The sequence below is a fragment of the Stomoxys calcitrans genome, chromosome 1, assembly GCF_963082655.1.
Source record: "Stomoxys calcitrans chromosome 1, idStoCalc2.1, whole genome shotgun sequence".
Classification (NCBI taxonomy): domain Eukaryota; kingdom Metazoa; phylum Arthropoda; class Insecta; order Diptera; family Muscidae; genus Stomoxys; species Stomoxys calcitrans.
In genome coordinates this window covers 155,908,966-155,981,054 of record NC_081552.1, presented here as the reverse complement: position 1 = coordinate 155,981,054, position 72,089 = coordinate 155,908,966, and the positions used below count along the sequence as shown (strand labels likewise).

General features: G+C 37.5%; 1 protein-coding gene across 1 annotated transcript; it reads left to right on the top strand.

Moving 5' to 3' along the window:
- The first annotated feature begins 12,217 nt into the window (after nucleotides 1-12,217).
- On the top strand, nucleotides 12,218-48,952 carry LOC106093593 (alkaline phosphatase). Its single transcript, XM_059371017.1, has 5 exons — nucleotides 12,218-12,299; nucleotides 25,996-26,255; nucleotides 26,341-27,418; nucleotides 27,673-27,756; nucleotides 48,775-48,952. The coding sequence occupies exons 1-5, from the start codon at nucleotides 12,233-12,235 to the stop codon at nucleotides 48,897-48,899; spliced, it is 1,614 nt and encodes a 537-aa protein (XP_059227000.1). The 5' UTR covers nucleotides 12,218-12,232; the 3' UTR covers nucleotides 48,900-48,952.
- The last annotated feature ends 23,137 nt before the right edge of the window (nucleotides 48,953-72,089 follow it).

Below are 72,089 nucleotides of genomic sequence, written 5' to 3'. Positions count from 1 at the left end.
CAATTCTCGGTTGGCAAGATGGGCTTTGAGACTTCAGGGCTTTAGATTCAATATAGAGCATCGTAAAGGTAGCAGAAATGTAGTTCCAGATGCACTATCCCGTGCCAACACGGAGGATCTGTCCGGAATTGAGACTACGGCTTTAGATGGGTCCGGATTATTTGTCGATCTAGAATCGCCTCACTTCAAGAGCGAACATTACCTCGGGTTGTTGGAAACGGTCAATAAGACGATTGTAAAGACACCGGATCTGAGAGTTATTGACGGTTACCTTTATAGACGCGCGGAGCACTGCACCGGAGAGCAGTTACAGGATAAATTCGCCTGGAAATTATGGATACCCAAGGAAATGGTTAACGACTTGTTAATTAAAGCGCATAACGACCCCATATCGTCTCATTGCGGCATAAACAAAATGTTGGAAAGAATTCGAAGATTTTATTTTTGGCCGAATCTAGTAAATGACGTTCGGAACTTCGTTAATAAGTGTGAAATTTGCAAGGGAACTAAACACCCGAACATCGTTATGCGTCCACCGATGGGAAAGACACCGGAAACGGAAAGATATTTTCAAAAGCTGTTTATAGACTTTTTAGGTCCTTACCCTAGATCGAAGTCTGGAAATGTTGGTATTTTTATTACCGTCGATCATTTGTCCAAATTTTGTTTTTTAGAACCCGTTAAGAAGTTCACCACTGATGTGGTTACCAAGTATCTGGAGCAGAAGATTTTTCATGTATTTGGAACGCCTGAAACAATTGTTTCAGATAATGGGTCCCAATTTAAGTCGAGTAATTTTTCCAAATTTCTTTCAAGTTTCGGAATCCGTCATGTTTTTACGGCTGTTCATTCGCCCCAATCGAATGCCTCTGAGCGGGTCAACCGTTCAGTTCTGTCCGCAATAAGGGCTTACTTGAAACACGATCAAAGTAATTGGGATGAGTACCTCAGCAGCATCGCTTGCTCTTTACGTTCTTCGATACACACTTCGATAGGCACTACACCTTACTTTATGGCTTTCGGTCAACACATGGTAACTCATGGGCGTACCTATTCTTTGCTCAGAAAACTGGAGATGCTAGAAGACAGGGCTATTAAATTTGATCGTGGAGATAACTTCGATATAATCAGAGATAGAGCTTCTAAAAATATGGAGAAACGGCGGCAGCAGAATGAACGTAATTACAATTTGCGATCTAGGCTTGTTAACTTCATTGTAGGTCAAGAGGTCTACAGGAGAAATTTTTCTCAAAGCTGTTTTGAAAAGGGGTATAACTCCAAATTGGCACCACCATTTTTAAAAGCTAGAGTCCGGAAGAAGATAGGAACGTGCTACTACGAAATAGAGGACTTAAGTGGGAAGAAAATTGGTATTTATCATGCAAAGGACCTTCGTATGTAAGAGAAATTTCAATCAGCTCCAGGCATTGTCAGCTTTGTGGTCTTCTATGAAACCCCCAAACCTGATTTTGGTGGGGGGGATTGTAGGGTGACTTGTCGCTGGTTTTCTGCTTTCTGCTTTATATTTTTTTTGCTACAATTTAGCTACAAATTTTGTTCTATTTTTTCTTATTTTCTTATTTTCTATTTTTTTATTTTTTTTTTCACGCGTTTGAATAACATCAGGCTTTAGAACAATAAAATTTATTTCGACCGGTCCGGGATTCGAACCTGGGCTTCCGGATTGCAAGGCGACGTCACTAACCGCTAGGCTATTCCTATAGTGTGGGTGGGTCTGTCGGAGTTGTGGTTTTTGTCCAAGTGCTTGTATAGGACCTCCGTGGGGCTTGATCTGGGCCTTGAGATCCATATTAGCATTGGCTTGATTGTGTTGAGGAAGGTTTTATTTTTGTATTGGTTTTTAGTACGTATACGTATACGCAGTTCCCGCAACAATTTAACGAAAATTAGCTGAATTAGCGCATTATTTCCAAGGCTTTTTATTTTATAAATAGAAGTTAGGCTCAGTGAAATTGTCTATTTCAATAAATTTTCTGGAGCCATTTAAGGGGTGAGACTATTGAATCCCGTCGCTAATGATTTTTTTTAGATTCTATTTTTTTGTTGTTTTCTTTTGCTTTTTTTTCTTTTTGATTTTTTTTTGCTTCAGCAATATATTTTTTTTCTGCTGCACTTATTGGAGCCTTTTACTATTGCATCTTGACTGCTCCTGCTGCAATTTTTTTTGGAACTTTTAACCTTTTTTTTGGTTGATCCCCATTCGCCTGGCTGGACTAGCTTTGTTTGAGATTGATTCTTTTCTTTTTGGGAACGGGAAACCCTCATCGACAAACCCGCATATCCTTTCGATGATGAATTTGGGAGAAATTCGCCGACGGCTTTTGGGCATTTCATCGAGTAATTTGTGAAGATTGTGAAAACTTGGCCCTGCGTCTGGTTACCAGACCAAGAAGTGTTTTAGAAAGTGTAAACTTTTGTTGACTAAGTCTCTCAAACGTCCAGAACTAAAATTTTTAAAGAGAATATATCAAAATTGGTTAAAAACCTGTAAAAAAAAAAAAAAAAATTTTTGTCCATTTTATTGTAACAAAAAAAATTATGTACGTATATACATAAAATAAAACGGTTTCGGGGAGGAAAAAAAAAATACATATTTCGAAAGAAACCCAAAGACCATAAGAAAACAGTAAAAAGGAAAAATTGAATTAATTCGGAAAGTTTTTTGTCTAAAAAAAAAAAACAGAAAAAAAAGTATTATTTAAAGTAAAAATAGCTATAAATATTGATAGAAAAAAATTAGAACTCAAACTTTTGTAAGTGTTGTGCAATTTCAATGGTAAAAAGAAAAAGTCTAGAGACAAATAAAATAAAGAAAATTAGCTAAAACTGTTGTGCTAAAAATTAAAATTTTTTTAAAAAAGAAAGTAAAAGACAGTGGTTAAAAACAAAAAAAAAAAGGAAAAAAAAACATAGACATTGAATGCGTGAGTGTGTAAGTGCTTTGTTGCTGATTTCACCAATTTCCTGTCCATATCCGCTTTTAAATACCTCCTTGGAATCGCTGTGTTGGAAAATATCCCGGAACGGGAACACTTGAAAGATCTTTCAACGGGGGACATTTTTCAAAGTGAGTAATTAAACACCCTTTTTGATTAGATTTTAATACCCACCGAAGATCAACGTGGTATTCACCTTGTTTTTTTGGTGTAACTAAGCAAATATCATTCAAAGTTATCAAATGGCCGCTTAGCCATCATCCCATCAAGTGGTTGGTTGGCTCAGTGGTGGGGGTCGCTGACTCTGAAGTGAGAGGTCGTGGGATCGAGCCCGGGTTCGGTCATTTAATTTTTCTTTTCAAAATTTATTTTTTTTTGTCTAATTAATTAATTAGATCAATAATTTTTGTTTTTTTAAATAATTCCATTTTGGTTTGGATGATATTTGTTTGGTAACTCTCGTGGGTAAGGCAGTATATGGGAGGAAGAGAAAGCACTTGGTGCACTTTAATGTACCATACAGAGAAATAATTCTGATTAAAGCTACATACATACATCCAATGCATTTCGAATGTAATCCACCACGGCACAGTGGGTCGCAGGTTCATATCCCCGAACCAGAATGAAATTTTAAATGGATTTTCATTCTTAATTAAAGTTTTTGCCATTAACTTTTCTTTTACATTTTCTTTTATATTTGAATTTTGCATGCACATTTGATTTAAATTAACCCCATGATATCCGAATGGGATATATTTCTTTCAGCTTTTTCTTTTTCTTTGAAATTGCACATACACCGGTTAGGTTTATTTGTCATTTAGCTAGACTGTTAGCCTTTTAGTTTTGTTTCCTGTTTTTAAAGTAAAGGGATAGTTGTTTTTAGAATCATTGTTGCCTAAATTATTATTGGACTAGTTGCTATCTAAATAATTATTGTTACTTGAATTAGATTTGGTCTAGGCCACAATGAACGTTAATTATCTGGAAAGTGTTTTAATGAATTTATTAATGCTGTTTAGGATTAAGGTTATGTGAAAGTTCAAGTTAGCTTTTTCTAGAATTTTAATGGATTATTTTGGATTTTGTTTAATAAACAACATAATGAATATTAGCTAAATTTCCGTTTTATGATTCCGGGGCTACAAACATTTGAAGGGTAGGTACAGTGGGACCAATGGATAAATATGATATAACTTTGGGTTTTAGTCCTGGTCATGGATGGACGGGCGTATTACGATGTGAACATCTCTGCATCGGTGGTAGACAAAACCCTCTCTTGAAAATTCCCCCTTTTTTTTACTTTCCTCTCTCTATTTCTCTCTCCCTCTCTTCTATCTTTCGCACGCACACTTTTAAAATAATATAGTGTAGACATCCCATAGTTTGAGTTTTCAGCCTTAAAGAACCTCCCCATTGCCGACGAGACAGAAGCCGGAAGCTAGCTGCGTGCTGCTGATTTCAGATCAAACATTTCAGACCATCTTGGGGTTTACTAGACCTAGCGTTGTATGCTACAGTTCAGCCATCTCGTTAAGAGATCTGCGACAGTCGAGTGCGGTTTTTGTGTTTAGAAATACTTCTCCAGGGATTTAATGGCTGCCTGAGAAGATATTTATACCAATCGTCGTAATACCATTATATTTAGCTATTCCACCACCTCCTTAATTGCAAGGATCTCTGCTTGATATACACTGCAGTGGTTAGGTAACCTCTTCGATATGACCAGTTCTAGATTTTTAGAGTACACCCCAAAGCCAACACAGGTGCGTTAAGTTTGGAACCATCCCTATATAAGTGTATGTAACTTCTGTTACCAGGAATATCGTGGTTCCAATCGATTCTATCAGGAATAATTGTACAGTACTTTTTAGCAAAAAGCGGCTCAGGTAGGATGTAATCCACACTGCCTGGAACATCGGATATTGTATCAATGATAACATAGTGTCCGTAGCCGCCACATGACCAATGAGAAAGCTTCCTTAACCTCACGGCAGTGGTCGTTGCAATTTGTCTAGCCACAATGTCAAGAGGCATAAGATGTAGCATTAAATTCAGTGCATCAGATGGTGTCGTCCTCAGTGTGGCTGTGATGCACAAACAAGCTATCCTTTGGATCCGGTTAAGTATTGAGCAGTAGGTGGACTTTTGAAGCGCCGTCCACCAGACCACAACACCATATAGCATAATAGGTGTGACAACTGCAGTATATACCCAATGCATGACACGCCGTCTAAGTCCCCAACTTTTGCCATTGGTCTCTATTGCAGGTGTATAGGGCAAGAGAGACCTTTCTTGTCCTTTCCAAAATGTTGGATTTGAAGTTAAATTTTCTGTCCAGCAAAAAACCCAGGTATTTTGCGCTTTCTGTAAATGGAACATTTTCTCCACCCAAGGAGACAGGTTCCACTGTAGGCAACTTGTATCTCCTACTGAAAAGAACTACTTCTGTCTTGCACAGTTTTATACCCAGACCGCTTTCGGTAGCCCACTTTGCTGTTGCACGTAGAGCTTCCTGAAGTATATATCTTAGAGTAATGGGAAACTCTCCCCAAACCGCAATTGCCACGCCATCAGCATACGCGACCACTTTTACGCCTTTTTCTTCCGGAGACAATAATATATTGTTATTGGCTATATTCCAAAGTAGAGGAGACAGAACACTTCCTTGAGGTGTTCCTCTGCTGACCCATCTTTTTAGATCCACAGATCCTAAGCCTGTCGTAATGCATCTTTTTGTAGATTTGATGCCTAGAAACTCCAACACCTTCATGATTGATGGGAAACTTTCTCCTAACCGCAATTGCCACGACATCAGCATACGCGACCACTTTTATACCGTTTTCTTCCAGGGACAATAATAAATTATTAATGGCTATGTTCCAAAGTACAGGAGACAGAACAACTCCTTGCAGTGTTCCTTTGTTGTCCCTTTTTTTTAGATCCACACATCCCATGCCTACCGTAATGCATCTTTTAGTAAGTAAGTTATTAATAAACTTTCTTACGGTAGAGTTGATGCCTAGAAACTCCAACTCCTTCATGATTGACGTCTGTTTTACATTATTAAAAGCACCTTCAATCTCAAGAAATGCTACCATTGAATATTCCTTGACATCGAGTAAACCCTCTATGTAGCCGACCAGGGATCTTTGCCCTAAGATATGTTTCTATCAACCTTTCAAGAGTCTTTAGCATACAGGATGATAGGCAACAGAACCAATCTGAGCCATTCTCAGCTCACCCTTATCTTTTCTTAGCTCAGCCTTATAAATGTCCCAATCTTGTGGCTTTTGCTATGTTTCTATCAACCTTTCAAGAGTCTTCAGCATACAGGATGATAGGCAACAGAACCAATCTGAGCCATTCTCAGCTCACCCTTATCTTTTCTTAGCTCAGCCTTATAAATGTCCCAATCTTGTGGCTTTTGCTCTGTTAAAGAGTTTTCTGCAGTCCTTCCTTAGACCAACCAGCTCTGGGGTCCACTAGGACATGCTGACGAAGCGAGTCATTCAGGGCCTTCGTGATCCGCTTGACCACTATGTCTATATCCTCCGTAGTTTCCACCTCCTTTTCTGGTCTAGAAGGGATAGATGTGCAAAATTTGTGCCGATATTTATCCCAATCCAACTTTCTTCTGTTTAGCCGAGGGACCATTTCAAAGGATGAAACTAATATAACGATGATCAGTGACTTAAGGTTTGAAGGCGGCATCTCTGAATCGTGTGCCATATATAAGGAAGCCAGCCAGTAATGAGACTTGTTTATTTCAAGGCTGGCTACTACTAAATCTTCAGTGCTTAGCGAAGGCGGCATCTCTGAATCGTGTGGCATATATAGGGAAGCCAGCCAGTAATGAGACTTGTTTATTTCAAGGCTGGCTACTACTAAATCTTCAGTGCTTAGCGACGGAATACCATTCCCCGTAACCTTGAGTAGTTTAAATCCCGTAATTCTTAGTCCACGAACCATTCCTCCACAAACCCATGGTTCCTGGATAAGAACCACGTCAAATCCCCCGAAGCTGCTTTACAATGGTGGAGATTTATCTGTAGAAACCGGACCATAGTCAGGATTCAGAACTTCCACCACTGTTGTGTTAGCCTCGTCTTCTGATTCCACAAGGAGCTCATTCTCACATGACTTTTAACATCGCACCACAAAAAATAGTCTAAAGGCGTTAAATAGCACGATATAGGCGGCCAATGGACCGTCCTTTAATAGCCAGAGCAAGCAGATTAGGTTAGGTTGAAAAAATGGGTACGGATATTAATCCGCCCCATGCCACTATGGACATACACCTTAAACAGTAATCGGCTTGTTGTGCGTCTAAATACTATAAAAGTATCCTCGAAGAAAAAAATCTAAGTTAGGAATTCCGAGCTACTTACAAAATCCTTAATTGTTTTCCATGCCACGCCCCTAATTTGGTTCATGTCTGGTAAGTGCCGGTATCTGTTAGCCGTGAAAGCCGGGCAATGACATAGGAAATGCTTCAACGTCTCATTATCTTCCCCGCATCCCCTACATATGCTATCAGTTGCCGCACCCATTTTGGATAAGTGAGCTCGTAGTCCTATGTGCCCCGTTATGATACCAAAAGCTCTACTGACCTCCTACTTACTTCCTTTTAGTAATAGCCTCGTTCCGTCACGATCCGGACCACCCCATAGAATTTTCGCCGTCCTAACGACTATTTCGCTGTTCCATTGCATTACATGCCTTCGTTGCCCACGCCCTTAACTCGAACTGCATCGACCCTAAAGGCTTCGGGATAACCAAGTTTATTGACGGCAGTCCTCTGGTTAGTGACTACACGGCGACCACAGTTATACTAACAGCCCTATTCTGAAAAACAATTCCCTGGGAGTAGGTATTCCGAATCGAAATAAAAGGGAGAATGAGACGAAACAATTTGGGAAAATTTTTGGCAAACAAATGGAAGGGCGTTAGGATAAGAAATTATGAATTAAATGGTTTTAAATGTTTAGCCAAATAAAACATTTGAAGCAAAACATCTGTTTTTGAGAATTCGAAATTCTCTCTCCCCATTCAATGCGAATAAGAGGATTTTATTGATGGGAGAAATTAATTCCCTGTGAGTTCATTCCCAGGGAGTTTTCAGAATTGGGCTGTAAAAGAATGTAACAAACATGCCAAAGTCAAACTCCAAATTGGAAAACAGACACACACACTCACTGAAAATAATTTGATAATTTCATGATAATTACATGTGAATATGCATCAACTCAAAACCGGTTTATAATGGTGAAGAACAATGAAGGGGTAGCATTTAGTTTTCGGTCTAGAACAAATTAAATTCGTAAATTCCGCTGCCCGAGTAAGCTAATATTTCCTTATTTTGATATATTGCCAAATGAGACCGATGATACTTGAAATAAGTATGCTTAGTGTGGGCGTGTTTGAATCTTCAAGAACGAATTCAAACTTAAAAAAAGAATTTTAAGATTACTTTTAGTACACTCAACCGAATTTGTTTCCAAACAGAAAAAATGTTTGCTTAACAGCAGCTTTTGTCTGCTAAAATGGGAAAGCAGATATTACTGCCGTTTTAGCAAACATAGCGCTGCTTAGCAAACATTTCGGTCAACTAAATCAGCAAATAAAATCAGCTGTTTTAAGTACAAAAATCTGCTGAGAAAATGTTATGCTATTTTTATGTTTGCCTGTTACCAGTTTTGATTACTTTGAGACATTTTGTTGGAAAAGATGATTTTTATAGAGCAACCCTGCAATCAGTGGCAACCAGATGAAGGAGAGGTATCGGGAGAAAAGGAGAGAGGAGAAACGTCTATTCCGCAGAAAGAAAAAGGAAATGGAAAAGCGTGAGTGTGAGCGAATTAAGATGTACAGGAGTCTGAATGAAGTCCGGAAATTTTACCAAAGAATTAAACATCAAACCGATGGCTTTGGTATAGGCACATCCTACTGCAGAGACAAAGAAGGAAATCTGGTAATTTACACAGATAACATGCTGAGGATATGGAAAGAACATTTTACCCAACTGCTAGTATCCGCCGTTGGCGGCGAAGAGGATACTGCAGAACCAATCAAAGATAATGGTATAGAATGTTTATCTCCTAGTCAGAATGAGGTTCAAGTAGCAGTGACCCGACTAAAGAACAACAAGGCAGCAGGAGCCGACGGGTTATCCGCTGAACTATTTAAGACCGGAGACGACACGCAGATAAGGCGTATGCATCAGCTTATCTGCGTAATCTGGCTAGAGGAACGCATACTATGTCCCGTCCACAAGAAAGGAGACAAGACGGAATGTGCCAACTACAGAGGAATAAGTCTTCTCGCCATCGCATACAAGATACTCTCGAGCGAACTGTGTGAAAGATTAAAACCTAAAGTCAATGAGATAATTGGGTCCTATCAAAGCGGCTTTAGACCGGGTAAATTCACCCTGGACCAGATATTCACACTGTGCCAAATCCTGGAAAAGACCCGAGAAGGACAAATCAACACCTACCATCTCTTTGTTGACTACAAAGCCGCTTTCGATACTCCTTTACGTTGAAAGGTATTTCAAGCCATGTCTGAATTTGGTATCCCTGCAAAATTAATAAGACTCTGCAAACGCCTTGTACAACCGAACATATAAAGAAAATTGAGAAAGTTGGGAACCACAACTTTGAGATAGTCAGTAACTTTATCTACCTTTATCGAAAAGAATAACACCAGTTTTGAGATAAAGCGAAAAATAATACTGGCAAACAGATGCTACTTTGGACTAAGTAAGCATTTTAGAAACAAGGCCACCTCTCAACAAACGAAGATTACACTATACAAGACACTGATACCATCCGTGCTGTTATATGGTTCTGAAGCAATGGTACTTGTGAAAGCAGATGAGGCAGTGCTTGGAGTATTTGAGACAAAGATTCATCGTAAAATATATGGACCAGTTTGCGTTAATATTGAATATAGGCGACGTATGAACCACGAGCTGTTTGAGCTGTATGACGACGATAGCATAGTTACACGCCTCAAAATACAACGACTGCGTTGACTAGGTCATGTTGTCAGAATGGATGAAGAAGCTCCAGCAAAAAAAATGTGAAGGCAAACAAGGTGGTACACGCAAACCGGGAAGACCAAAAGCCCGATGGAAAGATCAAGTGCTGGGAGACACCTCCAAACTTGGTGTCAGAGATTTTAGAATGAAAGCATTAGACCGAGACTCTTGGAACGCTATTCTACGTTTGGCTAGTGGATCAAATGTTCTATCATAGCCAATTGAAGTAAAAGTAATTTAAAATCAGCAGACTGTATTTGCTGATATTAGCAAGCTAATTTTTATACCCTCCACCATAGGATGAGGATACACTAATTTCGCCATTCTCTTTGTAACTCCCCGAAATATTCATCTAAGACCCCATAAAGTACAATATATATATTCTTGATCGACATGACATTTTAAGTCGATCTAGCCATGTCCGTCTGTCTGTCGAAAGTACGCTAACTTTCGAAGGAGTAAAGCCAGCCGCTTGAAATTTCGCACAAATACTTTTTATTAGTGAAGGTTGGTTGGGATTGTAAATGGGTCAAATCGGTCCATGTTTTGATATAGCTGCCATATAAACCGATCTTGGATCTTGACTTCTTGAGCCCTTAGAGGACGCAATTCTTTTCCGATTTGGATGAAATTTGGTATGACGTGTTTCGGTATGACTTCCAACAACTGCGCTAAGTATGGTGTAAATCAGTTCATAACCTGATGTAGCTGTCATACAAACCGACCTGGGGTCTTGACTTCTTGAGCCTCTAAATGGCGCAATTACAATCCGATTTGGCTGAAATTTAGCATGACGTGTTTTGTAATGACTTCCAACAGCTTTGGTAAGTACGGTTTAAATCGGTTCATAACCTGATATAGCTGTCATATAAACCGATCTGGGGTCTTGACTTCTTGAGCCTCTACAGGGAGCAATTCATTTCCGATTTGCCTGAAATATTGCATGACTTCCAACAACTGTATTAAGAATGGTTCAAATCGGTCCATAACCTGATATAGCTGCCATATAAACCGATCTTAGGTCTTGACTTCTTGAGCCTCTAGAGGGCGCAATTCTTATCGGATTTGAATGAATTTTGACACGTAGTATTTTGTTATGATACCCAACAACTGTGCCAAGTATGGTTCAAATCGGTTCATAACCTGATATAACTGTCATATAAACATATATGGGGACTTGACTTCTTGAGCCTCTAAAAGGCGTAATTATTATCCAATTTGGTTGAAATTTTGAACAACGGCTTTTCCCATAACCTTTAACATACGTATCAAATATGGTCCGAATCGGTCTATAGCCTCATACAGCTCCCATATAAACCGATCTCCCTACTTAACTTCTTGAGCCTATAGTGGGCGTAATTCCTTTCCGATTTAGCTGAAATGAACTATACTAAGTATGGTTCAAATCGGTCCATAACCTGATATAGCTGTCATAGAAATGGATCTGGGATCTTGACTTCTTGAGCCTCTAGAGGGTGCAGTTATTATCCGATTTGTTTGAAATTTTGTACAACGGTTTCTCTCATGACCTTCAACATGTCAAATATGGTCTGAACCGGTCTGTAGCCTGAAACAGCACAACAGAGATACCGGGAAAAGAACTCGACAAATTTGATCCATGGTGGAGGGTATAAAAGATTCGACCAGGCCGAACTTAGCACGCTTTTACTTGTTCTGGTTGTATTTCTTCTATACTTTTCGAATTGAGTCAGTGCGCATGAACGTGAGTCAACATGAAAATTTCCTGCGTAACGATAACATGGTTATTTCATTAAAATTTACTCATATAAAATAATAATGTCCAAATGAATGAAATCAGCATGCTTGTTTCTGTTTAAACATTTACACCGGTATTATTGTAGATGTTTTATTTGAGAGACATCCTTTACAGTGATTTCCCTAATTGTCAAATAAACCTTTTTTAAGGCTTCATTAAGTTTTGTGATACGATCGTTAAATACTATTGATTTTCACTGTGAAATTCGAACTTAGTACCTGCCTTTAATTATTAAACAGCCCTCCACTTCTTCACCTATTAACAGCCAACATTAGCGCACCTATCTGTATTTCGCATAGTGTAGATGTGCCATACATTGGCATTGATCAAAATTTCAATGTGAACCCATATCTACAAAGATTTGTGTACGAGTATGTGAATATAAAAAGGTATACATTAAAAATATAAGAATGTGTTTTAATCGGTCTAACATCATTTTGTTTTAATCCACTAAAGATGCGTGTTATTCTCATTATATTCTTAGTATCAAAAATATCAGCCGGTTTTCAAATATCTCAAATAGGTGTGTGCATCAATATTTTGATATCAAAACCAGTAAAAATTATCTCCAAAACCAGAAACACAAAAGAAAGTTTAAAAGTGACAAAATATACGCGCATAAACAATTGTACAAATAGTAAATGTTATTAAATTAATACAAAGAGTTGATCGAATTAAGTTTGTGGTGTACTTGAAATGTGGCAGATCCATGCGCGCATGAATGGAATGACGTTAATTTGAACACTCTAAATAATACAATTTCGTTAGCAAACGAATCCCGTATTATTAAACACACACATTAATGAATAGTTAAAAAAAAATAACAATTCACTTGACAAGGTCATTAGTTTCTAATCATATTGTATGCTAACATTTAGTGGTATTTTTGCAGTAAATATTTAGTTTCCATCCCACTTCCACGTATTTTACATGCGAGCGAGGATATATTGTAGCTATTTTGAACTTCCATGAGTTGAAAACTTTTTCGTGTGTATATTTTTGATTTCATATTTTTTAACAGCACGTTGTTTCTCTAAAAATTAGCATAACATCAATGACGACAATCTTGGTTGGAAAAAAATAAAAAAAAAACCTATAAGAGCCATATCGATACAATAGAAATCATAATGAAAATATATTTCATTTGACAGAATTAGGACAGGTGGAGGATATGTAAAAAATTAACACAATTTGAAGAATTAATTTAAGATTGGGACCAAGGCGTATTTAATAAGGTGGCCGCATCAGCACAGCTGATGGAATTTGAAATGCCAAATCATTTTTGAATTCGCTTAAAACGGTCTAAACTTCAAAATTAATATATTATAAATTGATTTTTGAATTTGCTGCTGGTTTGGTTATTAAACTTAAGTTATTTAATGGTACGCGTCTAACAACCTGAATCGCTATCAACTTCACTCAAGGAACTTAGGTTTATAGCGTCGCCCTCGAAATAGATTCAAAAAGCGCTAAAGAACAAAGACTAAATTTGCGGCGGTACAATGCATGACAATAATAAATAAGAGCCAGGCGTGCTGAAGAAGTTCCCTCCAATCTGCCATTTCAAGTCCCTATGGCGCGTTTTCAAAGTTCTGACATTGCAATTGCTAGTTTGAAGCCCTATCAGTAGTGAGAGCTATCGATCCACCCCATCTAGGAGAGGTCCCCTGAACACACCAAATTACTTCATATTGGTGAAAAGCACCAACTTTATCTTTCGGGGGTTTACGTCAAGCCCCTTGGCCAATCTTGGCAGCATACTATATGCTCTCTGGACGGCCGCACAACACGATGAAAACGTCATCCTCGTATCCAACAATCTTAAGATCCCCCCCCTTTCCAAATGATCTAAAAATTCCACAATTTTCCAAGAGACCCAAAAAGGGTTACATAAACCGTCCTTAACTCTAGTCACAATATTCCTAATGGAGCTCTTTGCTGTTGTTGTTGTATGCACATTTTCATGTGGAGGTGACGATCCTCGTCAAGCTTGTTCCGGTCAAAAGGACCGATCGCCGCGGTTATTTAAAGCCGTCAATAACTCGCCTTGTCATATGGAGCGTCTGCGACTGCTGTTGCAGCTACTCCGTATGGAGCATTCCACTATCCGCAAACTGTGGACGCGCCCGCAGCTAAGCTTCTCGTGAGAGTAAAGAACAGCACACAGATCGGACCTCAAAGTTCCAGCTTGTGTGCTGCACACAGCTATGCCGTGCCGGGAACACTTTGCTATCGCTAATTATCCTGCCCATCAACATCGTATGAACTCAATTCAGAAGGAATCCTCATGTACACCAGAGAGTCATGCGTTTGACACATGTGATGCGTGGGCCCTGGTTATAAATAAAAGAGACAAACGTCTATGATGTTAGAATCATTCCCAGCCCCATTGGAATTGAGTTATAACTACCCTGGTCTACCGCTTTACTGCTACAACAACCTAGTGAAAACTATTGGGTTGCCCAAAAAGTAATTGCGGATTTTTCATATAGTCGGCGTTGACAAATGTTTTCACAGCTTGTGACTCTGCAATTGCATTCTTTCTTCTGTCAGTTATCAGCTGTTACTTTTAGCTTGCTTTAGAAAAAAAGTGTAAAAAAAGTATATTTGATTAAAGTTCATTCTAAGTTTTATTAAAAATGCATTTACTTTCTTTGAAAAAATCCGCAATTACTTTTTGGGCAACCTAATATTTAAACCTGCCGCCTAAATGGTTGTGTCTGTAGCCAATTGGAATTTTGAACATTTTTAAATTTGAATTTTTTCTTGCTTGACACTCAAAAATTATAAAAAAAAACTATTTTCTTCTTGCTCTGATTAGTAGAAGCAAATTTTATATGTCACGGCGAATTGAATTTTCTTCGTCCTGTTGTAGCAATTCGCCGATGCGGCCACCTTATAAATACGCCTTGATTGGGATATTACTCTAAACGTTATAGAATGGTTTTCAATTTTGTCAAACTTTATAGTTTGACAAACACTTTTGGGTCGACGCAGTCCGGTCGGTAGGACGAAGAAAATCCCATGGGGGGATCCGGATCGCGAGAAGACGAGGCTATTGCTGAATGGAAGTAAGAAGGAGGTCAGTATAGCTTTCTGTATCATAACGGCACACAAAGCATTACGAACTCACTTATTCAAAATAGGGATTTGTTAGTAGCACAAAATTCCTGACTTATGTATGACTTTTTATTGCGTTTCTACATTTTAAACAGTGTTTATCTTTTCAACAATCGAATCGAAGTAGATATCGGATACATATGTATGCAAATGCACATTTTTTTGAGCATCGAAAACACAGAAATTCATTTCATCGAATGTACGTTAAGTAAATACTAAGCAATTTTTGCATATTTTATGAAAATTGTATAATTTTTATACCCACCACCGACCACCGAAGGATGGGCGTATATTCATTTTGTCATTCCGTTTGCAACTCATCGAAACATCCATTTCCGACCCTATAAAGTATATATGTATATTATTGACCAGCGTAAAAATCTGAGACGATCTAGCCATGTCCGTCCGTCTGTCTGTTGAAATCACGCTACAGTCTTTAAAAATAGAGATATTGAGCTGAAATTTTGCACAGATCCTTTTTTGCCCATTAGCAGATTAAAATCGAAGATGGGCTATATCGGACTATATCTTCATATAGCCCGCATATAGACCGATCCGTCAATTTAGAGTTTTAGGCCCATATGTTAGGCTCTTCGACATCCTTCCTTAATTTGGCCATGATCAGTCCAGATTTGGATATAGCTGCCATATAGAGCGATCCGCCGATTTAGGGTCTTAACAGTGAGTTGTGTTAGGCCACACGACATCCTTCTTTAATTTAATTAAAGGCGCATTTATTGACCGATTTAGCCAAAATTTGGGACAGTGAGTTGTGTTACGTCCATCGACATCCGTCCTCAACCTGGCTCAGATCGGTCCAGATTTGGATATAGCTGTCATATAGACCGATCTCTCGATTTAAGGTTTTGGGCCCATAAAAGGCGCATTTATTGTCCGATGTCGTCGAAATTTGGGACAGTGAGTTAATTTAAGCCCCTCAACATACTTCTGCAATATGGGACAGATCGGTCCAGATTTGGATATAGCTGCCATATAGACCGAACTCTCGATTTAAGGTTTTGGGGCCATAAAAAGCGCATTGACCCATTGACCTATGTTATGCTTTTCGACATCCGTGCCGTGTATGGTTTAGATCAGTTTATTTTTAAATAAAACTACTAAAAAGATCAATATTTTGTTATACACAATTGAACAATGACTTGTACTTATTATTATTTCGTCCAATTCGGAACATATTTCGATATAGCTGCTATGGGGCATAAGGTGTGCATTTTTCACCGTGTTTTGACGAAAGGTGGTTTAGATATATACCCGAGGTGGTGGGTATCTTTTACTTGTTGTATATCTTTGGATATTTTCAATATTTTTTGACATCAAAAACACCAGCTGTCGGAGATGGGTGAACGGATTTAAGCGAATTTTTTTTTGCACCATTAAAGTAACCCAAAAACATTAATCTGTTAAATATTTGTTTGATGATGCTATTGGAGGAACGCCTCATCCTAAATCGATTCAGACAGATCGGATCAATATGTGGTTCAATGGAAGGTATTTGAGAGTTCAATACAAAACTGGCAATCAGTTATTGAACCATTAATACTATACGATCTTCCAATAAAAGGTCTTGGCCTATAAATGGCACATTTATTAATAAATTTCGCTGACATTTTAAACACTGAGTTACATTAGATCCCTCAACACGGGTGTCATTGATACAGACCAGACTGTATTTGGAAGTAGGAAGGAAGGATTCACAAAAGGCGCATTTATTTCGGGATTTTGCTAAAATTTAAAGCAGTGACTTATATTTGATCCCTCGACATTTTTGCCCAATTTTGGTCTAAATCGGATCATGTTTGGATAAAGCTGCTATATAAACCGATCTCCCAGGATTCACTGAATAAGGTTAAGCCAAGCGATCAGCCGATATACTTTTTTTTTAATATTTGGCAGTACTTGGCATTGAGGATGTCAACTTGTTCTCTTTTTACATTCATTCTTTGTTTACGTTTTCTCCTATATGATGACATTTTCAATCGTCAAATTTGACATCCTTAATGATGTTTATGGGGCCTATCCACTTTGTGTTTTGCATGTGACCTAACCTTCTATTAGTGAATCCTGCCGATCTCCCAACTTAAAGTTTTTTTATCCATAAAAGGCTCATTTATTACTCGATTTGTGTGAAATTTAGAACACTGGGTGTCGAGAAGACTAATACCAGTCGCTTTTCCTAACTTCAGCGAAATCGGAAAAATGCACCTTCTAGGGTCTCAAGGTCCTAAAATATATAAATATGGTTCTATATGGATCATATTCGTTTTGACGTCGAGTGAACTAGTAAAACTCTTTCTTTCAAGTTTTAGCGATATCAAGCAATAAAAGCTAATTTTATGGGCTTAAGACCTTAAATCGGAAGATCAGTCTATATGGGAGTTATATTAAGATATCGACCTTATCCAGACCATATTTGCCATGAATGTCAAGGAACTCAATGCGATTCACTGTGCTAGTTTTCAGCGAAATCAAATACTTTATGCGCCCTTTAAAGGTCTAAGAATTTAGATCGGGAGAGAGGTATATATCCAAATATTGTTCGATAAAAACAATACTGTGACCAATTTAAACGAAACCAAGCAAAAATATACGGATTTTTTTTTTTGGTCTTATAACTTAAATCGGGAGATCGATGCAAATTGGGGCTATATTAAGAAATAGACTGATCTCAACCATATTCGCCACAGATATCAAGGAATTTTATATATGGGGGTTGTCCCATATTTCAGCGAAATCGGGTAAAAAATTCAAAGTTCAGAGAAATCGGATAAAAAATGCAGCTTTAATTGGCCTTATGCCTTAAATCGGGAGATCGGTATATATAGGGTCTATATTAAGACAAAGACCGATCTGAATCATATTCGCCACATACATATACCATGGAGCTTCATAGAATGGGTTGTTCCAAATTTCAGCGAAATCAGATAAAAAAATTCAGCTTTTAGTGGCCTTAAACCTTTAATTGGGATATCGGTCTATATGGGGGCTATATTAAGATAAACACTCAGAGAAATTTGTAAGTAAAAACGAGCAAAAATATTTGCTGTAACAGCAGAAAGTCTGCTGAAAATGGGACAGCAGCAATTTGTTACAAAATAGCAAACATTTTCTGCTGTTTTAAAATTTTAAAAGTTAAAAAATATTCCATCATATCTCTCAATTTTACAATTTTTTTTAAATATTATACACAATATAATTGTTGAAATTTTTGATTATAATTTCGTGGATAGTTCGGCTTGAGGTCATGTACAATTATTAAAAATAGATGTCGGTGTTTTTTATTAATTGTTTTATTTTAAATTTTTCCAATATTTCGATTACCGCCGGTAATCTTCATCAGAGAATGGATGACTAAAAAGATTATACTAGCATAAAACAGAATTTAACAAAAGCACAGAAACAAAAATATAAATTTGATTAAAATTTAACGTTTGTAACAGAAATTACATTTTAAAATAAGTGAACTTATTTCTTACACCACACAAGAATGACTGAAGCTTATTGGCTATTGCTTATTTTTGTCTATTGCTTATACTTTTGTATTAAGTTTCTATATATTGGTGCACAGTGGTCTGTATCCGTTTTGTAGTTCATACGTTCGGCAGTTGGGGTGTTAATTATGTGCAGCATTTCTAATGTGTATCTTCTTTTGTAGTTAGGTTCTTGGGCCAATATCTTGACGTCCTTGAAATTTGGTACATGTTCTCGAGTTGCACAGTGGGCTGTGAGTGCAGTCTTCAGTTCTAAAGGCTTATCCTTTGCCTTTTGATCCGATTTATGAGCGGAAACCCTTGTGTTTAGTTTCGTTATTGAAGTGCCAATACATGCCATTGGGCTTATCTTGTATACCACGTTCGGTTTTTCCTCTTTCCTTGTCCTAGTTTTAGTCTTGCTAAATAGACTGTTGACGGTATTGCCGATCTTTAGTGTCAGTTGGTATGAGTCCTTGTTGTAAATGTTGGAGTTACCAAATCTCTTCGAAAAGCCGGAAATATATGTTGTCCTTTTATAAATTCTAGGTGCAACTTCCTTCGTATCCTTGCTGTTTTTGTTCTTAACGTGTTTTATAAGATCCGTTACCGTTTTTCTTGGGAAATCATTTTGCTCTAATATGTTTCGAATTCTCTTCTTATTTTCGATGTGGAAGGATTTGTCGCTTATTTTGAACACCCTATATACGACTAAAAAGAGACCAAACATCAGGAATTCAAATCAAAAACAACAAAATTGTCACACTTTTTAATGAAAACATCATAAACACGACGATAAGAAACGGGTTATTGAGTAAAACTGCTAACGCTCCAAGGATATATGGACTACCAAAAATCTATAAAACAGGTACTACAAGTTTATTTCAAGCATAGTGGGGGAAACTCGAACATTTCTAAAGGAAAATGAGGACATTTTAATACTAAGCGCAGGTCACGGAGGCAAAACTGTGGCGATGAAAAAGTGAGAATATGATGCATCCTAGGGGACATCTGCGCGTATAGAAGACTTAAAAGAGACCTAAAATTAAACACGACGATAAGGAACAGGTTATCGAGTAAAACTCCTAACGCTCCAAGGATATATGGACTACCAAAAATCCATAAAACAGGTCCCCACTTAGGCCGATATGTTCCTCTATAAACTCCCCTACATACGGATTATCCAAATACATCACAGAGATATTAAACAATGTTACGAAGGACCCAATATACAACATAAAGGATGGAATAGAATTCAAAACGAAAAATAACAACCAAGAGATTAAAGACACGGAATTACTTGTCTCGTTCGATGTTGTATCCTTGCTCCCCAGATTGACAGGAATCTGGCAATATCTTATATATAAATATCAATTTGTGTTTGTTTGTAGGTATGTTTGTGTGTTCCTTATAGACTTAGAAACGGCTGAACCGATTTTCTTGAAATTTTCACAGATGGTGCATAATGATCCCGTGGTGAAAATAGGGTACTAATTTTTTTTAAATCCTGACTAATTTTCCCCTTACACTAATTTTCAGAAACACTACACTAATTTCCAGATCTCGGAGATGGGTGGTTCGATTTAAGCGAAATTTTGTGTGCTCTCATATAGCACCCTAAAAATTAAAATTTGGTATCCAAATTTAGGATGGGGTACCTAGGGGGGCTGCCCCACCTTAAAACCTACCAAACATATATTTAGACCAATCACGACAATATGGGACTCAAATGAAAGGTATTTTGGATAAGAAAACGTATCTGATATCCAATTGTCGAACCAAGTGCTAGGGGACCACCCCAACCCCCAAAACATCCCCAAATCGGACATATTTACCGACCATGGCAATATGGGACTCAAATGAAACGTATTTGAGAGTAGAATACTAATCTGATATCCAAATGTGGGACCACGTTTCTGGGGGTCCACCCCTTCCCCAAAACACCCCCCAAACAGTACTTATTTACTGACCATGGGAATATGGGGCTTAAATAAAAGGTATTTTAGTGTAGAATTCGAATCTGATATGCAAATATGGGTCCAAATTTTACGGGGGCCGCCTCTCCCCAAAAAAATCCCCCAAAAGTGGACAAATTTACGACCATAGCAATATGGGGCTCAAATGAGAGGTGTTTGGGAGAAAAGCACGAATCTGATATCAATATTCAAGAAAATTGTCTATGGGGCCACCCCACCCCCACAACACCACCCAAATAGGAAGTATTTGCTGACTATTGCAATATTAGGCTCAAATAAGAGGGTTTTTAGAGTAGAACACGAATCCGATATATATTTTCAAGGCCAACTCACTGAGTGGCCGCCCATCCCCCAAAACACCCCCAAGCCGGTCATGTTTGCCGACTATGGAAATATGGGGCTCAAACTAAAGGTGTTTGGGAGTAGACCACGTATCTGATATCAACATTAGGGACCAATTGTCTGGGGGACGTCCCACCAGCATAACAACCCCCAATAGGACGTATTTGCTCACCAAGACAATTTGGGTCTTAAAGAGAGTGGAACCAAATATTTATAGTTTTTAGGGCCAATACCCCAAACCGAACATATTTGCTGACTTTTGCAATAAGGAGTTTAAATGAGATTAGAAAACTAATTTTATATCCAATTTTGAGGCCAATTGCAATATGGGGTTCAAATAAATGATATATAGATATGTGAGAATAGAGCACGTTGATGATATATTTTCCGGGCTTAGTATTTGGGGGACCACCCCAATCCCTAAAACACCCCTAAATCGGGCATATTTACCGACCATGTCAATGTGGAGATTGAATGAAAGGAATTGGGGGGTAGAGTAAGAATTGATACCCACTTTGGGGACCAAATTTCTGGGGGCCAACCCCTTTCCCAAAATACCCCACAAGCAGCAATTTTTTAGTGACCATCGCAAAATGGGGCTCAAATAAAGGTATTTGGGAGTAGAATACGAATTTGATATCTAAATTTAGGACCATGTATTTAGGTTATCACCCCTTTCCCAAAACACCCCGCAAAGGGTAAACATTTTTCGACCATGCCAATATGTGGTATTTAAGATTCGAAAACGAATTTGATAGCCTATTTTGGGCCATGTGTTTGGGGGACGCCTCATCGTGTAAACTCCCCTAAACCAATGGCAATATGGGGTTTAAATAAATGGTTTTTGAAAGAAGAGCACGATGCACGATGGGGGACCACAAACACCCCTAAATTAGATATCATGAGAGTAGCGGGCTGAAATAAAGTATTTTAAGAATGGAGTACACCTTACATCCAAACTTAAATTCGTAGACCAATAAAGATCATATGGGATTCGGACTTATATTGTTAAACAATTAGTCAAGCGATATATTGTACTATATTCGTAGCATGGTATTTCACTAAAAGCACTTTAATTGTCGAAAATAAATATTCCAAGGAAACTTTTGTTCCATATAAAGCAAAATAAGGCGCAGCGGAGCGGGCCCGGGTCAGCTAGTCGACATGGGGTCTCCATTGTCTCCGATTGTAGCAGGCATAATCACGGAGGAACTATTGCATATGCAAATGCAAATTTTGCCCATGAACATTCCACTAAGGAACAGGGGCAAACTTCTCACATATCAATGAGTGCAGTCCGATTCAAGTTTTGAGCTCAATGATAAGGGGCCTCCTTTTTATAGCCGAATCCGAACGGCGTGCCGCAGTGCGACATCTCTTTGGAGAGAAGTTCTACATGGCATAGTACCTCACAAATGTTGCCAGCATTAGGAGGGGAAAACCACCGCTGAAAATTTTTCTGATGGTCTTGCCAGGATTCGAACCCAGACGTTCAGCGTCATAGGCGGACATGCTAACCTCTGCGCTACGGTGGCCTCCGGAAGAACTATTAGACAATTGTATTGATAAACTGACGAGCAAACCGCGATTTTTTAACAAATATGTAGATGACATATTTTGCATAATCGACAAGAATGAAGTAGAAAACACACTCCGAATATTGAATTCATTCAATAAACAGATTCAGTTTACAATGAAATACGAAACAAATGGCATGTTACCCTAACTTGACACAGTAGTCCATAAGAAAAGCAACAGATTGAAGCTCGATTGGTACCAAAAAGACACAGCATCGGGTAGACTCATCAACTTCTATTCAAAGCATCCAAGGAGGATAAAAATCAAATCGAACGTGGTATATAAGATAAGCTGCGATGGGGACAAGTCCAATTTATGCCCAATGGCATATATAGGCACTACAAAAACGAAACTAAAGACAAGGGTTTCCGCTCATAAATCGGATCAAAAGGCAAAGGATAAGCCTTTAGAACAGAAGACTGCACTCACAGCCCACTGTGCAATTGGAGGATATGTACCAAATTTCAAGGACGTCAAGATATACGCCCAAGAACCTAACTACAAATGAAGATACACATTAGAAATGCTGCCCATAATTAACACCCCAGCTGACGAACGTATGAACTACAAAACGGATACAGACCACTGTGCACCAATATATAGAAACTTAATACAAAAAAAATATGTATAAGCAATAGACAAGAAGCTTCAGTCATTCTTGTGTGGTGTAAGAAATAAGTTCACTTGTTTTAAAATGTAATTTCTGTTTCAAACATTAAATTTTAATCAAATTTATATTTTTGTTTCTGTGTTTTTGCTAAATTCTGTTTTATGTTACTATAATATTTTTAGTTATCCATTCTCTCATGAAGATTATCGGCGGAAATTGAAGTATTGGAAAAATTTAAAATAAAATAACTAATAAAAACACCGATATCTATTTTTAATGATTGTACATGACCTCATGCCGAACTATCCACGAAATAATATTTTTTTTTTTTAATTTACTAAGTAACAGCTCACAAAATAACTACTACTATGTACTTAATCAAAAAAAAGTTGTTAGGAAGTTAAAAAATTTGGAACGGATTTATTTAAAAATTTTAGATTTAATGTCAGCAGACAGCGATTGCTGATATCAGAAGACTAATTTTTCTGGGTGTAGACTGGTCTGAGCTATATTGAAAAACTCCATACAAAGGTTTTGCCAAATTTCAGCGAAATCGGGTAATAAATGCGAATTTTATAGGCCTAAGACCCTATAAAAATATTCACAAAGCCACATAACTGTCACCCGATCAAAACACGATAAACCAAATTGATCACGTTGTGATAGACGGAAGGCATTCAACTAGCGTGTTAGATGTACCATCGATCCGTGGAGCGAACATAGATTCGGATCATTACCTCGTTGCAGTAAAGATTCTCACCCGTTTGAACATGGCGAGGAGAGTACGATCTGACACTGCACGGAAGCTGGACATTGAAAAGCTGCAAACACAACAGATGGCAGTGGCATACTCCACTCGACTGACCCAACTGCTTGATGAAAGCACTCCTTGTTCCGACATCCACGGAAAATGCCGCGAAATCCGTACTTGGGTACCGGAAGCCTCCTCCAAGAAACCCATGGTACGACCAAGAGTGTCGAGATGCTACTGAAGCCAAGAATGCGGCATATAGAGCAACCCTGCAATCAGTAGCAACGCGCCAAATGAAGGAGAGGTATCGGGAGAAAAGGAGAAACGTCTATTCACAGAAAGAAAAAGGAAATGGAAAGACGTGAGTGTGAGCGAATTGAGATGTACAGGTGTCAGAATGAAGTCCGGAAATTCTACCAAAGAATTAAACATCAAACCGATGGCTTTGGTGCAGGCACATCCTCCTGCAGAGACAAAGAAGGAAATCTGGTAACTGACACAGACAACATGCTGAGGATATGGAAAGAACATTTTACCCAACTGCTAGTGTCCGATGTTGGCGGCGAAGAGGATACCGCAGAACCAATCCCAGATGATGGTATAGAATGTTTACCTCCTAGTCAGAATGAGGTCCAAGTAGCAGTGACCCGACTAAAGAGCAACAAGACAGCAGGAGCCGACGGGTTACCCGCTGAACTATTTAAGAACGGAGGCGCTACGCTTATAAGGCGTATGCATCAGCTTATCTGCGCAATCTGGATAGAAGAACGCATACCCGATGATTGGAACCTCAGCATACTATGTCCCGTACACAAGAAAGGAGACAGGATGGAATGTGCCAACTACAGAGGAATAAGTCTCCTCGCCATCGCATACAAGATACTCTCGAGCGTACTGTGTGAAAGATTAAAACCCAAAGTCAATGAGATAATTGGGTCCTATCAATGCGGCTTTAGAACTGGTAAATCCACCCTGGACCAGATATTCACACTGCGCCAAATCCTGGAAAAGACCCGAGCCGCTTTCGATACTCCTTTATGTTCAAAGGTATTTCAAGCCATGTCTGAGTTTGGTATCCCTGCAAAATTAACAAGACTCTGCAGGATGACACTTGCTGATACGCGTTTCTCAGTAAAAATAGGAAAGAATCTCTGCAAACCATTTAATACCAAACGAGGTTTCAGACATGGAGACAGCCTATGGTGTAATCTCTTTAATATCCTGTTGGAGAAGATTATACGAGATGCAGATGTGAATAGATATGGCACACTTATCAAAAGAGAACACATGCTACTCGCCTATGCCGACGACATCGATATCATAGGTCGGTCACCGGAAGTAGTAACTGCAGCCTTTGAAAGACTCGAAATAGAGTCAGTGAAAATGGGTCTGGCAGTAAATGGAGATAAGACGAAGTGGATGGTTTCAACTCCCAAAAAGCCTTGCACAACAGAGCAGATAAAGAAAATGAAGAAGTTGGGAACCACAACTTTGAGATAGTCGGTAACTTTATCTACCTAACCTAACCGTAACCGAAACGAATGACTCCAGTTTTGGGATTAAGCGAAGAATAATACTGGCAAACAGATGCTACTTTGGACTAAGTAAGCAGTTTAGAAACAAGACCACCTCTCGACAGACGAAGATTACACTATACAAGACACTGATACTACCCGTGTGGTTATTTGGTTCTGAGGCATGGGTACTTGTGAAAGCAGATGAGGCAGTGTTTGGAGTATTTGAGACAAAAATTCATCGTAAAATATATGGACCAGTTTGCGTTAATATTGAATATAGGCGACGTATGAACCACGAGCTGTTTGAGCTGTATGACGACGATAGCATAGTTACACGCATCAAAATACAACGGCTGCGTTGGCTAGGTCATGTTGCCGGAATGGATGTGGAAGCTCCAGCAAAGAAGTATTTTGAAGGCAAACACGGTGGTACACGCAAACCGGGAAGACCAAAAGCCCGATGGAAAGGTCAAGTGGTGGGAGACACCTCGAAACTTGGTGTCAGAGATTTTAGAATGAGCGCAGAAGATCGAGGCGCTTGAAACGCTATTCTACGTTCGGCTAGTGGAACAAATATTCTGTCATAGCCAATTAAGTAAGTAAAGTAAAACCCTATGTAGGGAGATCGGTACAAATTTGGACGTTGTAGGGTTTAAAGAGCATATTTATATCCATAAAAGTACTTAAAACCTAACCGTTAACTTATTACAGATTCTAAATATATCTATTTTTGTTTGTAGATTTTACATAAAAAATGCACTAAAAATTCGTTTTCTTACTCCAAATTATGCCTAAATATAGATGATTGCCTATCAAACTTAATTTGTTGTGTTTTAGATGAGTCTTGCCAATTGAATGATGCTGATATATTAAAGAACTCCCACTTTTGGCTCGAGGATGCCCAGCGAACTTTAAAAAATAAACTATTGCTGAAGGAAAATCGAAAAATAGCAAAGAATGTAATATTCTTTATTGGCGATGGCATGTCAGTGCCAACAGTTACGGCCAGTCGCATTTACGATGGACAAGTCAGAGGTATAATAGGCGAACGTAATCTGCTGTTTATGGAAAGGTTTCCATATGTGGGTCTTTCTAAGGTATGCATGGTCTTGCAACCAATTTTTTTTTTATTTTTTATTTTGCAAAAGATGTCAATGACAAACATACATCCGTATTTCCCAGACCTATTGTGCTGATAGACAAGTAGCAGACTCAGCGTGTACTGCGACCGCCTATCACACAGGCATTAAGGCCAACTACGAGACGATTGGAGTGTCACCAAGGGTGAGGAAGGCCGATTGCAACAGTGCAGCACAAAAGCAAAACCAAATCGAGTCTATAGCAGGGAAAGCTCAAGCCGCAGGAAAATCTACAGGAATTGTTACAACCACCCGGGTTACTCATGCCAGTCCAGCAGGTGCTTATGCCCATACCTCTCATCGAGACTATGAAAGTGACAAGGATGTCGTTGAACTGGGCAATGATCCAGCAATCTGTGTCGATATAGGCAGGCAACTGGTGGAAAATTTCGTTTCAAAGAATTTAAACGTTGTTATGGGTGGAGGTGCTTCCAAGCTTTTACCAAAAGGTGCAGACCATAACACAGGATTTGTAGGTCAGCGATTGGATGGTAGAAATCTTATCGACGAGTGGATTAGCTCCAAACAGTCTCCTACCACTTTTGCCTTCTCCCGCCAACATTTAATTGATATTGATACTAATGCAACCGATAATCTTCTTGGTATTTTTGCCAACAGTCATATGAGCTATAACCTAGATAACGACGGCTCCCAACCGTCACTGAAAGAAATGACTGCCACAGCCATAAAAGTTCTGAAAAAGAATTCGAACGGGTTCTTCTTATTCGTTGAAGGTGGGCGTATAGATCATGCTCATCACGAAACAAAGGCCAAGAAGGCTCTAGACGAAACTGTGCAATTCGATGCGGCAATTCAACAGGCATATGAGTTGACCAGTCCAGAGGATACCTTGATTGTCATAAGTGCTGACCATGGACACACCATGACAATCAATGGCTATCCGCTACTAGGCAATAGTATTACCGGTGTTGGCACAGACAACACCGACATCGATCTTTTACCCTACACCACATTGTCGTATGCCAATGGTCCTGCTTTTAATCATTTCTTGTATTCCTCCAAGAGCAAACCAAGTTTGGCCAATTCTTATCACCGGTTTCTATATGGGACGGATACCGATGAAGTCAAGAGATACGATGTAAGGAAAATGGCGAATATTGGTTAGTATCAATTCTATTTTGAGTTTACCTTTATACCATAAAATAAATAAATAAATTTACGAATGCTTTCGAACAATAACGAATACATTCGCAAATATACTTGAAAGCAATCAATTTTTTTGTATTTCAAATGTATAAATTAACTTTTCAATAAGTATTTCTTAAGTTAAAAGTAGTCAGTAATATTACTAATCATTAGTTAATAATATTACCTAGCTATTGAACCCCTAAAACTAATGGAATCAACTTTTCAGGGGATAAGAATTTTCAATACCCAGCAGCGGCACCGATGGCTGACGAAACACATGGTGGTGGAGATGTGGCAGTTTATGCTAGTGGTAAGTGTCAAAAAATTTAGTATTTCCTTTCAAATTGAAAAACTTGGTTTCACCGCATCTCCTTTCATCCGGTTTGCAAGCTTGCGACATTTATGATCTTCTTTCCTTTTTTATATTGCAAAAATCGGAATACCGATGTTTGAATGGGTGACCGGTCACCACGACTATTTTTTTAGCTGTTCAGTATTCAAATAGCATACACTCATCGAAAAGAGGCTGCTGATAATAGCAGACAATGTCTGCTGACTGTTAGTAATTTATTTTGCTGTTATTACAGCAAGAGCAAAATATTTGCAATTTGCTGCATGCTGAAAAGGCTGTTGTTTGCTGAAAATGTCTGCTGCCCAATTTACGAAGAGGTTGTTCGGTGGTGAGTAAATTAGAATGTTTGCTACCATAGCAACAATTTTTTGCCTGTCCAGCAGTAATACGTGTTCAGTGTTTTAGTAGATTTTAGAGTTGAAACCAGGGCAACCAGGGACACGATTCCGAGCACTTAAAAATGCTAAGTTTTTATACACACCCCATAGAATGGGGGTATGAAAAGTTCCCCATTTCGTTTGTAACTCTTCGAAATAAAGGGTGATTTTTTTGAGGTTAGGATTTTCATGCATTAGTATTTGACAGATCACGTGGGATTTCAGACATGGTGTCAAAGAGAAAGATGCTCAGTATGCTTTGACATTTCATCATGAATAGACTTACTAACGAGCAACGCTTGCAAATCATTGAATTTTATTACCAAAATCAGTGTTCGGTTCGAAATGTGTTCATTCACCGTTCAGCGATGAGGCTCATTTCTGGTTGAATGGCTACGTAAATAAGCAAAATTGCCGCATTTGGAGTGAAGAGCAACCAGAAGCCGTTCAAGAACTGCCCATGCATCCCGAAAAATGCACTGTTTGGTGTGGTTTGTACGCTGGTGGAATCATTGGACCGTATTTTTTCAAAGATGCTGTTGGACGCAACGTTACGGTGAATGAACACATTTCGAACCGAACACTGATTTTGGTAATAAAATTCAATGATTTGCAAGCGTTGCTCGTTAGTAAGTCTATTCATGATGAAATGTCAAAGCATACTGAGCATCTTTCTCTTTGACACCATGTCTGAAACCCCACGTGATCTGTCAAATACTAATGCATGAAAATCCTAACCTCAAAAAAATCACCTTTTATTTATCTATGCCCTTACAAAGTATATATGTACATATGTTCTCAATCGTCTGAACATTTTTATTCAGTCTAGCCATATTCGTCCGTCCTTTCAACAGGTAGCCGAAATCACGATACCGTTCGAACCGGAACGGAACCAGCTACAGTGCACATGTGGATACATAATTGCCAAATACAATTTTGCAGCACACTATACTTCATAACAGTAAACCATATGCTACGATTTTTTTTTATTTAGTATATTTATAAGCACACTACTTAAAAACAAATCCAATCTCTTCAAAACAACAACATAAGTTTTAACAACAACGTAGAATATTGAAAAAGTCAATGTATCCACTTTTGCACGTTTAAATTTTTCTAATCTGGTAACACTGGAAAATGAGTCGAAAGCATGTGGATTATTAACCGTTATTTGAGTTGTTGTGCGATTAATAAAACATAATTTTTGCAAAGGTTAAACACAGACTTGTACAGACAGTTGAGTTTTTAACTAAAAATATACCAATCGTGAAAAATGAGAAAAATATCGGTTGCCACGAAAAATCAAATTGTCGAAATGACAAAAAATGGTGAGTCAGCGCGTGCAATAGCAAGAAATTTAGGAATTTGCCACCGGACAGTGCTTCAAGTGCTAAAAAGACGAAATGTTAACGCGCTTGATGTAAAAATGTCGCGTCCAAATTTACTCACGGAGAGAGATGCAAGAGCCATGGAATGTTTATTGACTAATAAACAGGCAAAAACACCAAAGCAGGCTGCCGCCGCAATAAACAAACTCGTAAGTGAGTGGACAGCACGGAGAGCTCTTCGAAAAATTGGCCTGACATCGGCTATAAGGCAAAAAAAAACCAGCATTATCTGATAAAAATGTTAAGGCTCGTCTTAAATTTAGCAAGAAGCATAAAAATTGGAGCGTGGAAGACTTGAAACGAGTAATATGGTCAGATGAAACAAAAATAAATCGTTTTCAGTCGGATGGTAAAGAATATTACTGGCACCGTCCATATGAGACCTTAAAAAAACACCAGGTCAACAAACACTGTTTCACTTGGTGGCATCTCGGACCACTTGTAAAAAAAGACGGTCTAATAAAAAAGGAGCATTATCTCCGTATTTTAGAGAACAGTATACCCGATTTTAAGAAGCGTTATTAAAGCCAAAGGACTGTGGATAAAATACTAACAACCCTTCACAAACCACAGATATTTAAAATGTGCAAAAGTGGATACATTGAGTTCTTCATTATTTTACTGGAATATTAAAATATATGTTGTTATATTGAAGAAATTTGTTTTGTTTTTTTTTTTTACTTTTAAGCTAATAAATAAACGAAATAAAAAAATTCGTAGCATTTGATTAATTTTTATGGAGTATTCATCGATTTAAAATTGTATTTCACAATTATGTATCCACATGTGCTCGCCACTGTATGTCAGACTGTCTGTTTGCCGTTCCGCCTGTCTATGTTAGTTTGTGTACAAAGTAAAGGTCGCAATTTTCATCCCATCGTCTTCGAAGCTTATTAAATTTGAAAGAAGTCAGTTCAGGTTTGGATAAAGCTCTCACCTATATGTTTGTCCAAGTTAGATTTAAGTGGCAGTCTGCCATCAGATTCACTTAGATGTTTTCGTCCATTGTGATACTTCAGGGCCAGGAGAAGGAAGATGCCTTCTAGTTCCTACCGTTGAACCATTCAGAACCGCAAACTTATAACGAACGTCGTTTAGTTAAATATGTCGACAAAAAAAATATGATTATGCTATTATCTTATTCCTCGTTAAAATAAATCGTAATCTATTTTTCTCTCTGGCAATTCTACCCAAAAAAAAAAACCAAAAACATAAAGAGGCATCGACAAAAACAATAAATAATTCTTCTCATAGCCTGAAATTGTTCTTTTATTTATTTAAAATGTACACAATTATTTAGGAAAAGTGCTATCAATGCCAATTAATCCACATAAAACTTTTGCAGACATTTTTTCCATATTAAGAAGCACCGCTACCGCGCTTTTTAATGGGTTGTACAGACACATATCCGAAAATTTTTAAGAAAAAAACAAGAGAAAAGCACTCGAAAGCCATCGTAAATATTTATCTTTATTTATTTCGTTAATGTAAACACCAAATAATTGTTCGGCGTTTAGTTAACCAATTTCTATTCGTTAGCGAAAAAAGCTGGTTTTGACCATGTCGAATATCGTTAAAAGTACTGCTGAATACCAAATTCGTTAACTTTTCTGTTATCGCTTTTTAACTAAACGATTTTCGTTAAAAGACTTTACAGACCTCTACAGTTCGCTTTAAAAAGCATAAGAACTTGCGAATATTCACATCCGCTAAATCAGTGGAACTCCTTCTGACTGCGAGTGCAGAAAACATATACACAGCTTATGTTCTATAGTTTCATCATCCTCCAAGTACTCACAGCTTCTGCAACATTCAGTCTGTCAGCATGTTTTCCGATCAAACAGTGACCTGTCACGACGGACACAACGTTCGCTCTACCCAGCGACAGCAAAGCGATAGACCTCTTCAGGTTAAGATTAGGCACATTATTTTGGAAAGGCAAGAATTTCCTTTCTTGTCCGTTTCAAAATGTTGGATTTCAATGTCCTGTTCAGCAGAACACCCAAGTATTTTGCACTTTCTTGCATAGTTACACGCATCAAAATACAACGGCTGCGTTGGCTAGGTCAGGTTGTCAGAATGGATGAAGAAGCTCTAACGAAGAAGTCTTGTGAAGGGAAACACGGTGGTACACGCAAACCGGGAAGAACAAAAGCCCGATGGAAAGATGAAGTGGTGGGAGACAGCTCGAAACTTGGTGTCAGAGACTAGTGACTACGTTCGGCTAGTGGAACAAATATTCTGTCATAGCCAATTAAAGTAAAAAGGAAGTAAGTAAGACCACAATGGCCACGTCATGACTATACGTCGGAGACAATAATATACGTCGGAGACAATAATACTCAGACACAATTTCCCCCATAAACCTCCGCCACGCCACTTTGTCCATTGGAGAGTTCTGTGGCAAATGTGTATCAACAAGTAGTTCTAGTGTTTCCTCTTTAGACATTGTCCATACATTTTCTGACTTCTGAAAATATCCCGCCGTAAAAGGTCTTGAGGATAGCATCTTCCTTAGCTTAGAAGCTTTAGATGAATTCTCAACGGAGGTGCAGAACTGTTCTGAGTCTTTCTCAGCTCGCCCTTATGTTTTCTTAGTTCATCCTTATAGACGGTGCCCTCGGCGGTCTACTATGGCAGTCGCTGTTTGCCGCTTGGTTTAGCTCTAGGACATGCTTACACATGCAAGTCATTAAGGGCCTTCGTGATCCGATTGACCATTATGTCTATGTTCTCTGCAGTTTTCACTTCCTTTTCACGTCTATAAGGGATAGTCGTGCAGTATGTATGCCGAAATTTATCTCAATCCGCCTTTTTTCTGTTTAACCGAGGGACACTTCTGCAGCATAACATCGTCTTCAAGTCTGAAACTAATGTAGTTATGATCAGATAAGCTGTAGTCAAAATCATTTTATGGAATCAGTCCTAATTCTTTGGTCAACATGAGAGCCTTGCAATTTCTGCACAGGATTAGCACTACACGCAAACCGAATAATCTTTTCCAAAGATTTATATTTGCAAGGTCGAACAGAGGGAGAAAGATTATACCCTTATGACGGAAAAGCCTTGTTTCGGAATGGCAGTTTTTCAACTGCACCGTACGTCTCTAGGATACTCTACCGGTTGACATAGAGGTCATCAACAATATATCCTTTACGTAAACTAGAAAATTATTTTCTGAACTTATCGGGAAATGATAAAATCTTTTAATACAATAACTCTATACCACATTTATATATATATATATATATATATATATATATATATATATATATATATATATATATATATATATATATATATATATATTTTTTTTTTTTTTGATTTTTAATTATAAACGTTTTTTAAACTCCTATTTTTCTCTCAGAATTTTGTAATAATTCTGTTCAATCGTGATTGTAATCTTAAAATGTTCTAGTTGTTTATGAAATTTAATTGTATCTTTTTTTCGGTTATGTAAATTTTTCCAATATATAAAATCCCTTAGATTAGGACGGATGAATAACTACGATTATAAACCTGTAATTTGTAAGACTTTGTCTTGTTGTGCAGGTATAATCTTCTTATATATAAAAATCAACTAGCTGACCCGGGTCCGCTCCGCTGCACCTTCTTTTACTTTATATGGAACGAAATTTTCCTTGGAATATTTAATTTCGACAAAGAGCTTTTAGTGAAATACTATGCTACGCAAATAGTATATCGCTTGACTTACAGTTTAACAATATAAGTGGCTTTATCTGAATCCCATATGATCGTTATTGGTCTACGAATTTAATTTTAGATGTAAGGTGTACTCCATTCCTAAAATACTTCACTTCAGCCCGATATTCTTATGATATCTGATTTAGGGGTGTTTTCGGGATCGTGATCGTGATCCCCAGACACTTGACTCTGAAAAAATATCAGCATCGTGCTCTTCTTTCAAATACCATTTATTTAAACCCCATATTGCCATTGGCTTAGGGGAGTTTACACGATGAGGCGTCCCCCAAACACATGGCCCCAAAATAGGTTATCAAATTCGTTTTCTAATCCCAAATACCTTTCATTTGAGCCACATATTGGCATGGTTGAAAAATTGTTACCCTTTGGGGGGTGTTTTGGGAAAGGGGTGATGTCCTAAATACATGGTCCTACATTTGGATATCAAATTCGTATTCTACTCCCACATACTTTAATTTGAGCCCCATATTGCGATGGTCAGTAAAAAATAGCTGTTTGTGGGGTATTTTGGAAAAGGGGTAGACCCCTAGAAAATTTGTCGCGAAAGTGGGTATCAATTCTTGCTCTACCCCCCAATTCCTTTCATTTAAGCCCCACATTGACATGGTCGGTAAATATGCCCCATCTAGGGGTGTTTTGGGGATTGGGGTGGTCCCCCAAATACTAAGCCCGGAAAATATATCAGCAATCTCATATATCTATACATCATTTATTTGAACCCCATATTGCCATTGGCCTAAAAATTGGATATAAAATTAGTTTTCTAATCTCATTTAAACTCCTTATTGCAAAAGTCAGCAAATATGTTCGGTTTGGGGTATTGGCCCTAAAAACTATAAATATTTGGTTCCACTCTCTTTAAGACCCAAATTGTCTTGGTGAGCAAATACGTCCTATTGGGGGTTGTTATGCTGGTGGGACGTCCCCCAGACAATTGGTCCCTAATGTTGATATGAGATACGTGGTCTACTCCCAAACACCTTTAGTTTGAGCCCCATATTTCCATAGTCGGCAAACATGACCGGCTTGGGGGTGTTTTGGGGGGTGGTGTGGCCCTATAGACACTTTACTCCCAAAGACCTTTCATTTGACCCCCATATTGTTATGGTCATAAATTTGCCCCCTTCGGGGGATGTTTTTTGGGGAGAGGCGGCCCCAAAACACTTGGTCCCATATTTGGATATCAGGTTCGATTCAGATTCCACTCCCAAATACCATTTATTTAAGACCCATATTCCCATGGTCAGTAAATAAGTCCTGTTTGGGAGGTGTTTTGGGGAAGGAGTGGACCTCCAGGAACATGGTCCCACATTTGGATATTAGATTTGTATTCTACTCCCAAATACCTTTCATATGAGTCCCTTATTGCCATGATCGGTAAATATGTTCCATTTAGGGGTGTTTTGGGGGTTAGGGTGGTCCCCCTAACACTTGGTTCGACAATTAGATATCAGATACGTTTTCTTATCCTAAATACCTTTCATTTGAGTCCCATATTGTCGTGATTGGCCTAAATATATGTTTAGTAGGTTTTAGGGTGGGGCAGCCCCCCTAGGTACCCCATCCGAAATTTGGATACCAAATTTTTATTTTTAGGGTACTATATGAGAGAACACAAAATTTCGCTAAGATCGCACTACCCATCTCCGAGATCTGGTGTTCCTGAAAATTAGGGTAAGGGGGAGGGTCCGCCCCCCTTCAGATATCAAAAAATGTAGTACCCTATTTTAACCATGGGATCATTATGCACCATCTGTGAAAATTTCAAGAAAATCGGGTGGTGCGATTTAAGCGAAATTTTGTGTGCTCGCATACAGTACCCTAAAAATAAAAATTTGGTATCCAAACTTCGGATGGGGTAACTAAAACCTACCAAACATATACTTAGACCAATCACGACAATATGTGACTCAAATGAAAGGTAATAAAGATAAGAAAACTTATCTGATATCCAATTGTCGAACCAAGTGTTAGGGGGACCACCCCAACCCCCAAAACACCCCTAAATCGGACATATTTACCGACCATGCCAATATGGGACTCAAATGAAAGGTATTTGCGAGTAGAATACAAATCTAATATCCAAATGTGGAACCACGATTCTGGGGGTCCACCCCTTCCCCAAAACACCCCCCAAACAGGACTTATGTTCTTGGGGCGCAACGATACCTTTCAATGGAGCGTCGATCCCCAAAAGGAATACGTTTGTATTGGACTGTACAGATGACAGTCCATTGACTATCCCACTCCAATTGTTCCTATGCATGCAGCCCTACAGAAAAAATATAGAGCTAAATTTTACCGATTAAACATGGTAAAAACTTTTCAAAGTGTTAATTGATATACTTACACTGTGATAAAAAATTTGAAAAAATATGCCAATTTTGTTGTAGCCCATGGTAAATGAAAATTCCTTTAACTTTTACTGGGTCACTTCGTTAAATGATTTTATTACACTAAGTGTAGAGTAGAGATGGGTTTCTACCGGGTAAATGCCCAACGTTTGGGTATTTATTGGGAAAATACCCAATAGCGGATATATTTAACTAAAATCGGATTATATTTATATATCTCCGCTATATAGACCGTTCTCCAGACTTAAAGTCCTGAGCCAATAAATTGGTAATTTTTCATCCGATTTCTATGAAATTTTGCACAATGAGTTCTGGTACACCCCTACCAATTTCTGTGAACTGCGGTTCAGATCGGACTTTATTTGGATATAGACCATCTTGGTATATAGCTGCCATATAGACCTATCTTTATAGCATTTTTCATCCTATTTCGATAAAATTTGGCACAGTGAGTTCTGGTGCTCCTCCAAACCTCTTTGTTGAATACCGGCCAGATCGGACCATATTTGGATATAGCTGCAATATAGATCGATCTCCCGATATAGAGTATTGAGCCCATAAAGGATCATTTTTCATCCGATTTTGATGAAATTTGACACAGTGCGTTTTGGTACCCCTAAGCCTTTTTTTTAATATCGACCATATCAGCCAGATCGGACCATATTTGGATATATCTGCCATATAGACGATAAAAGATCCGTTTGGCACAGTGAGTTCAGGTAGACCCCTACCCATTTTTTAAGTGTGGTTCAGATCGGAGCATATTTAGATATAGCTGCCCTATAGACCAACCGCCCGATCTCCCGATAAAGGGTATTGAGGCCATAAAATATCCATTTATTACCCAAATTGGATGAAATTTGGAACAGTGTGTTCTAGTAGACCCTACCCATTCCAAATATGGTGCAGATCGGACCATATTTGGATAAAGCTACCATATAGACCGATCTCCCGATATAGTGTAATGAGCCTATAAAAGAAGCATTTTTCATCCGATTTTGATGAAATTTGAAACAGTGCGTTTGGATAGACCTCTACACCTTTGTGTCGAACATCGTTCAGATAGGACCATATTTGGATATAGCTGCCATATAGACCGATCTCCCAATATAGAGTATTGAGCCCATAAAAGGATAATTTTTCATCTGATTTTGATAAACTTTGAAACAGTGCGTTTTGATAGACCTCTGCACTTTTGTATCGAACATGGTCCAGATCGGACCATATTTAGATATAGCTGCCATAAAGACCGATCTCCCGATATAGAGTATTGAGCTCATAAAAAGGGAATTTTTTTGATAAAATTTGAAAGAGTGCGTTTTGGTACCCCTCTAAACCATTTTGTTGAATATTGTTCAGATTGAGCCATATACGAAATGTGGATTAGTTTGAACTATTACGTCTGAGTACATAGAAGTCAAATTTCTCATCTGATTGCTACGAAATTTGCAGCAGTAAGATTTGGAAGACCCCTCCACATTATTGGCAAATGTGGTGCAGATATGAACATATTTGAATATAGCCCCAGGTTCAGCCATTAAAGTCAAATAACAATTAAGCTAATGACATATTTTATCCATTAATCAGCCATTAACAGTTATATCCACACAGGAAATATTTTATAACCTCAAGAATTGCAATTGTAAAAACAACACGTTAATTCTGAATTAAGTTTCATCCAAATCGGATGAAAAATGGTCCTTTTATGGGCTCAATACTCTATATCGGGAGATGGGTTTATATGGCAGCTATATCCAAATATGGTCTGATCTGGACGATGTTCGGTGTAGAGGTCTATCAAAACGCCCTGTTTCAAATTTCATCAGAATAGGATAAAAAATTCTCCTTTTATGGGCTTAATACTCTATGTCGGGAGATCGGTCTATATGGCAGCTATATCCAAATATGGCCCGATTTGGACGATATTCAGCAAAAGGTTTAGAGGGGTGCAAGAACTTGCTATTAAAATTTTATCGAAATAGGATGAAAGAAAGCTTCTTTTTTTAGCTCATTACACTTTATCGGGAGATCGGTCTATATGGTAGCCATATCCAAATACGGTCCAATCTGGACCATAATTGATAGGAATGGGTAGGGGCCTACCCTGAAAAATTATCAATTTATTGCCTCAGGACTTTAAGTCTAGAGATCGGTCTATATAGCGGCTATATATAACTTAAATCAGATTTTATGAGATCAGCAGATCAGGTTTATATACAAAGAATACGAAATCGTCAAAATTTGTTTGAAAATGTTTTTATACCCAAGATATCTGAAAAATTATAAATACCCAAAAAAGTATTTATAGGGTATTTACCCAATAAATACCCAAGCGCTGGGTATTTACCCGGTAGAAAGCCATCTCCAAATATTGTCCGATCTGAACAACACTTCACAGAAATGGGTAGGGGTCTACCAGAACTCACTGTGCCAAATTTCATCGAAATTGAATGAAAAGTGACAAATTTATTGCCTCAAGTGCGGTCTGGAGTGCGGTCTATATAGCGGATATATATAACTAAAAACCGATTTTATGAGATCAGAAGGTCAGGTTTATATACAAAGAATACGAAATCATCAAAAATGGTTTAGAAAATCTTTTTATACCCAAGATATCTGCAAAATTATAAATACCCAGCTTTTAGGTATAAATGGGTAAATACCCGCGTATTTACCCAATTTACCGGGTAAATACATAGAGTATTTACCCATCTTCCATCTTTAGTCCAGAGAAAAACACGTTTTCGTAGATTTTCGGTTTAAAGAGGCCATAACTTTTTTGATTCACAACGGATTTCTATGATTCTTACACTCAGAAAAATGGTGCGCATAAAATAGGGTATACAACTTTTGTTAAAATTTGATTAAAACATGGAAAAATTGCACGATTTTAGTAAGTTTTACTCATCTGTAATTAGTGGCAAATAGTTCATAAACTTGGGTGTGGGAAGTCATTTTACTTAATCAAGTTTCTTTTCATTTTTTTTTTCATATTTTCTTCGCATTGAATAACTATTCGTTCAAAATAGTTGTGAATTTGAGTAGTATTGTATACATTTAATTCAAATATAAGTTTTAAAATTAGGTTGACAGATTTTTTAACAGCGATAATTAAATCCATTAACTTCTCTATAGAACAAGCCAAGGCTAAATGCAGTTTTAAACGTGCGCTTTAAACAAGTTGTTTGTCAGTCGTGCAATCATTACTCGATTAAAAGCTTAGAATATCACAATACAAGCACGTTTGTGATTGTATTGGGGCAATCTTCGTACAATGCTGTTAGTGGCAATTACCTGAGGTAATAATAAAAAAATATGCATATGCCATTGAACATCATGCGCCATCCAGAGCAAAATGCATTTCACGTATGCCTGCATTTACAGGTAGTGGCAGTTGCCCAACAACAAAATACTAAATGCACTATCTGTCAAAATCAAAGGTTAGTGTAACTCTAATTTTGTGTATGTAACTCGCGCCATTTTTTGTTGTTTGTGTGTGCTATGGTTCTTAACTATAATACACACGCGCAACCAAAACTCGTTGACAGATAGTGCAATTCCAAAAAAAAAGTTATTTACGGTACACTACCTGTTTTTTATGTCATGCTTGTGTGTGCACTAATACACTAGCACACAGGCAACAGCTGAAAAATACGCAAACAACATTCCAAATACCGTGTCGCACATAAGCTACGCTCAGTGTGAAAAAGTGAAAACATATGATATGAAACTTATAATTAGTATTTCACAAAAAAATCAGTTTCTACCATTGCATAAAAATAAACAATTATGAAATAATCACCGTTTTGTTAGTACAAATGCATGCACGCACATGAAAAATGATATTGCTGGAGCAAACAAAGATGCCTGGTGAAAATATTTTTAAATAAGTTTGGTGAGAAATTAATTCCATCTCTTGTTTTTGTGGATATAATGTTATTCTTTTTCTACTCTAAATAAAATTATAGGAAGAAATTGAATATGCGTTGACTGCAGCGATTTTGCAGAAATTGGTTATCATCACTATTGCTAAGAAGACAACATACAGCATTAGAGCTCGACTCGTCCTGACATTTTGGTAAGCATTAGAATTAAAAAAAAAAAACATTTATTCTGTAAATTTACTGGTCTTGTTATACCTACTACCGATAGATGGGGTATATTAATTTTATCATTCCATTTGCTACACATCAAAGTATTTATTTTCGACCCTGCAAAGAAAATATATTCTTGATCGTCGTAAAAATCTAAGACGATCTAATCATGTCCGACCGTCTGTCTATTGAAATCAGGCTACTGTCTTCAAAAATAGAGATATTGAGCTTAAAATTTGCACAGATTATTTTTTTGTCCATAGACAGGTTAAGTTCGAAGATGAGCTATATCGAACTATATTTTGATATAGCCCCCATATAGACCGTTCCAGTGATATAAGGTCTTAGGGCCATAAAAGTCACATTTATTATCCGATTTTGATGAAATTTGAGGCAGTGAGTTGTGTTAGGCCCTGCGTCATCCCTCTTCAATCTGGTCCAGGTCGGTTCAGATTTGGATATAGCTGCCATATAAATCAATCTCTCGATTCAAAGTCTTGGCCCCATAAAAGGCGCATTTATAATCCGATTTCGCTGAAATTTGACACAGTGACTTGTGTTCGGCTTTTCGACATCCGTATTCTTTATGATTCAGATCGGTCGGTGCCAAAATTACCAATATTTTGCTCAACAAAATTGAAATTGAAAATTTATTAGACCACTCGATGTCCGTGTCGAATTTGGTCCAACAAATCGGACCATTTTTCGATATAGCTGCTATGGGGGCATAAATTATACATTTTCACCAGATTATGCCGAAAGGTGGTTTACATTTATACCCGAGGTGGTGGGTATCCAAAAATCGGACCGGGCGAGCTTAACGCCTTTTTACTTGTTTTCTTTTTTATTTAACTTCATTGCAAGACATTTTTAAATTGAAATGCAATCTACATTTTGTGCAGCTATGGAATATATTAACGCAGATCTTTTCACAAAGGATTTATACTAATAAATCCTGACGCACACCTTTTTTGGTAAGTATTAGACTAAAAATAAAACCATGTGTCTTACATGTATACTTAACACTTAAATTTGTTTTCAACACTTTTTCTCTGAACTTATAAAACATTGTGAATATGGCGAATCGGAACTTCTATGAAAATTAATATGGTGCTTTCCTCTTTGCTGATTTAATACAATTGGGAATTTCTCCAAAGCCACTGAGAACTTAAAGTATAAATGTTTTTATTTGAATTGTTAATATATATGAAATATATATTCGCAAATTGTATATATGAAAAATATTAATAAACAAAAAACAAGTGTTAAATAAATAAATGAGTGAATAAAAAACTAAATTTTATTATGAAAATGTTTAGTGTATCTACAAATAAAATAATTATTTCGGGCAGATCGGTTAAAACTAAACGGATTAGAAGTAGGGATTTTGCAATAACTTTGTACAGATGTATTAACACACAGGAAAATTTCCACTATTTTATTCCATCAAATATTTTGAGTTCATTTAAAAATGTAATACACAATCGTTCATCATATGTACCGAATAGAGAATAGTTTATTTCTATTTAGTTAACGTTGAACCATTACGATATTCATATGAAGTAATTATTTTTTAGATATACATAAACTAAAAACCAATAAAAATGTCTTCAGCGCTATATAAAGTTCAACTTAATTCGAAAATAGTTTATTTTAACTAAACCATGGGTTCACTTTTTTTTGAGTGTACCTTCTTGTGAAGGTCACAACAGTATCTTTCAAATAAGGTATATTTCTTTAAAATTGGCAAACAAATCGCTGACTGAAATATGAAAACGCACTAAAAACACAAAACACCATTTCCTCAGTCTCTATTCTGCTAAATATATATATTAACTACTGTGAAAAATGACATTAGATAAGCTTTCCAAAATGACTTATGCATTTCCTTGTGTTTTAAATTTTTGTCTTTATTTAGAAATTTCTTAAAATAAATGACTTATGCATGAATGAAAACATGCACATTTTTTTTGAACAACCAACAACAACAAAGATGCTTTGGCTTAAAATAATCTATATAATCCATCAATGACCGTTGGACCTGCTTGAGTACAGAAATTATGACTAAAACAGCAGTTTTTGTCTGCTGAAAATGGGAAAGCAGACATTACTGTAGTTCCAGCGAACATAGGGCTGCTGTATTAGCAAACATTTTATACTGCTATTTCAACTAACAATGTCTGCTGTTTTGATTACACAAGTCTGCTGAAAAAAGTGTATGTTACATTTTGGCACCCCACATTTGTTTCAAATCTAAAATTGTCAAACTTATACTGTTACTGTGAAATTGATAAAGATACCAAATTTTTTTTAATTGCGGTCGCTATGGGTGAAGGAACTGATCCATCGGCAGTGATATTTGATCATAAAGTCAGAGCTGAATTTTGTACTGATTGCCAACACATATAGGCCTATCCTAATCTTTCAAAGCCTTCAAAGCGTGGTTGTTTTTACCAATATCTTAGTTTTATAGTGAAAGTTTCGGCGAAACAGCTTTTGTACTTTGGTGAAATTTTTTCTTTTGCGCTCATTTTTGCTCTCAAACTACCATTATGATTTCAACAGATTATTGATTGTGTCGGTCTATTGGTTTTAAAGACTTTTGTTTCCATAAAATTTTACGCATACCAACTGAAAATATTCAGCAACTATAATTGTTAAATATTTCAAAAAATTATTTTGACCAATTTTTATGAAGCAACATCCGCATTCTGCTTAAATAGTGTCGCCAATTTCTTCTTCGAACTTAATTAAAATCGATCGAAAATCCGGTTTTGATAGAAAATATGTCCGGTAAAAATTACATCCAATCCTGTATGTTTATAATTTTCATCATGTCTTCATAGTCCTAAAAATTTCCTAATTTATTGGAAGTAAAATAAGAACAGGTGGTAGAACTAAAAATCAGAAACACCAAGAGATTACTACGTTATTACAGCTGTAAAAAAATTTCTTTCTTTGCCAACTATTTGATGAAATTTTACCTAGCGGCAAACGTAAGTGTAATATAAAACTTGCTCTCATAGATAAAAGTCTGCTGACTAATATTATTTTAACACATTTCCTCACTTGAGGTGGGTATTAAGTTCGTGTTTCACAGTGAAAATTAATAGTTTTTACGATTACTTTTTGCAGATAATAGATTTTAAAGCAAAAATACTTTCTGATTTCATTCATTATGGCATTCCAATGATAGGATACAATTTTAATAAAAGTGTTATGTTATCATTGGTAATCGTGAAAAATATTTCACCGTGAATAATACCCACCTATGGAAAGCTTGGAATTTTTGTAAACATGTTATTTTTGACATTAAAATCTAATTTTGTGTACCATGGCAGTGATTGGTTAAGAAGGCAAACGTCAAACATATTTTTAATTGTACGAATTAAATTTTTAATTAATAATACAATGATCAAGAATCTTTGTATTATTTAATAATTTAATAATACAAAAAGGTGAGAATCTTTTTGTGCGTTGGAAAAGGACGCTTCACGTGGGTCTAGAATTCGTGGTGTTGTGCGCAAAATGCTTGCAAATGCAAATTTTGTCCATGAACATTCCACTAAGGAACAGGGGCAAACTTCTCACATATCAATGAGTGCAGTCCGATTCAAGTTTTAAGCTCAATGGTAAGGGGCCTCCTTTTTATAGCTGAGTCCGGACGGCGTGGGGCAGTGCGACACCTCTTTGGAGAGAAGTTTTACATGGCATAGTACCTCACAAATGTTGCCAGCATTAGGAGGGGAAAACCACCGTTGATAATTATTTCATTTATTTATTGCAGACGGTATCCACCACAATGAAGAGAGACTCATAATGGAAATACAATGTGTTCTTCTTTCTTTTGGAAAATATAAATTTAAAAATAATTATGTTAAAGTAATACATTGTATGTTTTATCCGCAATTTAGTCCAATAAAAAAAACATTAATGCAAAAAATATCAACTATTTTCTTTTATTTTATTGGTAAAAATGTTATTTGAGAGAAGGGACAACTTTCAAATAAATTGCGTTTATAGGTCCGATTTCAACGACCCAGGCCGTGGTGTGGCTGCTCCAGGCTCAACCAGCCGACAGACGCCTGTCAGTAGGGTCTTTTGATGAAAACGCCTGGTTCGCATCTTAAGGAGAAGGCCGAGCCTATTCTATCTTCGCTTGCCTATAATTTACCTAGGACATCGGCCTACTCTGGCCAACCAATACGCTCTTTAAGAGACTGGAACAATAAGAGGCGCATCGTTCTCAGGTTTATAGAGAGGTTTGGTGCGAATGATCCTAAGACTAATAGGGAGAGAGACTCCCTAAATTGGGCACGGGGATTCGCTGCACAGGCTACCCCAAAGGCTACACGTCTAGGTTCAGAAACAGCACCGTAGTCAGCAAAAAACGGTAGATCACCTGGAGGGCATCCCATGCCTAAAAGAACTAGAGCGAACAATAGTAAGATGGGTCCAAGAACCTTTGCTAATGTCACTAAGGACAGCTGTCGCTAAGGGCAGCTATCGCTGAGGACAGCTGTCGCTAAAATAGTTGTCGACGAGGGTGAAAAATACACAGAACAAATGAAAAATATGGTTCAATTAAGAAATTTGTACATTCAATTAAAAACTTCGTTGAAATCGGACCTATAAACGAATTTGTATTATTGATTATTTGTAATTTGGATTTATGAAAAGCTCAAAAATCCAATTAAAGTTTTTATTAACCCAATAAAGCAATTTATTTGAAAGTTGTCCCTTCTCTCAAATGCTACGGCCTGGGTCTTTGGAATCCATTCTAAGCCTACTCCCTAGAATTGGAAGAAATCAGTGCGGACTTGCATATAGCTCCCCCATAAATGTCCGTCCGATTTGGACTAATATTGCAATAATATGGTCATTTGTGGTCAAATTTAATACAAAGGATTCCCTTTCCTCCCGGCACTGCTGTTGAATTTCATAGAAATGGGTTCATATTCAGATATATCTCCCATATATGTGTGCCACCCGATGTGTCGCCTTTTTCAGATTTACCCAAAACTCTACACAGTATCTTCTTTTATGACTTTTAGTATGTGGTCCGAATTTGGTTGAAATCTGTTCAGATTTATATATAAATCCCATTTATATTTTCGTCCAATTTTAACTAATACTGCATTGTTAACCGTTCCTCACAAAATTTGGCTCGAAAGTTTCATTTATGACTCTTATACATACGCAGTTTTATCGGTTTGGATTAAGATATATCTCCCGATTTTAACTAATGTTACAATATTTTGGTGATTTAATAACCGATCCTTACGAAATTACTAATGACTCTTCTGATCACTGATAAATTTTATAGAAATTGTTCCAGATTTAGATATAGCTCCAATAAATATGTATCTCCCGATTTTCAGTTTTAGGGCCTTTGAACACGCATTTATCAACCGAGCTTATCAAAATTTGCACAACGATTTCCTCTTTGACTCCAAAAAATATGTACGGATTGTGGTCGAATTTCTACATATCAAATTGAAGCCCATTTTAATTCCGTCGAATTAGCCTGCATGCCAAATGTGGTGTAGGCTATAAAGCCCTTCTTTACTTGTTAAAAATGAAAAACTGAAAAGTTAAATTTTCACTAAAAACATAAAAATTTTTTGTCCTGAGAGACTGAATTTTATAAAAAAATTTTCCAAAAACAAAATTTCAATGAAATTCTAAAGAATAAAATTTCACAATTTCTGTTTGTTTCTCTTTCGAGATGAGCTCAATGATCGGAGATGCAAATGGAAAAGGAAAGCCAAAGAAAGCAACACACACAAACCACTATAGGACGCGTCTCGTCTTTGGACGAAGAAGACTTTTCAACCATATTAGGTGTGATGGCTTCAAGGGTCGTGCGTTGGTATGTTGTATTTGAATCGTATTAATTGCGAAAACGCATCTATGATACAATTGCCACATTAACCAAGCTCGACAACGCTGCTTATTAGCTGTACTTTTTCCAAAGCATTTATTTTTGTGTAATGGCAGACATTCCGTCTGTGGTAAATTACACTTCTTCCGTACCACACATGATTTTGTTCATCTGTTGGAAGTTGTATTGGTGGCTTCTTTCAATGAAATTTTTTCTGAAGCATACAATTTTAATGACATTTTTTCTAAAGCGTACAATTTCAATGAAATTTATTCGAAACACAAAATTTTAATGAAAATGTTTTATTGATATTTTTCTTAAATATTTCTAAAGACAAAACTTCAATTCAATTTTTCGAAAGACAAAATTTAAATTGAATTTTTTTCTAAAGACAAAATTTCAATGAAAAATGTGTGTAAAATTAAAATGGTTTTCTTAGGCTAATGACTTAAAAGTAGCAATTAGTCACAATTAATCGTGGTGTAATATGATGGCAGTATTGTGTTGGTCCCGAAAATTTGCCATAAATGTGTTTAAGCAAATTAAGATATTTTGTTGAAGTTGTTGAAGTTCACAACTAAAAACAGAGTACCCTGCTTAAGAAAAATGTTTCATGATTTTTTTAGACAAAATTTTAATAAAAGTTTTATTTTTTTTGTTAATTTCATGACATTATTGTAAAAAATTATTGAAAGTTTGTTTAAAGACAACACATCAACAAAAAATTTCCTAAAAACAATATTTCGATAAACTTCAGAGAATTTCTCTAAATTCTTTGAAGTTTTGACTGTTTTATTATTTAATTAAGCTCGTAATCTTTCTGACCCTCCCCCTTACCCTAATTTCAGAAACACCAGATCTCGGAGATGGGTGGTGCGATTTAAGCGAAATTTTGTGTGCTCCCATATAGTACCCTAAAAATAAAAATTTGGTACCCAAATTTCGGATGGGGTACCAGGGGGGCCGCCCCACCCTAAAATCTACCAAACATATACATAGACCAATCACGACAATATGGGACTCAAATGAAAGGTAATTAAGATTAAGAAAACTTATCTCAAATCCAATTGTCGGACCAAGTTTTGGGGCGGACCACCCCAACCCCCCAAAACACCCCTAAATCGGACATATTTACCGACCATGGCATAGCAAATCTAATATCCAAATGTGGGACCACGATTCTGGGGGTCCCCCCCCTTCCCCAAAACACCCCCCAAACAGGACTTATGTACTGACCATGGGAATATGGGGCTTAAATAAAAGGTATTTTAGTGTAGAATTCGAATCTGATATCCAAATATGGGTTCAAGTGTTTAGGGGGCCGCCTCTCCCCAAACACATCCCCCAAAGTGGACAAATTTACGACCATAGCAATATGGGGCTCAAATGAGAGGTGTTTGGGAGTAAAGCACGAATCTGATATCAATATTCAGGAAAATTGTCTATGGGGCCACCCCACCCCCACAACACCACCCAAATAGGAAGTATTTGCTGACTATTGCAATATTAGGCTCAAATAAGAGGGTTTTTAGAGTATAACACGAATCCGATATATATTTTCAAGGCCAACTCACTGAGTGGCCGCCCATCCCCCAAAACACCCCCAAGCCGGTCATGTTTGCCGACTATGGAAATATGGGGCTCAAACTAAAGGTGTTTGAGAGTAGACCACGTATCTGATATCAACATTAGGGACCAATTGTCTGGGGGACGTCCCACCAGCATAACAACCCCCAAATAGGACGTATTTGCTCACCAAGACAATTTGGGTCGTAAAGAGAGTGGAACTAAATATTTATATTGGGTTGCCCAAAAAGTAATTTTAATTTTTAAAAGAAAGTAAATGCATTTTTAATAAAACTTAGAATGAACTTTAATCAAATATACTTTTTTTTACACTTTTTTTCTAAAGCAAACTAAAAGTCACAGCTGATAACTGACAGAAGAAAGAATGCAATTACAGAGTCACAAGCTGTGAAAAAATTTGTCAACGCCGACTATATGAAAAATCCGCAATTACTTTTTGGGCAACCCAATAGTTTAAAGGCCAATACCCTAAACCGAACATATTTGCTGACTTTTACAATAAGGAGTTTAAATGAGATCAGAAAACGAATTTTATATCCAATTTTAATATGGGGTTCAAATAAATGATATATAGATACATGAGAAAAGAGCACGTTACTGATATATTTTACGGCCTTAGTGTTTGGGGGACCACCCCAATCCCCAAAAGCCCCCCAGGATCGGGCATATTTACCGACCATGTCAATGTGAGGCTTAAATGAAAGGAATTGGGGGTAGAGCAAGAATTGATACCCACTTTCACAACCAATTTTCTAGGGGTCTACCCCTTTCCCAAAATACCCCACAAACAGCAATTTTTTACTGACCATCGCAATATGGGGCTCAAATAAAGGTATGCGGGAGTAGAATACGAATTTGATATCCAAATGTAGGACCATGTATTTAGGACATCACCCCTTTCCCAAAACACCCCCCAAAGGGTAACCATTTTTCAACCATGCCAATATGTGGCTCAAATGAAAGGTATTTGGGATTAGAAAACGAATTTGATAACCTATTTTGGGGCCATGTGTTTGGGGGACGCCTCATCGTGTAAATATGGGGTTTAAATAAATGGTATTTGAAAGAAGAGCACGATGCTGATATTTTTTTAGGGCCAAGTGTCTAGGGATCACGATCACGATCCCGAAAACACCCCTAAATCAGATATCATGAGAATATCGGACTGAAATAAAGTATTTTAGGAATGGAGTACACCTTATATCTAAAATTAAATTCGTATACCAATAAAGATCATATAGGATTCAGATTAAGGCACTTATATTGTTAAATTGTAATTCAAGCGATAAACCATTTGCGTAGCATGGTATTTACATAAAAGCTCTTTATCGAAATTAAATATTCCAAGGAAAATTTCGTTCCATATAAAGTAAAAGATGGTGCAGCGGAGCGGGCCCGGGTCAGCTAGTATTAAATAAAGATAGATTTAAATAGTTGATAAGTTTAACTTGATTCTTTTATTGGCAACAACAACCATAAATGTTTTGATATAAAATGTGGTTTTGCATTGCATTGATCTTATAAGTTTTTAGATGTTAAAATCACTTATATTGTACCTTTTTCCAGGTCCGTGGTCCCACTTGTTTACAGGCGTTTTGGAACAGAGTGTTTTGCCGGCGTTTATGAGTTTCGCAGCTTGTATTGGTCCAGAGGAATTATCTTCATGTAATCTTATCGATAACCAATTATAATTTTCTACTGAAATATACCGTTATGTAGAACTTTTGAGTTGTGGAGTCACATTTTCTGTGTTTTATGTACTAACGAAGAAAATATCGTCGAAATCTATCGAACATCATAGATAACTTGCTTAAAAACAATTCAAGTGTTTAATTGTGTTGTTGACAGAAAAGGTGACTATTGGATTAATGCTTTATTGCATGGAAAAGTCAAGCTACATATTAAAAATAGAAATGAAAAATGCGTAAAAAAATAAAAGCTTTTTACGCTTAAAATTTGGTACAATATTCGGGTTTCGCGGTGAAACTTCATATGAAGAAAATAAGTGGAAAATATTGATGAAAAGAGTTCGTTTCACTTTAACTTGTTCTTTCATCTAGGGAAAATTTACATTTCACGACGCACAGTGGGCCAAATGGCAAAAAAATTGGAAATAAGTCTACAACTTTTTATCTGTTGATTTTAGCCATACAAAATGTTCTAGACATTTGTAGAGGAGGACATAGGCTTTCAGAAAAGTGCTGTTGTTGGTCCATATCTTTAATACAGGGTGAGCTACAGGGTGTCAAAGTTGACCACTTTTGACTTCTCCAAGCTTCTGGGGGCCATAACTTTTGATCTACTCAACCGATTTACATGATTTAGGACTCTAGAGAAAGAGCTTGACAAGATCTAAAAAACTTATGCATAAAGTACCATGCCATCGTGTACTGTTAAGGAGTTATGAATTGTTTAATTTTAAAATATGAAAATTTGGCCTTGGTTTTTTTCAGTGTTTTTTAAATAACTCCGTCAATTTTAAAGCTATAAACTTCATACTTCACACAAATTATGCCAGCATATGTGTGCATAAAATACAAAAGGAATCACGTGAATATCTTTGGCGGTTTAAAAATGGCATCGTTTTCAATATGAAAAATATTTTTTTTGTCAAAAAATTGCAAAATTTTTCAAAAAAGATACTCCCATTTCCTTTAAGTTTTCGCAAACTTTGGCCGTCAAAGCATTATCATTTCTTTCCATTTTCACAAAGTCGAGGTATTAAGAAAAGTTTTAAGTGCTAATTTGGCTAATTTCGATATCAAACAACACCGTTATCTTAAGACCAAAATGGCCAATTTTTTTACTAAACTTCAAAAGTTTCTCACTGGAAAAAAAGTTCCACGGGGATTTTTTCGCTTTTTTTGAACTTAAATGAAAGCTTAAAATGTTCCCAACATTTTAAGGTATGTCTCGCCATATCCTAGCCATAAATGAGATCGTAGCGATCAAAATACTGAAAAAAGTCAATTTTCAAGTAGTGCTATATTCATTGCTAAAAAACAAGTATTACGTCACATTTTATTGCAAAGATGTTAAATAAACTTTTATTTGGTAACACTTCTTCTACAAAACACAAAAAGAATCATGGAAATATCTCTATTCTATTCCATTTTATGGAACCGGCAATAAAAAAGTCAATTTTTCAAAAAAGTCGAATTTCCCAAATTTTGTTTTTGTTGTCCTAATTGCACATGACACACTATAGCCATATTTACGCAACATACCTTATCGTAAAGGAAATTTTCATACCTTTCCAACAATGTATAAAACATTTCTCAACTCGGATTCTATCTACTCTAAAATTCATTTACACTTCATTAAACTCTATATAAAAATGTCTATTTGTGAAATGGAACCTTATATGGGGCCTACACTAAAACATTGATAGATTTGCCCAGGGTTTACAATACAAATGTGTTAGAATAAAAAAAGGTCTCCTGCCAAAGTTTAAAAAAATTGGAATAAAAATATGTGTTTTAGAGCGAAAACACTTCGCATCGGCGTGCGTTTATATGTATATTAGCTACTCCCAAAATAAAAAAGCATTTTAGTTTTGTATTATTTGATTTTATTCTCTACCAAATAATCTAAGGTATCAAAATTTAAAAGCTCTTTAATTTGAATGGCATCGGGATCGTCCTTATCTATATCGTCACATATTTTTGGTAGCCATTTAGTTCTGATGCTGTATAGTACCGGATCAGACGATAACAATAAATATTGAAGTAAATCATAATTTTGGTTAAATTTGGTGCTCTTTCGGGTATTGAAAAGCCGGAACTGTTTAACATCTCTATTACGGGATTCCTGAGCTTCTTCTGTAAGTTCTCCTAACGGAAGTATGTTGTATTCCACAATTTCCTTGCCATGATGTAAGACTTTATGTACTGTCGGTGTTAAAGCTTTCCACGAATATAAATCAGATAAAATGTTTTTTGTGTCATTACTATAAGCTTCAAATTTGGTTGAATTTATCATCTTTTTGCTATTGATTACAGCCAAAATCACTTTGAATCGTCTTAGCAAGTGTTCATCAAGACCGGTTATTTTAGATGTCGATACGGGGTCCTCAAAAAACCGCCTTGCCGAGTTGCCATCATTTGTGCTTCCGTATCCGTAAAGAGGTTTATCTATTATAAGTCCCTTTTGTTTAAACTCCAACTGGATTCGATTCTTCTCTTCCTGCCTCATTTTGTGAAGATCTTGGTTGTTTCTAGCAGAGACATCGCGGTTTCCAGGGCTAGTCCGATATTTAAGGTCATACGATAAATGCAAACAATACTCCATGAATCGAATTCTACAGTGCAGGGGCGAAATACCGAAATTGAGCGCATTTTCGTTTACTAAATTTTCATCAGACTTGGTTGTGTTTTTAACAATGCTGTTTTGAACGTATCTTTTATTAAATTTGGCGGATGTGCCGCCAATAGTTCCTCTTGTTTTTTCTTTTTGGTTTTCTCCGTAACTTCGTCGTATGCTTTGCTAGGCCGGCCGGGAATCAGCGGTTTAATTTCAATAAGTAGATCCGATTTCAGCCACTTCTCATACATTTTGAAAAACTTGATTTTTGCGAATGAACATTCTGGCAACCTTCTCTCAAATGATTTGTAGAATTTTTCAAGTTTGTCTAAAGCGTCTTTATTTAGCCTTATTCCATATATGTGGTCCAAAGTGTAAACAAGTTCCTTAAATGACTCCGTGTATGATTTGGAATCATTTTTGATGTCCCATACAATTTTCGAAAGAGTGGAATACTTCAGTATGACTTCCATAACTTATAAATGTCCTTTACGCCTCTACAAAATATAATGAAGAAAATTTGGATTTTGTTCAAATATTTATGCAATATATTCACAATTAATGACCCATTTCAGGTATCAGACGCAATCGTAAAAAGGGGTCCAAAGTGCCTCTTTTTACTTACTCTTCTATAATTATTTACCTGGACTCGAATTTGGTTAAAAAAAATGACAATGAATTTTTTATGGGTAGGTTTTTTCACATTCATTGATACGGTGGATTTCCTGGGAATTCGACATAGCGAAACAGGTAACATTTGTCTGCATCAAATCTTAACACAAATATATATATATATGCAGGTATATTTCTAGGTTACTTTTTATTCAAAAATCATCAGCTTACATTAAAAATAGATGTAGGTACTATACAAACGCACGCCGATGCGAAGTGTTTTCGCTCTAAAACACATATTTTTATTCCAATTTTTTTAAACTTTGGCAGGAGACCTTTTTTTATTCTAACACATTTGTATTGTAAACCCTGGGCAAATCTATCAATGTTTTAGTGTAGGCCCCATATAAGGTTCCATTTCACAAATAGACATTTTTATATAGAGTTTAATGAAGTGTAAATGAATTTTAGAGTAGATAGAATCCGAGTTGAGAAATGTTTTATACATTGTTGGAAAGGTATGAAAATTTCCTTTACGATAAGGTATGTTGCGTAAATATGGCTATAGTGTGTCATGTGCAATTAGGACAACAAAAACAAAATTTGGGAAATTCGACTTTTTTGAAAAATTGACTTTTTTATTGCCGGTTCCATAAAATGGAATAGAATAGAGATATTTCCATGATTCTTTTTGTGTTTTGTAGAAGAAGTGTTACCAAATAAAAGTTTATTTAACATCTTTGCAATAAAATGTGACGTAATACTTGTTTTTTAGCAATGAATATAGCACTACTTGAAAATTGACTTTTTTCAGTATTTTGATCGCTACGATCTCATTTATGGCTAGGATATGGCGAGACATACCTTAAAATGTTGGGAACATTTTAAGCTTTCATTTAAGTTCAAAAAAAGCGAAAAAATCCCCGTGGAACTTTTTTTCCAGTGAGAAACTTTTGAAGTTTAGTAAAAAAATTGGCCATTTTGGTCTTAAGTGTTGTTTGATATCGAAATTAGCCAAATTAGCACTTAAAACTTTTCTTAATACCTCGACTTTGTGAAAATGGAAAGAAATGATAATGCTTTGACGGCCAAAGTTTGCGAAAACTTAAAGGAAATGGGAGTATCTTTTTTGAAAAATTTTGCAATTTTTTGACAAAAAAAATATTTTTCATATTGAAAACGATGCCATTTTTAAACCGCCAAAGATATTCACGTGATTCCTTTTGTATTTTATGCACACATATGCTGGCATAATTTGTGTGAAGTATGAAGTTTATAGCTTTAAAATTGACGGAGTTATTTAAAAAACACTGAAAAAAACCAAGGCCAAATTTTCATATTTTAAAATTAAACAATTCATAACTCCTTAACAGTACACGATGGCATGGTACTTTATGCATAAGTTTTTTAGATCTTGTCAAGCTCTTTCTCTAGAGTCCTAAATCATGTAAATCGGTTGAGTAGATCAAAAGTTATGGCTCCCAGAAGCTTGGAGAAGTCAAAAGTGGTGAACTTTGACACCCTGTAGCTCACCCTATATTAAAGATATGGACCAACAACAGCACTTTTCTGAAAGCCTATGTCCTCCTCTACAAATGTCTAGAACATTTTGTATGGCTAAAATCAACAGATAAAAAGTTGTAGACTTATTTCCAATTTTTTTGCCATTTGGCCCACTGTGCGACGCCCAAAAAGAGCACAACCACAACCATAGGAAAGTTGTGATTATTTAACTTATACCAGTGAAAATATTCCAAAATCTTATTATTAAAAAAAATAAAAGCTGCATTCGTTTTTTTTTAATTGTTTTCGTTTCATTATTTATCAAGTTCGAAGGGCGGGGTTTTGGTTGAAATTACAACACATGCATGAAGTTCAGTAAGACCCACACTCTCATTTTTGTGTACACATGTACGTAAGCAGCTGATAAACTGGTTGGTGCCATATTAATATGACCAAAGAAATCTAAAAAAATCCTATGTGGTAACCTTGTCAAACCACCGAAAGAACGATTTCGAGAAATTGTGCTAGAATTGGTACAATCTTGAAGTAAGCAGTACTAGTTCCACATCTGTATACTTCCAATGTGTTTGAGTGGCGAATTTAACATGGGGTTGGCCGCTTTTGTAGTGGATTCACCCCCTTTTGCTTCCTATTTGCAACAGAACAATACTAGTTGTTTGGGCTGCCACCAATCAAACTATGCTAATCCTAGTTTAAAATTGAGCGATTGCTGACAGATTACAGTGTAATAAGCAAAGATCATATTGCTAAAATAAACCCAATGCAAAATACATCGAACAAAATTTTTTGTTAAAATTGGTTTTATTTTATATTATAATGACAAAACAAGAATAATTCAAGTATATAGGCATGCATAAGGCAAAAAACAGGAGAAAAAAATTAAAATTAGGCAATATTCACCAAGAAAATTTAATGTCGCTTTCTTGTGTTGTGTGGCTTTGCCCAATTGTGCCTTTGTTGAACCCGAAACACCTGTCACGGGAATAGAATCTAAAAACAAAATATACATAAACGATTAAAAACAAAATTATATATCGCCAAGAAGAGCGCCATAAAAATGATTCAAAGCTTTAGAAGAATTTTTTACACGGTAATCATCTATATTATATTCTAAGGTCACATTCGTAATAAAAATATATCACTTTATTTCTTTTAAATTAAACTCTTTTGCACCACTGACTTATTTGCGCCAATACACCACAAAACTTTATGACAGACTGATTTCTTTGCTCGTTTTTTCTCATTCCATTTACTCGTATTTTTAAGGGTAACGGTATTCTGTTTATGAAATTGTTTTATTATCCCAAAAAACAGGTAGACCAAATATTTCGCAGCAGGACGATTTAGCCATTACACTACTTGACTTCGAGACAAACCAATGTGATTTTGTTTTTTTTCTCAATACTTTGTATATCAAAAAGAAACAGATTCATTTGTAATATTTAGAACCAATTACATATTGTTAATTGATACTTTCAAAACCAGCGGGTATGTAGACAAAAAATGTGAGTGTGGTTCTTACCGATATTCACTGGTATAAGTTAAATAATCACAACTTTCCAAAAGCCTTTGCCAGCGTCTTCCACTTGTATGAAAATGATAGCTGTTCTATTTTAGTACTATAGAGTGCAAAATCTAGCTGCAAAATAGCTGGTTTTCATAAAACAGCTGTTGCTGGAAATATGTCTCTATTAGAAATTGGCAAGCTCTCAAAATTTTACTCGCTCTCTAAAAAAACAGCAAATGTTTAGTAATTGCAAGGCCAAAAGGACAACGTGTTCTTTCACAATCGTTAATACTTGTTACAGATTTATTGTAATAGCTTGTTATGAAATAAATAATTATTTTTTATTTATTTTAGAAATATATCTTTTATATACAAATACTTTCTTAGTAATGCATTCCCAGCGGATGTGTTTTTATTTCGCTCCTCAAAGAAAGAAAGATAAAAAAGAATATATCCGTATCTCGGAATAGGTACTATCTATTGCGAAACATTTTAAAGCCTTTTGGAGTAGACCAGAAATGGACTCCAAAGACTCAACATCTGCGGTGGTGGCCTCACACCGTAGCGTGTTGTTCTCCCTCCTCGGAATAGGAACGAAGGAAGCGCGCGTGGCCCCTGAGTCTTCATGGAGGACTGTGACTTCCAAACTGAGGCCACAGCCATCACGGAAGGGGGAGATGGTCTCTGAGAATGGTAAGGAGCCGCCCTCTTACGCCAGAGTGGCAAGGAAGCACAACAGAGATGAGCTGACTTATGCAGTCATCAATATTGGCTGTGTATCCGGTAGGATTCCACCAGATCACCGGTCCTAAGTGGAGGATCTGGTTAACGAGCGGATTTTCGAACAAGCGTGGAACTATGTAGAAGATCCACCCATACAAGTGATGAGCTGCGAGCTTAGAGGGGACATCTTTACGCTGCGTTTTGCAACGGCGGAATGTATTGATATCGTCAAACAGCTCATCAGAGGTATTCACGCTCCTTGGGAGGGCGCAAAGCTCGACCTGGTGAGAAAGATAGATATCCCCCAGCTCACAAAGGGATGGGGCAGTAAATTCGCAACGGAACCCATGTTGGGATTGTTGGGCAAGCAAAACCAAGGTTTGGTCGCAGAGAAGTGGGAGGTCTTCCACAGAGAGGAGAAGGAGGAAGGAACTCTCCTTGTGGTTGGCATTAATCAAGTCACCGTGACGAGTTTGGCTATGATTAAAGGCATGGCGCACTACGGGAGCAAAGCTTTCTTTTTCAAGATTGGAAAGACTAGGGTAGACAGAAATTCTCATTTTGAGAAGACAATCACGGCCTCTCTCAATATTGGAAAGACTAGGAGAAGCAAAGATCGTAATACTAAAATATCAGCAGTGCAGTGGCGAGGTCCGACGACGGACCCATCACCAGTCTGAAGAACAGGGAGCAGACGATGAGATCATCACCCACTCCAAAGATGTCCATTTACTGGAAGACCAGTGATTGAGGAAATCCAGATAAAGCTCCACCGGAGCGAGACTGCTACACACGCTCTGATGGAGAAAATCAGCAAGGGCAAAATTCATATTGCCTTTATTCAGGAGCCATCGACGACCCAGAATAAAGTTTCTGGATTGAACCATATCAACTACCAATTATTCTATGCTAACAGTGGTACTCGGCCGAGGACCTGTGTTACTTGTCATAAAAATTTGAATTATATATTTTCCCCAGAGTTGTCAACGTCGGATGCAACAGTGGTGAGACAGGCAGACGGTGGAGCATACCTGGCATCACTTTATCTGCCACCCACGTCGGAGCTGCAACGGCTGGTGAGAAAAGCAAAACAGACAGGAAACAAGGTACTAATAGGGTGCGATGAGAACTCTCACCACATTTCGTGGGGTAGTACCAACACTAATAAGTTCTTGAATATTAACGACCTTTTAAAACCTTATATTGGTAACACCGCTACCTTTGTTAATAGGATTAGGGAGGAGGTATTAGATGTGACAATATGTTCGGAAAATTTCATCGATGAGGTTCAGGATTGGAGAGTATCCATGGAACACTCTTTCTCTGATCATCGCTACATCATGTTTAGAATAGCACGGCCAGCGCCGAATCCGGCGCCGAATTCCGGAAAAAGTTGAAAACCGACTGGACAAAATTCGGAGGGCTACTCAGCAGAAGACTTGGGCAAGATAAATTAGATTGTACAAGCACAGAAGACATTATCGAAAAATGAAGATAGTTGTCCTCTTCGGGCAAGGACATCAGCCCAAGAAAAACCCTGGATGACCGAGGAGATTCGCAATATTGGGAAAGAGGTCCGCAAACTTATTAACTGAGCACGTCGTAAAAACGGGGAAGTTTATTGGGATGTGTATTACACACGGCTGAAGGAATACAATAGGATTACCAGAGCGGCAAAATGAGCCTCCTGAAGGCTTTTCTGTGAACAGGTCGATAGCGCTAATGACGCCGCCAAAATAAAATAGTTTCTCTCAAAAACCCATGTACAAACTGAAACTTTAGTAGACAACATGGGAGTGAGAGCAGAGACAACGAAGGACATGTTGAGGCTTTTGATGAAAACCCATTTTCCACAGGGTACGACGGGGCACTGGAATCTTAAAATAATGATGTTGATCGAAGGTTAAAATTACGGAATTTGTGGTGAAGGAAACCTTGGAAAATGGAAATGGAAACAGGGTGCCAGGGACTTGCATGTACTCCGAAAGCCTGGCAGGAGTCAAGGGTGGTATTTACACCCAAGCCCTGCCAGGCAAGTTATGTGACACCAAAGGCCTACAGACCCATAAATCTTACGTCCTTTCTACTCAAAACCATGGAACGTATTGTGGACACCATGATAAAGAGTAGGACATCCAGCGAACTGCTCTAATACAAACAGCATGCATATGTCAAAGGAAGGTCGGTGGAGACTGCCTTGCACAAGTTTGTGCATACAATAGAAGAATCCTTCGATGACAAAACGTACACACTGGCGGTATGCATTGACATCTAGGGGATTTTTAACAATGTGCGGACCGACACACTGGTTCAATCCTTAAACCAGTACCGGGTGAACTCGGTCCTTAGAGACTGGATTAACCATAAGCTAAGGAACAGTTGGATAAATTGTGGTTACCATGACATAAATATAAGGGAGAAGGCGGCACAGGGCACGCCACAGGGGGACATTTTATCACCACTCCTATGGGTGGCTACTATAAATGACCTATTTCGGATGCTGACTGACGAGGGATTTGAACCCGTCGACGATGGTATAATACTTCTATGGGGTAGGGATCCGAACGAGCTATGCGGAAGGGCCGAAAGAGTCTTGCATATGGCATTTGACTGGGCTAGACCCAGAGGTCTCAATGTTAACCCAGAGAAGACTGAAATATGCCTGTTCACGAGAAGACTGAAATATGCCTGTTCACGAGGAAGACGAAGGTGGGCCAATTTAACACACCACATTTCCTCAATAAGACGATTTAAATATCTGAAAAGGTTAAATACTAAGGTGTGATCTTGGGCAGGTAACTGAATTGGAAGTGTCACATTCAGGAGCGTAAGGCTCACCATTGTTGGGCATTATGTAGACGGTCGGTGGCTGGAAATGGGGCCTGAATCCGAGGATAGTCCACTGGCTCTACAGGAGCGTGATTAGATTAATAATTACTTACGCCTCATTAGTTTGGTGGACTGCTATGGAGAAAAAAAAATGCAACAAAAGGACCATTCAGATTCAGAGAACATGTTGCCTTGGCATAGGCGGAGTGATGAGGACCACGCCCACTAGGGCACTGGAGGCTATTCTAGATATCCCACCCATTGACATACAGATGAGGCAGCCACTGCAGCTATGAGACTTAAAGCGATGGTAGAATAGATTGAGGATACAAGCAGCTCATACCATCGCGGTATAATCGAGGCGACGATAGGATTGACGGAACCCTAGTATTGCCATCTGGAAGATCATGTTTGACGAATGGATCAAAGCTAGAGGACAGAGTGGGCCTGGGGTCTACATTGAGAACCCTGTTTTAGACTGCCTCACCATAATATGGTCCTGCAGGCGGAGATTCGGGCGACCATGAAATGAGTGAGGTGGTTTGGTGCTAATGCGAGGACGTCGAGTGTGAACATCTTTACCGACAGTAAAATTGCCATAAGGGCAATAACAACCAGGACGGTAAGGTCACGAACAGGCTTGCAGTGTAAGAAGGAGATTAACGCCTTCTCTGAGGATGGGACAATCCGCATCGTTTGGGTGCCGGGCCATAACGGAGTAAGGGGAAATGAAAGGCAGACGATTTGGCGGTGAAGGCCAGAGGACTGTCGTCAATAAACTTGGTTAACCCTAAGCCTTTCGGATCGACGCAATCTGAGTTAAAGGAGCGGGTGACAAATGCGCATGCAACATTGCGGAACAGCGAAACGGTCAATAGGACAGCAAAATTCCTATGGGGGATCCAGATCGTGAAAAAACGTGGCTATTACTGAAAGGAAGCAAGGTCAGTATAGCTATTGGTATCATAACGGAACATATAGGACTGCGAGCTTACTTATGAAAATCGATGCGGCAAGTGATAGCATGTGTAGGACATGCGGGGAAGAAATGAGACGTTGGAGCATTTCCTTTGTCATTGCCCGGCTTTCGCGTCTAACAGATACCGGCACTTAGGGGGAGACACAATACCAGACACTAACCAACTTACGGGGAGTGGTATTGAAAACAATTAAGGATTTTGTAAATAGCACGGAATTCCTAACACAACAAGCCGGTTACTGGCTTAGGTGTATGTCCATAGTGGCATGGGGCGGATTAATATCTGCACTCTCTTTTCAACCTAACCTAAACTAACATAATGCATTCACAAATACTTATTTTTTCCACTCCTAGCATGGCGAAACAATTAAAGGTGGTCTCATTTGTACAATAACCACAAATCATATGGTGCAATCCGCAATCTTGTTATCAAGCTGATCGACGTTTTACCAACACACACAAAGAAATTTGTGTGCGTATGTGTACACGTGTGAGAAAGAAGATAACAACATAAAAAATGCAAACAAAGATTTGACATCTTAATGCCGTCAAACCTGGCCGGCTGTTGACAGGTGTTCGCGTGAGACCACGTTTTTAAATACGCCTTGCACCCCCAGTAAGTACATGTGAGCAAGATCACTAATACTAACAAACACTTAGTTACAATTATAAGCTTTGCGTTTGTTTTAGGTAAGAAAACGACTTGTTACGCCGCAACTGTGGTTTCGCTCTTTTTGGGCGTAGTGAAATGAAATTTTCCGTAGGAGAAAAAACAAGGTATAACGAAACGAACAATTTTCATCAATATTTCCGCTTATTTTTTAAATGAAGTTTCAACGCGAAAACCGATTATAGTACCAACCTTTAGGATGCAAGTAGGGTTTTGCAAAGCAAATTCTCGAACCGGCAATTTCCGGAAAATTTTTAATTTTTCCCAGGAATGGACAATATGGTCATTTTGATACGGGTTCTAAAATTTTATTTAAGAAAACTGAAAAATTATATATTTACAAAACATGTTTACGCTTTGCTGTTAACTTTTTTGTTAATCTACTTCAATTCAATTTGGAATGGTTAAAGCTGAGGTGTTATCGAGATCGAGTGCAGAATTTCAATGCCCTAGGTGGTCCAGGCGCCTTTTGACAGGCCCCTATAGTTAGTCATTTCTGCATTTCGAAAAATTGTTTGGGCTGCCAAATCTTTATTTGAAGTCGGATTTTCAATGAAAAATTTCTTAGAAAAAAACAAATAGAGATATATTAGCAATTATTTTTGAATTTTTAAGATAAGTGTCTTTAAAAAACTAAAAAAATCTGCCCATATTTTTTAAATCCCTCAAATACCTCTTTCGGGCAACGATGGTTTAAAAATCGGAATTTTTTAGTACTTTTTCACCTAATGTGCGACGTCGCTCATTTTCAGACAACAACGAAAAATCAAAAATGACGGAAATTGTCAACCATTTTCGATAGCTAGCGGCGGCAGAAAATTATGATTTTAGCAATTGAACAATGATTTTAGCCAACGACTTCTATACTGAAGGCCAAAAAAAGCCTTTGTATACAACGATATTAACGTACTTTGACAGAGAATATTATATCAACAATTTGGTGCATAACTTGAGTCAGGGACATGCTAAGTCCCGAACAAGGTATCCCGGATTCCATTTTGACACTGGTCGCCAAAACACTATTTCCAGCCTGGAGGCCAATTTGTCTTCAATTTGATGTATCACACTCGGCTGGAATCAGTTTTTCCTTAAACAAAGTTTCCACATTTCTGTTTATCCCATATCAAAGAGGAAGTCATTACCTTCAATTTGACGTATCACATTTGACTGGAATCTGTTTTTTGTGGAACAAAGTTTTCAGATTTCTGTTCAGAAACTGGGGGACAGGACACTGATTCCAGTTTAGAGTTCGTTCAAAAAATGCGAATGCCACATCAAAGGGGAGATCATTACATTAAATTTTTTTATCACACTTGGCTGGAATCAGTTTTTGTGGAACAAAGTTTCCAGATTTCTGTTTAGAACTGTAGGCCGGGACACTGATTCCAGCCTATCGTCCAGGAATAGAGTTCGTTCAAAAAAGTGCGAATGCCACACCAAAGAGGAGGAAATTACCTTTAATTTGGCATATCACAATAAGAAAGAACCAGGTTTTCCTTAAATAAAGTTTCCCGTTTTCTGTTTAGAAACTGGAGGGCAGAACACTGATTCTAGTCTAGAGACAAGGAATGGAGTTCGTACACGAATGTGCGAATGCCACTTGAATGAGGGGATAATTAGCTTTAATTTGGTGTGCATCGCTTATTGGTTCATAACTGAGGGTTAGGACAAATGCCGTGAGGGTAACTTTTCCTAAATCAGTTGTAGCTAACTATACAGGGTGATGCATTTTTGTTTCAAACTCAAAAGCACTACAGGGTGATATATTTTTGTTTCAAACTAAAAAGCATAGAAGGGTGATACATTTTTTTCCCCCAAACGAAAAAGGATTACAGGGAGATCCATACTATTCTCCAAACTGCATATTGGCTGTGTTTTATTTTGTACTATGTAGTGCAGTGCAATGAAATTTGTATGAAAATGACATCTATCCAGGACAACGAATGCCCCGAATTTAAGGACTTGTCCTTTTTTAAGATTGGGTCCGATCTATATATAAAAATTGAATATATTAACGAGAGATGTTTTTTAGTGTAGCAAACATAGCGTGAAAAAAACAAATTGTTTTTGATGGGCAGAATGCACCTCAGGCGAAATTTTTGTGACCATAAAAAATGCATTAATATATCCCAAGCGAAATTCTCGTTACTGATACCGTTACCGAAAATTTCCTTTGAGGTACGTACTCCACTTTTTCATAAGGGTAGGTACTCACTCGGCTTTTCACGTGGACAACTGTCAAACTCCATATAAAAAAATTGTAAATGAAAAATGCGTGGAAAACTAAAATGATCTTTTCAGGCTAATGACCTTAAAGTAGCAACTAGGAACAATTAATCCTAGTGCAGTATGATGGCAGGACCGGGACGTTGGGCTAAGATCAATGATTTCTTTCGCAATTTCAATTGGAATCTTTGCTTTCTTGATTGTGACGTGGTTGCGAATACTGAAACGATTGAGAAAGTAATTTTAATTAGAATCAAGTTATTTATTCCAAACAAAATAATTTCGTTTAAATCAAAGGACAAAAGCTGGATTTCCGCCATATCGAAAGAGAAACATTCAGAAAATGGCGCTTAAATAAAAATGACTTAGAATGACTGAATTCTCCAATGGGAAGAAAAAGTAAAGAGCAACTCATCAGCGATCCCGACTCTCATTAAAGACGATGGGATATTCACTGACCCGCTTGATAAAGCTAACCTGCTGGCTGACATGTTTGCGTGAAATTCTTCCCTGCTGAAAAACGATCAACCACTACCCGTTATTGAAGTCGTATCTATTGCATCAGTTCCATGCATCAGTTATATTTTCGGAGCCGTGGAGTGAAAAGAGTTCTTGCAGATTTCGACGTAAATAAACCTCAGGGCCCGGACGGCATATCGTTCCTTGTTTTATGCAAGTGTTCTTCGACGCTCGCTCGTCCCTTACGCAATTTTTTCAACCTTGCTTACCGTGCGGGTATTTTCCCGGCGCGTTGGAGATTGCAAACGCGCTGCCTATCCCCAAGAAGGGTGAGGCAACCATCCCGGCGAATTACCGAACAATAGAGTTATGCTCCGCGCTTTCCAAGGGTAAGGTGCAGTTACATACTATGCGCACGTAATAAAAATGCAACTCTGCAAACAAATTGATAGAACTCGATCGTCATTCTGTGTTTCCATACGTGGAATACTGTTTTTAGGATTCAAAGTTAAAATTGTTTAACTTTGGGCTTTATTTTGTGGGATTTGTTTGTAGAGTTGTATTTTTAATGCGCGAGCATAGTATGTAACTCCTAATTTGTGGAAAGCATGGTTGTTGTTGCTGTAGCAGTTACCATCTTGTGAGATACTTAGAGTCCAATAGTGGTGTGGGGCGAATTAATATCTGTACCCTCTTCTTAGCGACCGACAATATGGGTTCCGCAGAAATCGCTCCACGGGTATTCCACGGGCTGACCTGTCTGAACGTTGGAGTCGCTCTATTCACCAGTTCGGTGAGAGTAAAGTCGTGGCTCTGGATATCTCCAAGGCATAAGATAGTGTCTGGTACGGTGCACTACTTTCAAAGCTTGTCGCTTGATTTATATCAGAGATCGCACAATAAGAGTTCTTGTAGATGTGTTCTCATTTGACGAATATAATTTGGGCGCAGGAGTACCACAATGCTCTGTTTTTTTCCCTCTCTTTTTTTATTTTCAGTGACGATCTACTGGGTCTGACTTCGAACCCGATCTTCTCGTTCGCGGATGACAGCAACCTCTGTCATTCATTTTCATTCGACCATAGGCCGAGTCTTCGAAAGATTGAAGACAGAGGGCGAATTATGGACGTAATACTCTGCCAGGATTTGATGGTCATTTGTGAGGGGAGTTGAATGAACAGAGTGGATTTTAATGGACGCAGTGCTGTTTGTTGTCCCACAAACGATTAACTGAGACTTTACAATCGTCCATATATATCGACGGTGTAGAAATCAAGCAGTCGGAGGCTCTTGATGTTCTGGGTATGAAGATTCAATGTGATGTCCGTTGGTCAAAACATGTATTCGAAGTGTCCAAGGAAGCATTCAAGTGCTTGGGCTTTTTTAAGCGGTGTAACAAATATTTCACTACATCCGATCTTCTTCGAAAGATTGAAGACAGAGGGCGAATTATGGACGTAATACTCTGCCAGGATTTGATGGTCATTTGTGAGGGGAGTTGAATGAACAGAGTGGATTTTAATGGACGCAGTGCTGTTTGTTGTCCCACAAACGATTAACTGAGACTTTACAATCGTCCATATATATCGACGGTGTAGAAATCAAGCAGTCGGAGGCTCTTGATGTTCTGGGTATGAAGATTCAATGTGATGTCCGTTGGTCAAAACATGTATTCGAAGTGTCGAAGGAAGCATTCAAGTGCTTGGGCTTTTTTAAGCGGTGTAACAAATATTTCACTACATCCGATCTTCTTAATATCTGCACTACGTACATCAGGCCGAAGATGGGCCGGAGCTCCAAAATCATGCATGGAGCTGCTTGACCGGGCCCAGAGGCGGGTGTTGCCGTTGATTGGAAATGGTAGTGTATCCAATTCTATTGTTTTCCTTGAACGTCGTCGAAATGTTGTGTGGCACTGTTCTATTGATTCTTCCACGGTGTATGTTTTTCGGAAATCAGTCTTCCGATTCCTGACTTGAGATTGTTTGTCAGAAACAAAAGACTTTCAAATAGCGCAAATCGGTTTGAAATCGATTGGCCAGCTGATCGCACCATGCACTACCAGGGGAATTCTCGGCAGATGTCTTTCCCGCTACTCCACGACATCCAGAAATTCAAAACAAATCTCAATAAACATTACACCCGTTATCCCCCCTCCGATCCTTTACTATCCTCTCAAACGCAACGCACTGCAAATATATAATAAAATAAAATTTTTTAATTTTCAAAAAAATGATATATGGTAATCTACAATATATCATGCAATAACACTCGATAACTCGTTCTTTGCACTGTATAAAAACAGGGACATAATCTCTCATTGGTACAATTGCTGTGTTTTATTTTATTAAATTTACGTTTTATAATAATAACCAATTAATATTGATTTGTGTTGTCGACAAACACTTGCTTTTCTATCATTTATTACTAATCACCATACCTTTGAATTATTGCTTGAATATGTACTTGAATATTATGTCTGTTTCGTTTTCCGCGTCAGTTGAAAACAAGAAATAAAATAAAATAAAACAAGTTATAGTCCAATTCGGACCATAAATGAATGCTGACCGTTGTATAAGTCATTGTGTAATATTTCAGTTCATTCGGATAAAAATTGCGCCCTCTAGGGGCTCAAGAAGTCAAGATCCAAGATCGGTTTATATGGCAGCTATATCAAAACATGGACCGATTTGACCCATTTACAATCCCAACCGACCTTTACTAATAAAAAGTAATTGTGCAAAATTTCAAGCGGCTACCTTTACTCCTTCGAAAGTTAGCGTGCTTTCGACAGACAGACAGAAGGACGGACACAGCTAGATCGGTTTAAAATGGCATACACAGAAGGACGGACATGGCTAGACACATATTTCGAGGTTTTACAATCAGAATGACGAAATTAGTATACCCCCATCCTATGGTGGAGGGTATAACAAGTAAGAGCGTGCTGAGTTCGGCCGGGCCGAATCTTATATACCCTCCACCATGGATCGCATCTGTTGAGTTCTTTGCGCAGTGTCTCTTTTTTGACAAACAAAGAATAATGATATCAAGTTATAGTCCGATTCGGGGCTCAAGAAGCAAAATCGAGGGATCGGTTTATATGTTCAATTTAGACTATATTGCACACGTATGTTGAAGGCCAGGGAAGGGAGAAGCCATTGTACAAAATTTGTGCCAAATCGGATGAGAATTGCGCTCTCTAGAGGCTCAAGAAGTCAAGACCGATATGGACCGATTTGGACTATAGTTCGCACAAATGTTGGAAGTGATACCAAAACACCACGTGCAAAATTACAGCCGAATCGGATAAAAATTGCGTCATCTAAAAGCTCAAGAAGTATGGACACAAGATCGGTTTATATGGCAACTATATCAGGTTATGAAATGATTTGAACCATACTTAGCACAGTTGTTGGAAGTGATATCAAAACACTAAGTGCAAAATTTCAGTCAAATCGGACGAGAATTGCGCCCTCTAGAGGCTCAAGAAATCAAGACCCAAGATCGATTTATATGGCAGCTATATCAAAACATGGTCCGATTTGGCCCATTTACAATCCCAACCGACCTACACTCAAAAGAATTATTTATGCAAAATTTCAAGCGGCTAGCTTTACTCCTTTAAAAGTTAGCGTGCTTTCAACAGACGGACGGGCATGGCTAGTTCGACATAAAATGTCACGACGATCAAGAATTTATATACTTTATGGGTGTTTAGACGCATTTTTCGAGGTGTTACAAACAGAATGATGAAATTAGTATACCTCCATCCTATGGTGGAGGGTATAAAAATATCTGTATTAGAAAACTATTAATTCAAGGTTAATTTTTACAAAATATATATCATATTAAATTTAACATTTACTCTCAAATTTACTTTTATATCTAGCATTCTTCAAATTAATAATAAAGAAAATGTTTCGTACACCTCCTTGCAATCCTAGTAAAGGAAATGGTTCGAATCATAATGGACACAATGCCGATAAAACCCCCGGCAGGCCAAAGTCCTCCAGAGCCAGAAACAAATTGAACTCATGTGGAAAATGTGAGGAGGAAGATAACAAAGAAATGGTTCAGTGTGATGAATGTGACAAATGACATCACTTTAAATGTGTGGGTGTAACAGCTTCTAAAGGGTGATTTTTTTGAGGTTAGGATTTCCACGTGATCTGTCAAATACTAATGCATGAAAATCCTAACCTCAAAAAAATCACCTTTTATATAGAAAATTGCGACTAGAACTGTCCTAAAAGTGTACAGAAGACTACAGGAAAGCAAAAGGCTGAATCAATTCAATCTGCCACATCATCATCGAAACCACGTTTATTGGTGGACGGTGGCTCAAGACCATTTGATGGAGCTCAAGGTGAATTCCATTCATTGACTACTAGCCATATTGCTGCACGAAAAGCTCTATCCCCAGTTCGTATGTTAAAGGCACAAACTGTGCGGATATTCAGATTCTGAGAACCTATTGCGTCTACAAAAATGTTTGAAAGGAAGAGCTTTCGATGCTGTCATCTAATGTTCCGAAGGTGATTCGAACACTGAAACTTCTATTTAGACGTGTAATAATATAATCTATCTCAATAACAAACAAGGCAGGAAGCAACGTACATATCCACGAAAGAGATCATGGAAATGAGAATGCAACTTTATGTATAACCTATAACCAGGACCACATAATCGAAGAGTGTGAACAATTTCTCGAGATGAAACTTTCGGTCGCTGGGCCGAGGTGCGTGAATTAAAACTTTGTCGATTGTGTCTTCAAAAGCTTGGGTTTCATGATTTCAAATATCCTTATGAAGGCTGCAGTGCAAGGAATCGTAAATTGCTTTACAAATTCAAAATTAATTCTTCTGTTACAACAGTTAAAAACAAGACCTACTTTAAGATTATACCAGTAATATTGCACAACAAAAATAAGTCTGTGGAGACTTTTGCTTTCTTGGACGACGGATCGAATGCTACCTTATTACAAAGTGATATTTGCGAAGGTGAAAGTTGGTAAGTGCGAACGTGAAAGTTGCGCCCAAGCAGCCGTTGTCAATTCCACGTATGGAGCTTATGGCTGCAATATTGTGCGTTCGCCCTGCTAACTCAATATTCGACGTTCCAAACATAAAACTACAAAACAATTTTTTTGGTCTGATTCTAATGCAATATTGTGTTGGCACAATGCAGACCCCAGAAGTTATAAACAATTTGTTATGTTTGGAGAAGTTCTTGAAAATTCCGACAAAGGACAATGTCGCAGATGATGCAACAAAGTATAGCAGAACCTACGAATTCGATATGAAGAAGTGTTGGGTTTAGCGGTCCGTCTTTCCAAGAAATGGGTGAAGCTAATTGACCCAAAAAAAAATAGAAACATTTAATAAATTTTCCGATCTGCTCGGACCCCACCTTGTTATGGCACACGACATCATAATGGAAAATACAATTATTGATTTTAAACGATTTTCAACATGGAAGAGACTCCACTAAAACAATAGTTTTTTCGCTTACATTTAAACTCAAGCGAAAACGAATATGTTTAAGACAAAGAACATTGAATACATACCTCCAGACTTGTCGAAATTGTATGAAATGGCTGAAAATATTATTCTCCGTTTAATTCAGCGAGACGATTTCATAGATAAATATGCAGTACTTTACAACAATAAGGGAAAACTTTCGAAATTGGAACCTTGTTATATAAATGTTCGCCGTACCTGGATGACAATTTTGTGGTTCGGGTGGACGAATCGATTTAGCACCCATTTTACCCTAAAATGCTAAAAGGGCTGTTATACTGCCGAGATAAAATTACGGTACTGAATTAATTATAATTAATAATAAAGCACAAGAAAAATGTCATCAAATTCATCACGAAACCTACTTGAATGAATTGAGACAATGGTTCTATATTCCAAAGTTGAGAGTAGAACTAAAAAAGGTGCCAAAAATTGCCAATTTTGCCTTACTATAAGAGCCATTCATATCGAGATAGCTCATAACATGACGACACATAGTTGTATAATAGCTATACAGAACTTTACCGCTCGCCGAGGCATACCTATCGAAATTTAATGCGATAATGGAACAAATTTCAAAGGAGTTGGAAAGGGCATTAAAAGACGTAGATCAAATGCTTTTATTACGTCTTCAACGTCTTGGAATTTTAATCCACCAGCTTCTCCTCATATGGAAGGGTGTTGGGAGCGGTTGATAAGTTCTATAAAAAAGAGTGCTCCATCAAATTTTACCCCACTTTGTCTCCAGTAACGAGACATTATACAACGGTCTACTGGAATGTGAACGTGTTAGCATACGTCGATGTAGAATCAACTACTGACGACGCTATGACCCCAACTCACTTTTTTAGGGTCTTCGGACGGAAGCAAACCTTTGAACAAATTTACAGAACATGACCTCGTTCTTCGAAAAAACTGGAGAAAAATGCAGTACTTTGCTGACACATTTTGGAAACGTTGGGTAAATGAATATCTCCCTACTATCACTAGACGTACAAAATGGTTTGAAAAGTGTAGCTCTCTTGAAGTTAATGATGTTGTCGTAGTTGTAGATTCAACCCTGCCACGAAATAATTGGCCAAAAGGAATAGTCCATACTGTACACAAACCTAAGGACGGAAATGTAGGAAGTGCAGATGTACTTACAAAAGAGGGCATTCTGCATATACCTGTTGCAAAATTGGCTAAACTCTATGTAAGATGCAGTACAAATGTAACAGGTTAAAACGATGTTCTAACGAGGGGGAGAATGTTGTCGACAACCATTTGCTTTTCCATTTTTTATTACCAATCACCATACCCTTGAATTATTGCTGGAATAAGTACTTGCATTTTATGTCGGTTTTGTCTGACATGTCAGCTGGAAACAAGTAAGGATTCGGCCGGGCCGAATATTATATACCCTCTACCATAGATAGCATTTATCGAGTTCTTTGCGTGGTATCTCTTTTTAGGCAAACAAAGAATAATGAATAAGAACTGCTATGCTATTGGCGCTATATCAAGTTATAGTCCGGATTCGGACCATAAATTAATTGAATGCTGAACATTGTCTAATATTTCAGTCCATTCGGATAAGAATTGCGCCTTCTAGAGGCTCAAGAAGTCAAGATCCCAGATCGGTTTATATGACACCTATACCAGGTTATGAACCGATGAAATCTGACAAGAATTGCGCCCTCAAGAGGCTCAAGAAGTCAAGACCAAAGATCGGTTTATATGGCAGCTATATCAGGTTATGAACCGTTTAAACCATACTTAGCACAGTTGTTGGAAGTGATACCAAAACACTAAGTGCAAAATTCGGACGAGAATTGAGCCCTCTAGAGGCTCAAGAAGTCAAGACCCAAGATCGGTTTATATGACAGCTATATCAAAACATGGACCGATTTAGCCCATTTACAATCCCAACCGACCTACACTCAAAAGAAGTATTTGTGCAAAATTTCAAGCGGCTAGATTTACTCCTTCAAAAGTTAGCATGCTTTCGACATAAAATGTCACGACGATCAAGAATTTACATACTTTATGGGGTCTTAGACGGATATTTCGAGGTGTCACAAACAAAATGACGAAATAAGTATACCCCCTTCCTATGGTAAAAACCTATTAATTTGTGGTTAATTTTTACAAAATATAATAAATCATATTAAATTGGACATTTATTATCAAACATAGTTTTTAGGTTATCTAAATAGTTTAGGTTATCTAAATGTCTATTACAAAATCTTTAATCTAAAATTCCTCCCTTGTACAATTATAGAAGACACTGTCACTAGCCCAACAACAACAAAATCAACGATGCAACTCTGTGGGGATGGGATGGGGGGATGGAAAAAATTGGTGTACTATCTGTCAAAATCAGTGATTATTGCAACTCTGATTTTGTGTATGGTTCCTAACTATTGGGTTGCCCAAAAAGTAATTGTCGGTAATATAGTAGTAATATAGTCGGCGTTGACAAATTTTTTCAACGGCTTGTGACTCTGTAATTGCATTCTCTCTTCTGTCAGTTATCAGCTGCTACTTTTAGCTTGCTTTAGAAAAAAAGTGCCCGAAATTTTGTTTACATTTGTTTGTTTGGCGTCAATTTTAATATGGGTACCACATGTATTGAAAGAAATTAATTTAACAAACAGAATCAACGCTTGTGATATGCACCTTAAACGCAATGAATTCGACCGTTTTTAAAACGAATCATAACTGGAGATGAAAAATGGATTGTTTACAACAACGTTAGTCGAAAACGATCATGGTCCAAGCATGGTGAACCAGCTCAAACCACTTCAAAGGCTGATATCCACCAAAAGAAGGTTATGCTGTCTGTTTGGTGGGATTGGAAGGGTGTGGTATATTTTGAGCTGCTTCCAAGGAACCAAACGATTAATTCGGATGTTTACTATCAACAATTGGACAAATTGAATGCAGCCATCAAGGAGAAGCGACCAGAATTGGTCAATCCTAAAGGTGTCATATTCCACCAGGACAACGCTAGGCCGCACACATCTTTGGTCACTCGCCAAAAACTGAGTGAGCTTGGCTGGGAACTTTTGATGCCTCCACCATATAGCCCTGACCTTGCACCATCAGACTACCATTTATTTCGATCTTTGTAGAACTCCTTAAATGGTAAAACTTTCGGCAATGATGAGGCTATAAAATCGCACTTGGTTCAGTTTTTTGCAGATAAAGGCCAGAAGTTCTATGAGCGTGGAATATTAAATTTGCCAGGAAGATGGCAAAAGGTTATCGAACAAAATGGCAATTATATATTTGATTAAAGTTCATTCTAAGTTTTATTAAAAATGCATTTACTTTCTTTTAAAAAATCCGCAATTACTTTTTAGGCAACCCTATATAATACACACACACAAACAAAACTCATTGACAGATAGTGCACTTCGCGAGAAAAAATTGTTCTCAGCTGTTTACGGTACACTACCTGGTAGTTATGTCATGTAAGCCCCCAATTCCGGAAAAATCCCCAATACTGGCAACACTGACCGGTAGTCTCTACGAAGGGGGCAG

Coding starts and splice junctions, on each gene's coding strand:
- LOC106093593 (XM_059371017.1), top strand. CDS start 12,233: ATGCGTGTTATTCTCATTATATTCTTAGTATCAAAAATATCAGCCGGT. Junction 27,419..27,672: donor AAGGAAAATGGCGAATATTG/GTTAGTATCAAT, acceptor TCAACTTTTCAG/GGGATAAGAATTTTCAATAC. Junction 27,757..48,774: donor TGTGGCAGTTTATGCTAGTG/GTAAGTGTCAAA, acceptor ACCTTTTTCCAG/GTCCGTGGTCCCACTTGTTT.